The sequence below is a fragment of the Chelonia mydas genome, chromosome 12 (genome assembly GCF_015237465.2).
Source record: "Chelonia mydas isolate rCheMyd1 chromosome 12, rCheMyd1.pri.v2, whole genome shotgun sequence".
NCBI lineage: Eukaryota > Metazoa > Chordata > Testudines > Cheloniidae > Chelonia > Chelonia mydas.
In genome coordinates this window covers 6,239,554-6,300,099 of record NC_051252.2, presented here as the reverse complement: position 1 = coordinate 6,300,099, position 60,546 = coordinate 6,239,554, and the positions used below count along the sequence as shown (strand labels likewise).

General features: G+C 50.5%; 3 protein-coding genes and 2 long non-coding RNA genes across 11 annotated transcripts; 2 read left to right on the top strand and 3 right to left on the bottom strand.

Annotated features, from left to right (window-relative positions):
• Positions 1-8,333: 8,333 nt before the first annotated feature.
• Positions 8,334-27,582, top strand: LOC102932892 (testis, prostate and placenta expressed). Its single transcript, XM_007063277.3, has 8 exons — positions 8,334-8,410; positions 10,098-10,322; positions 15,621-15,682; positions 22,095-22,269; positions 23,630-23,691; positions 25,649-25,713; positions 25,803-25,835; positions 27,462-27,582. Exons 2-8 carry the CDS (start codon positions 10,100-10,102, stop codon positions 27,490-27,492), a joined length of 651 nt encoding a protein of 216 aa, XP_007063339.3. The 5' UTR covers positions 8,334-8,410; positions 10,098-10,099; the 3' UTR covers positions 27,493-27,582.
• LOC122462569 lies at positions 10,302-12,202 on the bottom strand. The gene is made up of 3 exons (XR_006285208.1): positions 12,109-12,202; positions 11,165-11,340; positions 10,302-10,441 (listed from the first exon to the last, which is right to left on the bottom strand). It is a non-coding gene; the product is annotated as an uncharacterized LOC122462569 (long non-coding RNA).
• LOC122462568 lies at positions 19,008-38,429 on the bottom strand. Its single transcript, XR_006285207.1, has 5 exons — positions 35,175-38,429; positions 33,947-34,064; positions 30,185-30,716; positions 27,397-27,628; positions 19,008-19,704 (listed from the first exon to the last, which is right to left on the bottom strand). It is a non-coding gene; the product is annotated as an uncharacterized LOC122462568 (long non-coding RNA).
• A 2,204-nt stretch (positions 38,430-40,633) lies between these two features.
• ZNF319 (zinc finger protein 319) lies at positions 40,634-50,088 on the bottom strand. 4 transcript variants are annotated; one of them, XM_037877663.2, is made up of 3 exons: positions 49,975-50,088; positions 48,279-48,371; positions 40,634-44,783 (listed from the first exon to the last, which is right to left on the bottom strand). In XM_037877663.2, exon 3 carries the CDS (start codon positions 44,483-44,485, stop codon positions 42,842-42,844), a length of 1,644 nt encoding a protein of 547 aa, XP_037733591.1. In that variant the 5' UTR covers positions 44,486-44,783; positions 48,279-48,371; positions 49,975-50,088; the 3' UTR covers positions 40,634-42,841. The 4 variants fall into 4 exon arrangements, with proteins under 4 accessions (XP_037733591.1, XP_037733590.1, XP_037733589.1 ...); XM_037877662.2 differs by lacking the exon at positions 49,975-50,088 and adding an exon at positions 48,902-49,194 and having other exon boundaries at positions 48,279-48,436; XM_037877661.2 differs by lacking the exon at positions 49,975-50,088 and adding an exon at positions 48,902-49,194.
• USB1 (U6 snRNA biogenesis phosphodiesterase 1) lies at positions 49,562-59,653 on the top strand. 4 transcript variants are annotated; one of them, XM_043526286.1, is made up of 7 exons: positions 49,562-49,794; positions 51,929-52,083; positions 54,473-54,656; positions 55,286-55,339; positions 56,202-56,307; positions 57,549-57,632; positions 57,991-59,653. In XM_043526286.1, the coding sequence occupies exons 2-7, from the start codon at positions 51,930-51,932 to the stop codon at positions 58,093-58,095; spliced, it is 687 nt and encodes a 228-aa protein (XP_043382221.1). In that variant the 5' UTR covers positions 49,562-49,794; position 51,929; the 3' UTR covers positions 58,096-59,653. The 4 variants fall into 4 exon arrangements, with proteins under 4 accessions (XP_043382221.1, XP_037733595.1, XP_037733593.1 ...); XM_037877667.1 differs by lacking the exon at positions 49,562-49,794 and adding an exon at positions 49,958-50,088; XM_037877665.2 differs by lacking the exon at positions 49,562-49,794 and adding an exon at positions 50,156-50,535.
• The last annotated feature ends 893 nt before the right edge of the window (positions 59,654-60,546 follow it).

Here is a 60,546-nt window from a genome sequence, read left to right as displayed (position 1 = left end):
GACCAAGAGATATTTCTGCTGTGAGAGCTGAATCCCAATCCTGTACCACTTTGGATAGAGGCTACAGGTTTCCTAGCTCACCAGGAGTGGAGGAGACCAATGACCTATTAACCCAGTGCCTGGAATGCTGCTAGCTGGAAAGTGCCTCAGACTGCTGACAAGATTTGGGAGTGTCTGGACAGGAACAGCGATACTGCATCTTCTCAAACTCAGAAGAACCCCAGGGGCATACACTACATATTGTGGCCACAGTATAGAGACGGAGAAGTCATCACTGAAAGATGAGAGGGGAATGTGTTCATACATGGGTGCTAAAGTACTGAAAGTAAATGGCATGTTAAAATCTGACACTGAAATATACCCGGCAGCAGAGTGGTAAGATTTCGCATAAGGCACGCCAGCAGATTTACTATCTAATAGCTTCTGTTTAAGACCTTTTCATAAGCATTCCAAATGCTCTTTGCAATATTTTTCCATGTGTTAAATGTTTGTGTACTAAGAATTGTGGGGTACTCTGTTTGAACTGGGGGCTGTAATTAACTCCCACATTCAGGGCCTTGCATACAAGAGCTCTGAGGCTTAACTCTGTTAAATGCTTTCCAAAAAGACAGAACCCTGGTCTGTGCTTCCAGAGCTGAGGTGCAGGAAAGGCAAGTGGAATAGAGTGGTATGTAATATAATCCCCAGCATGCATTGCTCCCCTCCCCCCCCCCAAAAAAAGTGATGATCCCCCCATATCATGCCACCCTTATTTCTGTGCTGCTGCTGGGGGCTGCGCTGCCTCCAGAGCTGGGCACCTGGCCATCAGTCGCTGCTCTCCAGCCGCCCAGCTCTGGCTCGGGCTGTCAGCCCCAGGCATGGCTGATAGCCAGAGCCCTGGTATGCATGGGGGCTGACAGCTTGTGACCCCCTCCATAATGACCTGGAGGTCACAGCCCCTAGTCTGAGAACCCCTGAGTGTGGCCTTCTAAATAACACAGGCCAGAGAACTTCCCCAAAATCATTCCTCTGTGATCTGGAACAATTTTTTTTTTAGAAAAACATCTCATCTTGATTTGAAACATATCAGTTATGGAGAATCCACCACAACCTTTGGGAAGCTGTCCCGATAGTTCCCTACCCCCCCTGTAAAACCATACACCTTATTTCCCATCTGAATTTGTCTAGCTTCAACTAAGCGAGTGAGCCTAAGGCCATGTCTGTACTCCAGGGACCACTGCAGCTAAGCTATGGCATCATAACTACACTGGCTTAGCCCCAGAGCGTAAGCACAGCCCACAGCGATGGGAGGGGCTTTTCCTTTGCTGTAGGAACACCACCCTCCGGAGCGGTCATAGCTAGGTTGACAGAAGCATTATTCCATTGACGCAGCTACGCCCACACCAGGGGCGAGGTCGACGTAGGTATGGCATTCAGGGTGTGGATTCTTCAGACCCCTTCCCACCGTAGTTATGTCAACCTGCATTTTAAGTGGCAACCAGGCCTAGGTCTGCACCTCTGAGAGTCAGGCCTTGACTACCCTTACAGATGTACAGCGCTGTGAGTTAAACCCGCCTTCGTACCGCTGAGTAGGGAAAGCGCTGCAGTCTGTCCACACGGCCAGCTGCCAGCGCACTGTGGTGGCCACATTGGCAGCAGCATTGGGAGCGGTGCATTGTGGGCAGCTATCCCAGCATTCAAGTGGCTGCAGCGCGCTTTTCAAATGGGGGGTGGGGTGGAGTGTGACAGGGAGCGTGGGGGGAGAGAGGTGGGTTTTGGGGGGCTGAGAGTGTGTTAGCGCGCAGTCTTGTAAATACAGACCCCCCCCCTTCCCGTCTCTCTCTCACTCAGTGAAAGCAAACGGCAGGTGTTTCTTTTTTTCCTCATAGATGAGATAAGCAGCCGCTCGCTGAAATGGACCCCAACCCTACTCCCCCCCGCGCCGCCTCTCTCTTCAAGCAAACATTAGCTGTCGGCACTCCAACGGAGCCCCCCGCCTGCCTCTCACTCATTCAAAGCCAACAGTAGCTGTGTCGTAAATATAAAGGGAAGGGTAAACACCTTTAAAATCCCTCCTGGCCAGAGGAAAAGCCCTTTCACCTGTAAAGGGTTAAGAAGCTAGGATAACCTCGCTGGCACCTGACCACAATGACCAATGAGGAGACAAGATACTTTCAAAGCTGGAGCGGGAGAGGAACAAAGGATTCTGTCTGTCTGTGTGATGCTTTTGCCTGGAACAGATCAGAAATGTAAGCCTTCCAACTCCTGTTAAGTTAGTAATTAATCTAGCTAGAAAATGCATTAGATTTTCTTTTGTTTAATGGCTGGTAAAATAAGCGGTGCAGGAGGGAATGTATATTTTTGTGTCTTTTTGTAACTTAAGGTTTTGCCGAGAGGGATTCTCTATGTTTTGAATCTGATTACCCTGTAAGGTATTTACCCTCCTGATTTTACAGAGGTGATTCTTTTACTTTTTCTTCAGTTAAAATTCTTCTTTTAAGAACCTGATGCTTTTTCATTGTTCTTAAGATCCAAGGGTTTGGGTCTGTATTCACGTATGCAAATTGGTGAGGATTTTTATCAAGCCTTCCCCAGGAACGGGGGCGTAGGGTTTGGGAGGATTTTGGGGGGAAAAACGTTTTCAAGCGGGCTCTTTCCCTGTTATATTTTTGTTAGACACTTGGTGGTGGCAGGAATAAAGTCCAAGGGCAAAAGGTAAAATAGTTTGTACCTTGGGGAAGTTTTAACCTAAGCTGGTAAAAATAAGTTTAGGGGGGTTTTCATGCAGGTCCCCACATCTGTACCCTAGAGGTCAGAGTGAGGAAGGAAACTTGACAAGCTGTGTTTGTTTTTTTGATAAGCAGCCCCCCGAAACGGAGCTTTGAAACAGCACTGCCGCATCTGGAGTTCACAACCAAACAAGAGAGGACGCTTCAGCTGAAAGGCTTATGGGGAGTTTCCGGAGGCCAATCCGTGCGTAATAACGTTACTCCCCGTTTACGCTGGAGCGTCTCCGCCAATGCACCACAGCTGTTAATCCCCTCGGGGAGGTGGAGTACCAGGAGCACTCCAGCCAGGGAGTCCAAGCGCTCTACGTGCCTTGCCAGTGTGGACGGGGAGTAAGGTAGAGCACTCTGGGAGGCTTTATTGCAGTATAACATGCAAGTGTAGCCTCAGGTCACTTTTCCTTAGGAGGCTGGACCTGCCAATGTGTCTTTGACACACCCTTCTCCAGCACCTACAAACATGTCCCACCACACTGCTGGAACCTCAAGCGCCCAACAAAGCTGCAATTACACTCCCTTCTCATCAGAGGCTGCCATGAACATAAGATTGGCTATGCTGGGTCAGAGCAATGGTCCATCCAGCCCAGCATCCTGTCTCTGACAGTGGCCAGGTGGTTCAGAGGGAATGAATAGAAGAGGGAAATTATTGAGTGGTCCAACCCCTGTTGTCAGTTCCAGCTTCTAGCAGTCAGATGTTTAGGGACACCCAGATCATGGGCTTGAATCCCTGACCATCTTGGCTAGTAGCCATTGCTGGACCCGTCCTCCATGAACGTAGCTAACTCTTTTTTGAACCCAGTTATACTTTTGGCCTTCACAACATCCCCTGGCAATGAGTTCCACAGGTTGCATTGTGTTCAGAAGTCCTTCTTTTTTGTTTGTTTGTCTGTTTTAAACCTGTTGCCTGCTAATTTCATTGCATGACCCCTGCTTCTTGTGTTATGCGAAGAGGTAAATAACACATCCCTGTTCACTGTCTCCACCCCAGTCATGATTTTATAGACCTCTGTCATCTCCCCCCTTCGTCATCTAATTTCCAGACTGCACAGTCCAAGTCTTATTAATCTCTCCTCATCTAGAAGCTGCTCCATCCCCTTAGTCATTTTGGTCGCCCTTCCCTGGACCTTTCCCAATTCTAATCTATCTTTTTTGAGACGGGGCGACCAAACTTGCACCCAGTATTCAAGGTGTGGGCGTACCATGGATTTATATAGCGGCATTACGATATTTTTTGTCTTATTATCTATCCCTTTCCTAATGGTTCCTGATTCTGTTAGTTTTTTGACTGCCGCTGCACATTGAGTCAATGTTTTCAGAAAACTATCCACGATGACTCCAAGATCTCTTTCTTGAGTGGTAACAGCTCATTTAGACCCCATCATTTTGTATGTAGAGTTGGGTTTATGTTTTGCAATGTGTGCTACTTTGCATTTATCAGCATTGAATATCATCTGCCATTTTCTTCTCTGGCACTAGGGCAGAAGGCAGCCAGGCTGACCCAGCTCTTCCCCTCTCTCTGCTCCCCTTGCCAGCTAGCAGCCGGCATGGAGTGAGAAGGAGGCACCAGAGCCGCCTCGGTGCCCACTGGCAGGGAGGGGAGAGGCTAATGGGAACAGGGTGGGCAGAGGTTGGAATGCAATGCCACAAGGGTCGGGACCATTGGGGCATTGTTCGGATGGAGGATCCTAGAGCAGAGGGGTGGCTGTAGTAGGTGAGAAAGTTGGGGGAGAGCTTCCCTATTGTATCTTGTATACAGCTGCTCCCTAGGCTCCAGGGGTGTCCCTTCCCAAAATCTGCTCCCTCCCCCAGACGCCTACAGACTCCCTGTTTATCCCTGGTTCTCCCCACACACACTCCCCTCCCACCTGCACCCACCCCTTGAGGGGATGGAGTTAGTGACCGATTCTCATCAGGGGAAATGCCTCACATGGAGCTGCACAAAGCTGATCAGCTTCGGGTGCCTGAGTTTGGATGTGAGGGGCTAACTTCAGGTTGCAGAGTTTGAAAGTGCTGGCCACGGCCTTCTGCTGCGTGGCTGGGTGCTGTTCGCACTGCGGGCCTGGCTGTTCTGAGCACAACGGACGCCCTTTAGACACCCACCTAGCTGAGCGCACAGAGGCCCCTTTCAAAATTAGCTACTCCTAAAAGTGAGCATTTACCTTCATAGAATCCTAGAATATCAGGGTTGGAAGGGATCTCAGGAGGTCATCTAGTCCCACCCCCTGCTCAAAGCAGGACCAATCCCCAACCAAATCATCCCAGCCAGGGCTTTGTCAAGCCTGACCTTAAAAACTTCTAAGGAAGGAGATTCCACCACCTCCCTAGGTAATAAATTCCAGTGTTTCACCACCCTCCTAGTGAAAAAGTTTTTCCTAATATCCAACCTAAACCTCCCCCACTGCAACTTGAGACCATTACTCCTTGTTCTGTCATCAGCTACCACTGAGAACAGTCTAGATCCATCCTCTTTGGAACCCCCTTTCAGGTAGTTGAAAGCAGCTATCAAATCCCCCCTCATTCTTCTCTTCCGCAGACTAAACAATCCCAGTTCCCTCAGCCTCTCCTCATAAGTCATGTGTTCCAGTCCCCTAATCATTTTTGTTGCCCTCCGCTGGACGCTTTCCAATTTTTCCACATCCTTCTTGTAGTGTGGGGCCCAAAACTGGACACAGTACTCCAGATGAGGCCTCACCAATGTCCAATAGAAGGGAACGATCACGTCCCTCGATCTGCTGGCAATGCCCCTTCTTATACAGCCCAAAATGCCATTGGCCTTCTTGGCAACAAGGGCACACTGTTGACTCATATCCAGCTTCTCGTCCACTGTAACCCCTAGGTCCTTTTCTGCAGAACTGCTGCCGAGCCATTCGGTCCCTAGTCTGTAGCGGTGCATGGGATTCTTCCGTCCTAAGTGCAGGACTCTGCACTTGTCCTTGTTGAACCTCATCAGATTTCTTTTGGCCCAATCCTCTAATTTGTCTAGGGCCCTCTGTATCCTATCCCTACCCTCCAGCGTATCTACCTCTCCTCCCAGTTTAGTGTCATCTGCAAACTTGCTGAGGGTGCAATCCACACCCTCCTCCAGATCATTTATGAAGATATTGAACAAAACCAGCCCGAGGACCGACCCTTGGGGCACTCTGCTTGATACCGGCTGCCAGCTAGACATGGAGCCATTGATCACTACCCGTTGAGCCCAACAATCTAGCCAACTTTCTATCCACCTTATAGTCCATTCATCCAGCCCACACTTCTTTAACTTGCTGGCAAGAATACTGTGGGAGATCATGTCAAAAGCTTTGCTAAAGTCAAGGAACAACACGTCCACTGCTTTCCCCTCATCCACAGAGCCAGTTGTCTCATCATAGAAGGTAGGGTTGTCAGATCCTTCAATTCAGTGGGGTGGCACCAACTTACATCATCTCGGGATCTGGCACATTGACGTACTTTCTAGGGTTGTCAAGCAATTAAAAAAAATAATCTCGATTAATTGTGTGATTAATCGCGTTGTTAAACAATCATGGAATACCATTTATTTAAATATTTTGGGTGTTTTCTACATTTTCAAATATATCGATTTCAATTACAACACAGAATACAAAGTGCTCACTTTATATTTATTTTTATTACAAATATTTGCACTGTAAAAAACAAAAGAAATGGTATTTTTCAATTCACCTCATACAAGTACTGTAGTGCAATCTCTTTATCATGAAAGTTGAACTTACAAATGTAGAATTATGTACAAAAAATTACTGCATTGAAAAATAAAACAATGTAAAACTTTAGAGCCTACAAGTCCACTCAGTCCTACTTTAGCCAATAGCTCAGACAACCAAATTTGGGTACAATTTACAGGAGATAATACTGCCTGCTTCTTGTTTACAATGTCATCTGAAAGTGAGAATAGGCGTTTGCATGGCACTGTTGTAGCCAACGTCGCAAGATATTACGTGCCAGATGGGCTAAAGATTCATATGTCCCTTCATGCCTCAACCACCATTGCAGAGGACGTGCATCCATGCCGATGATGGGTTCTGCTCGATAACGATCCAAAGCAGAGCAGACCAATGCATGTTCATTTTTATCATCTGAGTCAGATGCCACCAGCAGAAGGTTGATTTTCTTTCTTGGTAGTTTTGGTTCTATAGTTTCCACATCTGAGTGTTGCTCTTTTAAGACTTCTGAAAACATGTTCCATGCCTCATCCCTCTCAGATTTTGGAAGGCACTTCAGGTTCGTAAACCTTGGGTCGAGTGCTGTAGCTATTTTTAGAAATTTCAAATTGATACCTTCTTTGCGTTTTGTCAGATCTGCAGTGAAAGTGTTCTTCAAACAAATGTGTGCTGGGCCATCATCTGAGACTGCTATAACATGAAATATATGCAGAATGTGGATAAAACAGAGCAGGAGACATACAATTCTCCCCCAAGGAGTTCAGTCACAAATTTAATTAATGCATTATTTTTTAATGAGCATCATCAGCATGCAAGCATGTCCTCTGGAATGGTGGCTGAAGCATGAAGGGCATACAAATGTTTAGCATATCTGGCACATAAATACCTAGCAATGCCAGCTACAAAAGTGCCAGGCAAAGGCCTATTCTCACTTTCAGGTGACACTGTAAATAAGAAGAGGGCAGCATTATCTCTTGTAAATGTAAACAAACTTGTTTGTCTGAGCGATTGGCTGAACAAGATGTAGGACTGAGTGGACTTGTAGGCTGTAAAGTTTTACATTGTTTTGTTTTTGAGAGCAGTTATGTAACAAAAAAACCCCTGCATTTGTAAATTACATTTTCAGGATAAAGAGATAGCATACAGTACTTGTATGAGGTGAATTGAAAAATACTGATTCTTTTGTTTATTATTTTTACAGTGCAAATATTTGTAATAAAAATTGATAATATAAAGTGAGCTCTGTGCACTTTGTATTCTGTGTTGTAACAGAAATCAATATAGTTGAAAATGTAGAAAAACAGCCAAAACTATTTAACAAATTTCAATTGGTATTCGATTGTTTAACAGTGCGATTAATCACAATTAATTTTTTGGAGTGACTCGCGTGAGTTAACTGCAATTAATTGACAGCCCGAGTATTTTCCTGTCCCCGGAGTGACACATCAGGTGCGGTGTCCTCTGTCTTCTAAGGAGCATAATTTCCTTTTAGCTTCCTGCACTGAACATGGGTTATTACACCTGGCACCGCTATGGGTGGATCTGTGGTGTCCTATGGGATCTCTGTGCTTGGGGATAGCTTTGGCTGTGGGGCAATGCTCTTTCCCCCGTCAGCGCTCTCCACTAGGGATGCTTTCTAATAGGTTGCAGCTACCCAGCCCTGTGACTTTTCTCCCTCTGCAAACAAACCAGCTCTTTATCAGGAAGCTACAGCAGCTGGCTGGAGGCTTGCCGGGCTTGGAACTTTCCTTTCAGCCAGGCTGCATGGGGGTCACCGGTTACCAGGTAACTGCAGGGACACTGCTCTGGTTACTTAGCAACCCTGCCCTCATCACCTAACAACTACTTATGATATTGGCTGCCTGTTGCTATGGGGAATAAGGGATCAGTAAACAGAATGACTGGAGTCCACCTCAGGCCTGAGACAGTGCGAAGGAAGCTGAGAAAATAGGTATCCCTTCGGTTTAGGTATTTATAATTATTTACTATTTATGCTATGGCAGCACCCCAAAATGTGCTAGGCTCTGTACAGACATTTATAGTCAATCCTAAAGCCCGGGTGCTGCTTTTCCTTTGCACTGTCTTTGTCGTGTCTTTCGACCAACCCTGCTCACAAGGGAAGAATCTAAGGTGTCCAGAAAAACTTGCTCCCTGCAGATCTAAAGAGAAAGACATCAGCCCCAGGATGTGCATTTCTCCTGGGAGTCAAATGTGGCAGTGCAGGGAAAACTCACAATGAACTCCCTGCCAAGTGCTTCCTGAATGCAGCAAGATGCACATTTCAGAGCTTCGCTCCTCCAAGTTCAGAGGGGTTAGAAGCCAGGATTTGAGTTCAGCTGTTTTTGGACCTAGGGGTCCGCTGGGAGGTGGTTCAGAGGTGGATATGAACTTTCCCAAAGTTTGGGAGTGATCCAAACCAGAGTGTTGATTCCGGTGGACCTCTGTGGGTGTGGTATGTGGGTGATTGAGTCGTTTGAGAGTGAGATCAGCTTACAAGAGAGACTATGAATCCTGAACCAAAATAGTACATTTAATGGTGTCCACGTTTTTCTAGGCGATTTTCACCATTGGTTTTACTGATCTCGGAGTAAGAGGTTTTCCATTGACTTTAACCAAGTTTTTCCCCAGCTTTGCAGATGAAAACAGGCTTCCAAGCTGCCATTGTTCTCTGTCTCTTCTTCTACCCCTCCTGCTTCAGAAACTCGGGGAAGTAATCTACAGTCCCTTTTTGCCTCATTTGTAGTCACGTGCCCTCCGCAGATCTGAGCACGTTGTTATTTCTGAAGTGCTGTGAGGGCCATGGCTCTTTACAGCTGACCAGGTCAGGTGCCAAACAAGACCGAAATCTGCCCTCCAGTGTTTTTCTGATTCCACTGCCATTGCAGTGAGCATCTTACAATTGACTTCAGTGGGAATCAGATCAGGCCCTTAAAAGTCATGAGTGGATCCAGTATAGACCAATACAAACAGAACAAAGCCAGGGTGGCTCCTGGACAGTGCAGCTGGAGCTATGGAGTCACATTAGCTAGGAAGCTGATCCCAGCATCCAGGGCAGCATAAGCAGGCATGAAGTGAGGAGTGGGCATAGGGCACAGAGGACGTAGTCAGGAGGGAAGCATGGGCGCAAGGCAGGTGTTAAGGTGTCTGTGTCTGAAGATGGGCACTGAAAAAGCACCTCAAAGTAGGAGCTGCTTCTGAGAATTTGATCCTGAGTGACTAAGGCCACTGCTGTCCTGAGACTGCGTGTACACCCGGCCCTGTGCCTTCACCAGGACTGCAAAGGGGTATCTGAGCTCAGAGCGTGGAATGTTCTAACAGGCCCTGTTTAATCACCTGCCTGGTATGCCTGCAGCCCGCCCAAGACCATTTGTGTTTTGAAGGGATTTATTTAGGGGCTCATGGAACACCCAACAAACATTCATTGGGCCATCTCCATTTGATAGGTTTGTGTATTGTTCCCTTTGCTATCATACCGGCAACAAAACAGGGAAACAAACCATGCCTCACCTCTAGGGGATAAACTGGACATCCTGTACACATCACGTTATCAGGACACACAGTCTGTCGGTCAGGATAGATGTATAGCCGTTAGCAAATAAGTGCCATGATTTTGCAGGTGTCTCTTTCATTTTGCTCTCTCTTTGGCCGTTTACAGCAATGGCCCAAGTAATTGATTTGGTACCATGGCCTGAAGATGGCCATCGTGTCTACACGGCCCCAGCTGTGTTACTGCCCCTGGACCCTAGGAAAGTCATGCTGGCTGGAGTAAAGGACAGGCTTTTCCACCCAGACCTGCCAACCTTACGGCGAATGGACATGGACTCAGCAGGGAACAAACTCCCAGATGAACATTCCAGGACAATCACAGCCTGCACCAAAGGTAATGCCATCACTGGGCTTTGATATACTCTCTTGGGGAGGCAATGTGGGCCTGTGGATAGTGCACTGGATGGGGCCTCAGGAGAATGGGTTTTATTGGTAGTGCTTCAGTTGGATCATCTGTAAAATGGAGAAAATGATCCTCACCCCCTTTGTAAAGCGCTTTGAGATCCTGGGCAGAGACGCGCTATATAAGGTGCTAGGCAGCACTGGGGCCTGCGGGCAGGTAACACCACCCTTTCTCAAGCGCTGACATTATCCTATAAAACAGCAGCTTGGCTTTCAAAGGTGCTGAGCCCCTACGACTCCTAGGGAAGTTACCGTGAGCTGTGGGTGCTCCGCACGTCAGAAAGGCAGGCCGCAAGGTCTCCGTCTACCTGCAGCCACTGGTAACCCAGAGCACTCTCGTAGCCTAGGTCACATGGACACTGCAGCGAGGCACGAATGTGACTTTCTTCGGTAATGTCATGCAGTATCTGGGCACTAGGTGAGTCCGGCATAACCCAAGGGACTCAGCTAAATACACAGCCTGCCCTTGACTACTTTACTGATACTTGTATGAAGCGTGCTACTGAGGAACAGACAGACCATTCTACCAACCTGTCTTCAAATTAAGATCAGGCTGGTTTCAATAATACAGCCCTCCCATCCCAGGGTAACTTCTCACTTGTACGCATGCGCTACCAAGCATGGCATAGCCCAGGGGTTCTACTGTAATCTTTGCCCTGGCTCTATAGAAAGATGATCTGAATCTAGATAATACTTAGGCCTGCCATGAGGGCAGGGGACTGGACTAGATGACCTCTCGAGGTCCCTTCCAGTCCTACACTTCTATGGGCTCACCTGAGGTTTGCAGAGCTGGGCACACCTCGTTGTCTTTAGGCTTATCCCTGAACCCAAAGCCAGCAGCTTTTCAGTTCTTTTTGGAAGATGAGACCCCGTGCCCACGCCTCGCAGGACAGACGTGGATTTCCGTCCCACAGGAACAGCCCCCATTCACTATCTGCGGTTCAGATTAGCTACGATAAAACCAGATGTGTTTGTCTTAGAAAAATGACAGAGGGGGAATCAAAGCAAGTAAAAGTCAAGCAGAATAAGACATGACTGTCTAGACTTCATAAAGTCTACCTAGCCAGGCCAAATCCCATAGCTAGCGTCTATTGATCAGTTCCTTTCATCTCGGCAACGGCCTAGATTGCTCTTGCCGGCAGCAGACTGGGTTCAGTCCGTTCCAATGCATGTCTCCCCTTGGCTAAGGCTTGTCCCCTCTCTATTTAGAGATTCCAGCTCCTTTGTTTTAGGGTGTCAAAATCCCTGGTTGCAATGTCAAACTTCCAGCCAAGCCTCCCTGCTCAATTAGCATGGAGACATTGCTCATTAAGTTTGTGATCCCTGCTCCCCTAAACTGAGAGCAGTTCCTCCCCAGTTAGCAGCTGCAGTGTAGTTAGCATATCAAAGAGTATCACCGCCTCTTAGACAGTGCCTTTGTTTTCCTGCCTGAATGAGTGGGGTAGCATATTTCCTTTACCTTGTCTATACCCAGAAGTTGATTTGAATCAGCTGAACTGAAATCAGTTTAAAAACTGATTTAGGGCTTGTCTACATGGGGAAATTTACCAGCATAATTATACAAAGCTCTATAAAGGGGTTAAGCGAAACTGGAAAAAGACACCTTCTGGAATAAGGGTGCCGCTTCACTCAGATAATCAGCACCTGGGTTAGCCTAGTCTGGGTGCGAACAGTCACATTACAAAGCCTTACTGCGTCCTCACTGGGGCTGAACTCACCTGTGTGTGTCAAAGACTCCTCAAGGCACATCCCATGGGTCTTTGTGCTGCAGAGCACTGAACTGCTCTCAGAGTAGCAGCCGTGTTAGTCTGTATCCGCAAAAAGAAAAGGAGGACTTGTGACACCTTAGAGACTAACCAATTTATTTGAGCATAAGCTTTCGTGAGCTACAGCTCACTTCATCTGTAGCTGTAGCTCACGAAAGCTTATGCTCAAATAAATTTGAACTGCTCTGTGAGTCTTTCCCAGTGAATTTGTGGACGAACTTAGAATCATAGAATATCAGGGTTGGAAGGGACCTCAGGAGGTCATCTAGTCCAACCCCCTGCTCAAAGCAGGGCCAACCCCAACTAAATCATCCCAGCCAGACAACTTGTCTGTCTTACTGGGCACAGGAGGGGCTTGTGGGAAGGCAATGGACAATGCTCGGCACCCGAGGGGTTTAGCCTGCATCCTCGCTGCAAAGTGGGCCTTACCAGACCACGTGAAAGTGGCACCCAGGTTTTAAGGTGTAGCCCAGGCTGAGGCAGCTAGCCTGGGTGGAAAGAGGCACTAGAGTTGAGTGAGAGGGTTTTGTGTGAGAGGGGGCTCAACACCCAGTGAAGAGCCAAGTGCTGCAAAGACATCCCGAAGAGTGTCCCCACAGGGAGTGATACTCCTCTAACTATAGTGATATAATTATACTTGGGATAGTTGTACTAGTGACTTTCCCCATGTACACGAGCCCATCATTTAACAGGCGCAAACCTCTGTGTAGACACACGTATCAGGTTACAGCTAGCTCTGTTGATGTAGCGTTGTGCCTGCCAGGCCTTGTCCGCTTGAGGAAGTTGTACCAATTTACCCCCAAAAAAGACAATCCCTGCCCACAGGGCAAGCTCACCTCAGGTTTTAATTTACAGAAAACAAATTAACGCTGCATTCAAACTAGCCACCAGGGTGTTAAAGTCCATACCATGCACACTCGTCCTGCACAGAGCCCCGAGGCCAGTGTCATCAAGGTTAGGCCCTGACCATGCTCTACGGGTTAGGGCCAGGACGGAGAGCTTTCTTTCCCTGCACTGGCTTCACCCTGACGAGTGACAGACTTTTTATCTGGCCTGCTGGGTCCTGATTGGCCCACGCCTCCTGCCGGGCTGATCATGGGAGGCCACTGGAGGTCTGAACTTGTGGCTCTTCTCTGCATGGGGGGTGCCCCAAGCTGGCTGGTAGCAAACACCTGGAACACCCCGTCACACGGCCCCAATGAGATTCTCACAGATTCATAGAGTTTAGGGCCAGAAGGGACCATCTAGTCTGATCTGTAGGTCACAGGCCATTAAATCTCATCCAGTGACCCCCCCCCATGTTGAGCCCAGTGACTTGTTTTGGACTACAGCAGCTCCCAGAAAGGCGTCCTGTCTGGATTTGAAGACAGCAAGAGCTGGAGAATCCACTACTTTATGTGCAGGCCAGGCCTGACACGCCATCTGAAATGCACTGTCCTTCTTGAACAGTGGCAATATGTTTGGACCAAGAAAGGCTCATCTTGTCACAGATGACATCATCCTGGGTCACTGTCAAGTGATCCTCCCAGTCAGGGGAGGACAGTCGTAGTGCCTCCTAGTGGTTGCAGATGTGAGCCGAGAATGCGGCTAAGAAGAGGGTGCACAGTGCGATTTCAGGGGGCCAAGCCTTCCTCTCTACACCAGCCGTCTCGGGGTGCACTTCCATTTGTGGTACCAAAGGGCGGGGGCTGCCTGTGTATCCAGGGGAAGGGTGTCATGCTCTCTAATCCTGAGGCCTAGTGACACAGAGCTGAGACCTCAGGCAGCTGCCTGCGCCCCGTTGCCACAGATCCTAGTGAGCCTCCCACTTGGCCTCTCACTAGGACTGTTGTGAGGGGGATCCTTCCGTCTATGCTCTGGATCCCCTGGTGGGTTCAAGCCCCTGTAGACCAACAAAGTCGAGCCACTGCCCCAATCCAGGAGTCACTATGCACACGCTTAGGGCACAAACGTTCTATCAGGCAGCCCCCTCCGCGTGCTGGGACCTGCCGTCCACGCCCCCCAGGGAACAGCGCTGACCCTTCGGACTCCCTGTCCTTAAACACACCCCCTTCCAGAACTCCACCCCAAAGGTGCAATTCGTGAAGCTTCTGCTTACAGTCTAACTTTCTCTGGGACACGCAGTAGTTGCTAAGCAGTCAATATGCGTACACGGTCCAGTCGAACACCTTTCTGTACCAAATAAAGCACAGGAGACCATACAAAGCGATCAAACATCCTAAAGGCAGTGTGTTACTCCCTGCTTACCCTCCCTTTGGCGAATCACCCATGCTCCACAAGGCAGGGTCAGTCCTCCGCCCCCTTGCCTGCCCTGCCCCTTGCAACAGCCTCCTTCATCTTAATCTGGTACAAAATGACCCTCTCCCCCCAGTTCAGTTTTCCCCAGTGAGTCCCTTTATAGACTCCTGCTGGGGTCACCTGCCGCTCTTGTTCTGCTTTTTGGTAATTTTCCACTTCTCTCAAGCACCCCCCAGATGATGTCTACAACAAACCCATTGTCCCAAGTTGTTTTACTTCCACCAGCTTGTCCAGCGCTGCTGGTCACTCACCGGGGTCCCTGGCTTGGCAGAGACACGTCACAACTCTGCTAACTCTGGGTGGATCCACACTAGAGGCTTTCCTTGACTGTAACTTCCTGATCCAACTTCATCAGATCAGCCCCAGTTCAGAATCAGTGCCGACAGAACTTCGCCTTCATCGCGCCCATCCATGCTAACATAGCCACTCTTGTTACCACCGCTGGAGGAGCGCCCGGATGGCAGGCTTCTGAGGCAGTCTAGCGCATAGAGGCCCTGTCTGTGCTGAAGCCTCAACACAGTTCCTGCTAAGCTGGTTTTTAACACTAGTATTTATTTGTAGTATTTCAGAAGAGTCTAGAAGCCCCAGTAAACATCAGGACCCAGTTGTGCTAGGTGCTGTATAAACACATAGTGAGATAAGCTCCTTGAACCAGGGAGTGTATGTCCTAAACAAAGACAGATGCAGCATGGGAGGGGAAACGGAGGGAAGGAAAGGGGACATGACTTGCCCAAGATCACCCAGCAGGTCAATGGCCAGGCCAGGCAGGAACCAAGGTCTCCTAGCCTGGTGTCATACCCACTAGACAACACTACCCCAGCATGGTTTAATCAGCAGAGGTGGGGCCAAACTGTTTTAAAGCCATTTTCTAAAGCCCCATTCAAAGTGTTCCATTGCAGGACTCCAGGGGTCACCCTTGGGAAATAGGATCACTCCTAGTTTCCAAAATATGTTCTAAAATAGTTTGGCCTTTTGCCCTCACTGGCTGGCCAAGCTGTGTCTGGAGCCAGTTCAAATGCAGTTTTCGAACAGGCTCCAAAGCCCAGTGCTTTGTCTTGGACACACTCCTGGGCCAAACAGGTGGGCGAGGCCAAGCCTGCTCTCCACTCTTTGGAAATGACCAAGAAGGCCACAGTTCTCATTTCTCTTCCTTCTGTTTCCTGCAGAGGATTTTGCCAACGCATCCTTCACTCTGGTAGGAGTCCCCAACAAGCACCTCTCATCGCTGGTGAGTCACTTCAGCCAAATGAAGCAGCATTATGAGGGACACTTACACATCTGGTGACTTTCTGTCTAGGTCCTGGCCTTCATGTAACCCACTTGTGCCTTCCCCTCCCTATAAGCTCAATCTTGAATATCACCCAGATCCACCTTTGCTTAAGCACTGAAGGACCTTCAGACATTAGCCAGCATCAGCTGTTTGCTCGGCCCTGTGCAAACAAATAAGGAACTACAGTCCCTGTTCCAAGGCACTTACAATCCAGAACAGGTACAGACAAACCAGCTCATGTCTACACTAGGATAATGTTCTTGAATTTGGCAATCAGTTTCCACCACTGGTTCGCAGCTTGTTCCCCAACTGGGATTGAAAAGAACATGGCTGCAACTAGACAGAGGCAAATCAGTTTCAATACCAGCTACAGAAACATGCCAAACACCTCCTTCCAACCAGGGCAGAGTAACCCTTCTGGCATGGGTGTCAAACCGATTGGTCCATTTGTTTTCAGCCCTGGTTGAAGGAAGATGTGGGGAGGGGACCTATGGCTGACATCCGTTGCCCTTGCCTATACTGGACTATTCAATTCTCCCACCATTGCTACCATCAGCAGCAGGAGCCTGAGTGTAGACAGGGCACCTGCGTCCTGTGGCATCTTAATCACCATGTTGGACCAGACCTGGGCAGGGTTAGATGACCGGTAGGTAAAACATCAGCAGGGGCTCCTGAAAAAGAAAAACAGTCCAACTCTAGGAGAATGGTTCACAAAAATATGGGAGGTGGTTATGACGGGAAAAATAATGCACCAGTTACATACTGCGCTGGGGTGTGCACCTGTGGTGGGATGTCTAAACCCCTCACTGGACAGCAAAGGGTTAAAGAGCAGTTCTGGGCTTGGGAGATCCCACCCCTGTGCCCTTGCAGACCATGCGCCAATTGGAGGCAGGGCTTAAAAGGGAGCCAGCGGCCGGCTCAGCTGGGGTAGGGAGGAGTTGCTCTGAGGGTGCCGCAGGAGGATGGAGCCAGAGCGGGAGAAGGCATGGTGGTGAGCGGCGGACCGGAGCTGGGTAGGCAGCCCCTGAGATAGCTCTTATGGGGACAAACAGCAGCATGCTGTAGGAAAGGTTTCAGAGTAGCAGCCGGATTAGTCTGTATCCGCAAAAAGAACAGGAGGACTTGGGGCACCTTAGAGACTAACCAATGTATTTGAGCATAAGCTTCCATGAGCTACAGCTCACTTCATTGGATGCATTCAGTGGAAAATACAGTGGGGAGATTTATATACACAGAGAACATGAAACAATGGGTGTTACTGTACACACTCTAATGAGAGCGATCAGATAAGGTGAGCTATTACCAGCAGGAGAGAGAGAAAAACAAAACACCCCAAACCTTTTGTAGTGATAGTCAAAGTGGGCCATTTCCAGCAGTTGACAAGAACGTGTGAGGAACAGTGGGGGGGAATAAGGCTTGAATAAAGACTGGGAGTGGATGTGTCATTACACAAACATGGGGGAAATAGTTTTACTTTGTGTTATGACACATCCACTCCCAGTCTTTATTCAAGCCTTATTTCGCCCCCCCCCCCCCCCCCGCCCCACTGTTCCTCACACGTTCTTGTCAACTGCTGGAAATAGCCCATCTTGATTATCACTACATAAGGTTTGGAGTTTGTCTTTGTGTTTTGTTTATTCTCTCCTACTGGTAATAGCTCACCTTACCTGATCACTCTGGTTACAGTGGGTATGGTAACACCCATTGTTTAATGTTCTCTGTTGATATAAAATCTCCCCACTGTATTTTCCACTGCATGCATCCGATGAAGTGAGCTGTAGCTCACGAAAGCTTAAGCTCAAATAAATGTGTTAGTCTCTAAGGTGCCACAAGTACTCCTGTTCTTTTTGCTGTAGGAAAGAGGGGGATAGGAAGTGACCCAAGGAGGCTGACTTGAGGTGCCCCAGGGTGGAAGATGCTGGATGGGCCCTGAGTTGGAACCCAGTCGAGCAGGAAGGCCTGAATCATAGAATATCAGGGTTGGAAGGGACCTCAGGAGGTCAGCTAGTCCAACGCCCTGCTCAAAGCAGGACCAATCCCCAATCAAATCATCCCAGCCAGGGCTTTGTCAAGCCTGACCTTAAAAACTTCCAAGGAAGGAGATTCTACCACCTCCCTAGGTAACGCATTCCAGTGTTTCACCACCCTCCTAGTGAAAAAGTTTTTCCTAATATCCAATCTAAACCTCCCCCACTGCAACTTGAGACCATTACTCCTTGTCCTGTCCTCTTCTACCACTGAGAATAGTCTAGAACCATCCTCTCTGGAACCACCTCTCAGGTAGTTGAAAGTAGCTATCAAATCCCCCCTCATTCTTCTCTTCTGCAGACTAAAGAATCCCAGTTCCCTCAGCCTCTCCTCATAAGTCATGTGTTCCAGACCCCTAATCATTTTTGTTGCCCTTCGCTGGACTCTCTCCAATTTATCCACATCCTTCTTGTAGTGTGGGGCCCAAAACTGGACACAGTACTCCAGATGAGTCCCCTACCCCTCCTACAGCAGTCACTGGGTGGTGGACCATGGACCTGAACCTGTTCACAGCTGCCCACACTGGCCCTGAGAGAGCTGAATTAGGCCAGGTGGGTCTAATCAGCCAATTAAGCTGCAAAGGGGGGAGATTTAGGCTGTGTGGAGAGTGCTAATTAGCGGGAAGCTCACCTGTAAGGGGACAGTCAAGGCTTCTGTAAAGCCAGGAGTCTGGTAACAGTGAAGGCTGCAAAGAAGAGGCCTGAAGTCTGTCTCCCGGAGCGGGGCACACCTGAGAAAGAGGTTACCTAGCAGCCTTAAGAGAGAGGGTCTGACTAGGAAGACTTCACTGGAGAATGAAAAGCTTGGGGAAGCATAGTAGGACAAAGTCCAGGGACGAGAGCGCTATGGTAGGTGTAGCCATAGCCCTTAACTACTCACTGTAGGGCTCTGGACTGGAACTCGGAGTAGAAGGTGGGCCTGGGTTCCCCGACCTCCACTGCAGAATGGCCGTGCTTGGGGCAGTGAATAGGAAGAATGCGGGAGTGACACAGGGCAGCGGGTGTGAGGCTGCCTGATGCTGCTTGGGGAGAGACACTTTGAAAGACTCCCCTGGAAGGGGGATCACAGTGTGAGCTGGCTGGAGAGCTGAGTCACGAAGCCACATTGCAACTCTGTGAGCAAAAGAAGAGCTGCAAAGGTAGAGGAAGAGAAAGGGGGTGCTGAACCAGGTGGAGCTAATCCCCAGCATTGCCAGGAGGTGCCACCCAGCCGTGTGCCCTGTGACACATACCCAGCAAAATAAAAGATGCTCAGATATTGTTACCATTTATTCAATACTCAGCGTACACTCACTTGCCCCAAAAAACAGCACATCTGTTCAATTTTTTTTGAATAGTAACATTTGACAGACATACCTGGTCTGTTAAATGTGTGTAATCAGAGATTTCAACCAAAAAAATCACACACAAAACCCCCCCAAACAATAGATGTTCTCCACTAAGATGAACCGCTGGTGGCAGAAGTTGGAATTTTTAAGGGGAAAAAATATCTAAGCCCTAATTCTCATTTGTACTAAGGCCACTTTTAGCTCTCCAGCAGCTTAAAGGGTTTTTCTGCTTGCTTTAAAACCCTTTTACACCATCTTAGCATAAATGAGATTCAGGGCTCTAATGTAGACACATTCTTGGAAAACTGGTGGTAAATATCCCTTTGTGATAAGGATATCAGCTGCCAGGAGGGGCAGGACTCATTGCTGAAAGGCTTTGGGGAAGAACTGTGTTGATAAGGGAGAGGAGGGGGAGAAGGAACAGTGGGATTGGAAGTGGCAGGAGATGAAAAGGTGTAATAGAAATTGTAAATACACTTGTTTCTTTGATATATTTGGCCCAGATTTCTCCTGAATGTGGGGTGTGTGGATCTTGTTCTCTCTCCGGGCACTGGGGGGCAGTTTGAGCTCAGTTTTGCTCCATGGCGCTCTCTCCCAAGGCTTAGCTTTCTCAGAAGCTAGTTACCTGCAAGGAACAAACAGAGATAAAGAGGAACTTGTTTCTAAGCTCATCCTCTAAGCAGGATTTCCCTATGCCCCACTTCCCGTCAAAGTTGGATCCATCTGGCTTTTACTCCAAGCTCCGTTAAACTTCTGTTAAACTTCCGTCTTTCCTGTTTCAGAACAGGAGTGAGTAGCTTGCAATCACTTCTTATCAGCTCAAGCTCTGACTAGTTAATTCGGTTGCCTCTGTGTTTTTTGTTACCATGTGCCATAACTGTGGGGCCTGGAGATTAAGGCAGCAGGACAGTTTCTACAGGTACTGTTATCTGAGGATTTTAGAAGCCAAAGTAAGCCCAGAGAGCAGCTATTCATAAAAAACTTTAGAGAGGTAAGCAATGGTGGTTTTGCGGTAGAAGAAGGTAAGGATTCTGGATTGCACCATAAAAAGCTGTTTGCAGTGAGTGAATTCACAGAGAATGCAGGCCCTCATTTCAGATGCTCAAACCCCAGCTTAGCCCCAGAAGTGGGATCATTTTCAGGGCGGGTAATATGATGCCAGTTATTAGACCAACATACGCTTTGCAATACCCCAGCTGACAGTCGTCGGGACAAAGGGGCTTCTCTTTGCATATTTGTTGGCCTATTCAAAGGCACTATGTTTTTTGTATTTGCATTGGTTACTAAAAGTACACATTTTCCCTATATAAAGGCCATGTGTGATGGGGTGGGCCGAGCATAGGAGCCAGGAACCCCCGATGTCTAATCCTGGCTTTGACACTGTCTGGCTTTAAGCATGTCACATCACTTCACAGTTCCTCAATTGTTCCTATTTGTAAAATGGGGATAATACTTTCCCTGTATCACAGAGTTATTATGGAGATTGATGTTACTTGACAGTTCTGTAGCACTTTCTATCCCAGGCTCCCAAATTACATTGCAGGCACTGATGAGTTGATCTGCATAAACCCTACAAGGTAAGTATCTATTAGCAACTCCATATCACAGATCGTGGGACTGAAGCACACAGAGGTTAATGAGACATAGCTATAGGGAGTCAGCAGGGAGTCACTAGCAGATCTCAGAGTAGCAGCCGTGTTAGTCTGTATCCGCAAAAAGAACAGGAGTACAAGCAGATCTGCTGGCTTCCTGTACTCTCCCTTGGCCCAGACCCTCAAAGGTGTTTAGCTGCCCAACTCCCATTGAAATCCTTTAAGGGTCTAGGCCCTTAAGTGCAAGATTGTTCTTCCTCCATTAATCAGATAAGGTTGACGAGACTTTGCCAAGTCTATAGCATTCTGATTTACACATATTTGCTGCATAAAAATAAGCCAACTAGCCAAGAATCTGGAGCCAGGCCCCTGCCAGGTGGATGTGGATCAGTCTGACTGTAAAAGGATACCAGAGTGAAAAGATGGCTCTGGATTTTCTACTTGCTGGCTGCAGATTAGGGGGAAGGGGAGACTAAATCAGGGGTTTTCAAAATTAGGGGGATTAAACCAGTAAATTAGGGGGACTAAACCAGTGGTTTTCAAAAAAAAATTTCTGGCGACCCAGTTGAAGAAACTTGTTGATGCCCGTGACCCAGTGGAGCTGGGGATGAGGGGCTTGGGATGTGGGAGGCGCTCAGGGCTGAGGTAGAGGGTTGGGGTGCAGGGGTGAATGCTGCAGGGTGGGGCTGGAAATGAGGGGTTCAGGGTGTGGGAGGGGGCTCTGGGTTGGGATGTGGGAGGGGGTCAGGGCTCTGGGGTGGGGCCAGGGATGAAGGGTTTGGGGTGCAGGGGATTGGGGCGCGGGATTGGGGCTTACTTCGGGTGGCTCCTGGTCAGCGGCACAGTGGGGGTGCAGAGGCAGGCTTCCTGCCTGTCCTGGCACCACGGACTGCGCTGCGTCCCAGAAGCAGGTCTGGCTCCTAGGTGGAGGCACGCAAGCAGCTCCATGCAGTTCTCACCAGTAGGCACCCCCCACCCCGCACCCATTGGCCAGGAACCGGCCAATGGGATTTTGGAGCCAGTGCTCGGGGCACGGGCAGTGAGTGGAGCCCCAGGGCCCCCCCACCTAGGAGCCGGACCAGCTGCTGGCTGCTTCCGGGGCACAGCGCAGTGTCAGAACAGGTAGGGACTAGCCTGCCTTAGCCGGGCAGCACCGCCGCCAGGGCTTTTAACGGCCCGGTCGGTGGTGCTGACCAGAGCCGCCCCGGCCCAGTGCCTTCCATTGCGTCGTGACCCACGGTTTGAAAACCACTGGACTAAACTCATGAAATGGGAGGGCAGTCTATTGAATTGGCCTGCAGGTCAACAGCATGGGTGGGATGCAAAGGGTTCAGCTTTGCTGCTTGCCCTGCACCCCGCCCTTCCCGGCTGAGCTCCCAGCTGGGAGCCTGGCGTAACATCCCTTTTTTGCTTTGCTACTCAGGGGATGACGGAGCTGGGCCAGTCCCTCACTGCAAGGTACCGAGCAGGGAAGATGGCTCCGCTCACTCCCAGCACTAATCACGAGGAATGGCCAAGCTACACAAAGGCGATGGCTGACTGGTCGCGCTTCATCTCCTCTGCTGGAGAATTCAAGCTACCCAGCGTGAATAAGAAAGGTACAGCCAGGCACATGGGAGGGGCAAAGCCTCCCTTTGAAGGAAGGGAAAAGCCATCGTCAGTTCCTCTCTTAGATAGGCAGTTCGACGACCCTCCTGCCTGGGGAGGAGAGAGGCTCCCGTGCTGCCTACTCCTTTTGAGGTTTAATGACTGGAGGCTCTTCCAACGAGCAAGATGAAGCCAGTCCAAGACTTCACTGATAAAATGACAGCTGTGACATTGACCAACACGGCACCCCAAGAGCTCGGAGGGATTGTAGGGGCCACTGCCTTGTGGCTTGCCCAGGGGGTTGTAAGTGTGGCATTTCTACACGTACATGCTGCATCAGAGCCAGCCCATATGCACAGTAACCTGCCCTCTCTTTTTGGAATAGCCGTGCTGTCAGATCAGGCTACAGAGCCAGCCGGAGACAGATGAGCCGGATACCAAAATCCATTCACTCTCCCTGTATTTTCCAGAATGACTTGCTCATAACCAGAGCCCCGTATAGAATGTGATTATGCAGAGTTTTACTTTTAGTTGCCACATCTGTGGTATTCTAGATTCTTTCCTTTCATAGTAAAAATATTAAGTCTCTAATCCTGATGGCGGTGAAGAAAGCTTTCTGGGTGTGGAATGAACATAACCAACGCAGTGCCCGAGTTGGCTCAGAAAGGTGCAAAAGCTCCCATTTGTCTCCATGGGGTGTTAACTCAGGAACTTAGTGATGACAAGTCAACACCAGTTTGCTGATCACTTTTGCAGAATGTGCTTCTGCCAAACCGTCCCCAGGCCTTCCTACGTGCCAAAAGCCCCCGATGTACTGCAGAAATTGGCAGCAAAGTGGCCAGGGCAGAGTTGAGGGCAGTGTAAAATAAAATGAAATGAATATCTAAATATGTTAGCCAAGGGCACCCAGATGCTCTGGTGATGGGCACCACATCAGTCCCGGGCTGGCTGGGGCAGTGAAGGGGAAAGGACAGGAGGGGCTGTTGCTTTATTCTTTCATTTTACATGGACACTGGCGAGCAGGGCGAAGCAGCTCTCTTGACAGCGCAAAGACCGTCAGTGTGGACATGCTGGCCGGAGCTCCCTCCACCTTTCTCCCGCAGCGCACACAGCTGGGGAGAAGGGGGCAGAAATATTTTAGGCTCTTGCTGCCAACCTTGGAGGACAGGAGCCTAGCGTGCAGGGGGGATATTCACCGTGAGGAAGTCAGTCTTTTCGCATTCCCAGGGGTTGCCATGCGGCGTTCTCCCAGCATGCCCTGTTGCCTGGGTATTGTGTGGGGCTATCAATTCAAGCCAGAATTAAAATATTAGCGTGCGAGAGGGCTGGGGTCACTAGTGATAACGTGTGCACCGTTCTCTCTCCCCCCAGTGCTCGGGTTCAGCTGTTATGCCGTCAGGTACTTAAAGCCAGACGTCTCTCAGACATGGAGGGTAAGGAGTTCTCGGTGCCACTGAATTGCCGTGCAGCTGCCTCCTGCTGGGAGCCCTGGGGATCACACGTTGCCTGGGGAAAAGTGGAATTTACGTTTAACCTCCTCCAGACAGGCATTTTGCATCAACACATGGGATATCAGCCACGACCACCCCGTCCTTTCCGTATTGCTCACTCTGATGGAGGTCCTGGCTAGAGGGGAGGGGAATTCTAGGAGTTGCCAGAATGGAGAAATTGAGACCCACTGGGTTAGTGGAACACTGTCATGGGCAGGAGGTCAGACTAGATAATCACGCTGGTCCCTTCTGGCCTTAAAGTCAGAGTCTAATTCACTTCCAGAGCCAGTTGGCTGATGCTGGGGAAGGCTCTTACTGTAGCTTCATAAACATGGGAGGAGGAAAGGGCCTTTCCTTCATAGCCTACCAGACTCCTCAGCCCCCCACAAGGGTTCTCAGATTTCTCTTTTACCAACTACGACTCGAGTTCATATCCCACGCTGGGCTTTACCACTGCAGAGAATTCCATTTCACCATTCCCCACCCCACAGCCCTCCCCCCGGGATCCACTAATCCAGCCTGACTCTGTCCACAGGTACAGTTACACTCACGCCCCCATGTATGTGCACCGGGGGGGCTGCCTGTATACAAGTCAGGTCCCTTGGGAGATTTGGGTCCAGAGATATAAGGAAAAGCTGTCTGGCCGTTAGACTGCGGGAGGGGAGGCTAGGAAAAGGAAAGGAGCAGGCAGCTGCCAACTGGCAGGAGTATCTTTATAGTACCAACACCATCTCACCAGTAGCAGCAGCTGTCACAGCCCTGGGCTGCCTAAATCACAGGAACTGAACGGGAAGCAGCTCCAAAGTTCTACATTTCCTTCACAGTAATAACTCCCACCACTTCCAGACTGGACCTCCTCTCCTGAAAGCTTCTAGAGTGCTCTACAAGTTGTACTTCCCATTCCCTTGGCACTAAAACGCAGCCACCTCTGGGGTGGAACATGGGAACCCTTCTGCACCTGCCACAAGGTTTTTTGCTCTTGTTTCAAGAACCGGAAGCCCCATGGGCCCACCACTGACCACAAGAATTTAGGTTTTACATCTCATTTGAGCAACTGTGACCCTGGGCACCAGAGGCAGGCAGACCTTGCGGTCCCTTCTAACCCTATGATTGGCTCAGGCCTGACTGAGACAAGAGCGCCACCTGTTGAAACATGTGCACCACTACCTACAGCATCTGGATTTTCCGTGATTATGTCCAATCCAAGGTGCGACCTGTTCTAGCACTTACTAGCTTCCAGATCTCACCATGTTTTGGAAGGAGGTCTTCCCTGGTCACAGGAAAGGTTTCTAGGTACCTTTATTCTTGGGAAATACCATTTCAGTTCCTTCTCTTGAGACTAATGCAACCTGCCAATATAAATCAGGTGCGACTCGACTGAAATCAATAGAATTACACTGGGTGGGAGAGGAGAATAAGGCTCAGGTCCTAGATTCTAACATTAGGCACGCAGCAAGTCACCCAGGGGGGCTGCTACGGAAACCAATGGGAAACTTGACTTCTACACGTAGTGGTCAGGAGAGGCTGGACTCTCATGCAGTGGTCCCCAAACTTTTCCCTCTTGCACCCCCCTACCCCACCCCTTACCAGTAATGGAGCATGTCCACGACACCCCGGGCCGGGAGTGGAGTCACAGCCGAGGGCCGAGCTAGGGCCAGGGCCAGAATAGAGCTTGGGGCAGAGTGGGGCTCCCTCCCCACCCGCCCGTGGGGGCTGGCCTGGGCCCTGCCATGCTCCTCAGATGTTCCTCTGTGCCCCCTAAGGGGGCACACCCCACAGTTTGGGGACCACTGCTCTAGCGGCTGGCCAGGTGGCAGCAAAAGGGTGCAGCTGGAGGGGGAGGGGGGTGCTACTTGGTTACAGTGACCATCTCTGACCACTCTCTGCACTGTCCTTCCAGTACTGCCTCAATCAGAACCCCAGCCTGGACAGATATGGACAGAAGCCCCTCCCTTACAACAGCACGTAAGTAGCCCCAGGTTCCCTGACCCAGGCTGCCGTTGTAACCCCTTTGTGCCTTTCCGTGCCTTACACAGTCTTCTGTTCCTTTGCAGCAATACTTTCAGGAGCTTTGGGTCAGCCTACAGGTAAACAGCAGAGATGCTTCTGAATTCAGCAAATGGGCCAAGCCGAGGGGGCGAGATCTGGGGGGACAAGTGAGGGAGGCAGGGTCGGGGGAGATGGGGTGAGGCTGAGCGCTGAGGGGAGGGAGTGCATGGAGGGAGGTAATGTGCTCTCTCACCCTCAGGAAGTTGGCTGGGGGGAAGGAGGAGAATAATTTGCATACAGCTCCTTGTCATCCTCCCTCTGCCAGATATTCCCTGAGGGCCAGACAGTAAACTCTATACGCTCCCTTGGGGACTATGCAGGTGAATAACTGCTCACCAATGGAAGGAAGGGGTTCACAGTCAGGATAATAAGCACACCAGCACCGGCCCCATGCTTACAGCTGGGGAGGAGACAAATGCCACACACACCCCAGTTTTGATTTGCAAGTGCTAATTGGATTCTGCATGCGCACACATGGTCAAGGGACTAGCTGTCCTACTTTGGCTTGCTGCTGGCTGGGATAGTCCTAACCCATCTGCCTTTAGCCTACATTTGGACAACACAATGCTACTATGCAACTCCGCCATCACACTGGGCTGCTGGCAAAAAACTCTCCCCATCATGGGCCTGTGCAGAAAGCTAGTATAGGCAGGGAAAGCAGTTAGTGAATCATTCAGCCCCCGACTCCTTGCCGTTTAACATCTTTGAGCCTGTAAGAAGCACGCGAGCATACCAGGGCTGTACAGACTTTACAAACAGTATCGTCTACTGCAGCAGAGTGTACGAATGCCACACTGTCGAGAAGTTTACAGCACAACACTCAGACTTTAGACGCTGTGGTCCTTACACCAAGTGCAATTTCTCCTCGTCAGTCACTAGTATTCTGCTTTAACACCCAGGATTGCTGTAACTAAACCAGCATGGGGGCATATGGAAGTGTAGCTTGTTGTGGCCACTGTCACAAGTTATGTTTTTTTCATTTGCAGAGAGTCTTGCATTTCACTTCTCCACCTCAGCATGCTCTTCACATAGCATGGGCTTTCCTGAGGGATTTTTTTAAATTGAAATAAATCCATTTCAGGTTACATGCTATGTAAGAAATCCAGATGCCAATTCCAGATAACTCCAGTTAGGTGTATGTGCTCAAACATTGATCCCATGCCAAAATGAATTACTCTGCACATGTATACATGAGCATCTACCAGTGTGTGCATGCAAGCCATTTGAATCAACACACTGGTTTGTGCAAACTCCTGCTAGGTGTGTGAGAGAGAGAGAGAGAGAGAGAGAGCCTAGTACCCTAGGACAAGACAAGTTAGTTCCAAATATTAGAGGCAGGGGCATGTTTACTCTGCACTTTAGAGGAAGCGAATAGGGATGCAGCTTAGGGCACTGCTAAGAAGAATAGGGAGGAGAGCGGAGGTAGAAGGGACAGAGAAGGGGAGGGTCCCTGGAGTGGATAGAGAATAGGTGGGACTCTGGGAAGGAAAGAGAGGGAGAAGAGGTTTCTCTTAGGAACAGACAAGGGGAAAGGAAGTGCTCCATGCGGGGAAGATGGGCCAAGGCCCAGTACAAGTGCTTAGATGGAAGGGGGATCACCTAGTGAAGGCATTTGAAGCCATTTGTTGTGCTTCATCAAATGCTGTGTCTGTTTTCCTTCCCAGCCGCTCTCACTACCTCCAGCCTTGGCGCTAGATGGCAGGAAACAGGAAAGGGTGTGGAGCCAGAGGTGAATCTACTTGGCCTCCGACAGTCAGGTCCAACAGCCAAAGCGCACAGGATCCAAGGGCGGCCGTGGGGAAGGGCAGGAGATACACATTGGTTCCACTTCCTAGCAAATAAAAACCACTCTTAAAATGTCTAAATATAACGAAGAGAGGATGAGGGAGGGACTTCCCGGAGGTTTTCAGACCTTTCTCTCCCCGACCCTGCCATTCAGCCTGAGCTGTGAGGAAACCACGAATGGAAAGTTGGTGAGAGCTGGAAAAGAAAGATGTTTGCTGGACATTTTCAGAGATGCACCAGTCAATTATATGCAGAAGCACCAAAAGGCCCCAGTCAAAGATGAAGGCACCACTGCGCTAGGTGCTGTACATATATCAGAGATACAGGCTCTTCTCCTTCCCTGCCACGCACATGTAGCTCAAACAGAGAATGCTGGACACCGAGGCAACCCTTGTGTCCTGTCTATTGGAGATGTCAATAGTGTCCCGGTTCTCTCCCCTCACCTCCCCATCCATCTAAACCTGCTAGCATTTACTTCCTGTCATTCACTGGGATAAGGCTCATCTCTCCCCCACCCAGCCCCAACCTCCAGAGCACTCTGTGCCTCCCAGGGCCAGGGCCCTCCCCCTCCCAGAGAGCCATTTCCATACCATGGCGCAGAACTTCCCAGCCCAGCTCTCTGTGCCTACTGGATAGCGTCATGCCTAGCAGCATTCTGCACGGTCTGGCAAAGCAGATTTAGGAATAGTTGGAAGGTGCCTTTAAAATTGCCACAGGCCTATGCTGGCCCACTGGAGCTCTTTAAACTTGGGTGAGTCAGCCCCTCTGTGCCTCAGTTCCCCGCCTGTGAAATGGGGATGGATATTTGCACTGCCCTGCCTCTCAGGACTGTCGTGAGGATAAATACCTGAATTGTGCAGGGCTCAGATGCTACAGTGATAGGGTACGTGTCTTGCTCCCAGTTAGACAGACAAGCTGGGCGTAACAAAGCAAGTTACTGGAGAGCATGAAGAAGCAGCACTGGAATCGGGCCCTGCTGAGCAGACAGTCTTCGGACAGATGCCAAGGCCAGAAATGCATGGCCCTGTTAGGAGCTGGCGAGGAAAGGGCCATTGCATTAAGTTTTACACTGACCCCTTGCTTAAGAGACATTCCCGGGCTATAATGCTACCCGGAGATGGGTGCTAAGGGAAGGCATGGAGCTGCATTATGCCAGCAAGAAATAGCCACAGTATGTTTGATGCTTAACCATGGGGCAAAAATAGATCCCTCCAACACCAAAGTGTCTAATTTCTGTGGCTAACGCATTCTGGCACCTCCGCTTCGGTTGAAATTGTAACAAAGGGCAGCTGCCGCCGTCCAGCGACCAAGGGCATCAGCAGCGACTGGATGAAGGAACTTCAGCGCCAAAAGCACAAGCCCCTACCCCCCCCCCCCCCCGGAGCGACTTGGAACGAAGCTGCAGCTGTTTGAGTGGCTAGTGCAAGACATACTAACTAAGCCAGCCCATTTCAGAATCACCTCTTGGTAGAAGGTGCCGAAATGGAAAGAATTCAGAAGGCTTTGAGTCAAAGACTAACATCTTATCCTGGAGTTTGGCTTGGAGAAGCGTGGATGCAGACACAGGGAGGTAATGCCAGGGGTATATTAATTCTTAAAAACCTACACCAGAAAAAACCTGTATTAAAAAGGTGGACAAGCACCCACACACCAAATGGCTCAGTAAGAAAGGCCAATAGTGGCCGATGGGAGCCCAGTGCTAGGCAATGTCCCATAGTCCCGGGAACTAGACCTTCATCTCTATGAAAGGGCTTTAGATTGAATTTGGTTGATTCCTTCTGGGGCAGTATTCGTGGCACGACCGTTGATTAAAACCGGGCCACGCAGCTCACTGGGCATTGCTGCCGTCCTGAAACCCTGTGCACAGTCCAACGGAGTGGAGCACTGCCTGGGAATCTACAGACCAGGCTTCTTATCCCAGCTCTGCCACTGACCTGCTCAAGTCACTTCACCTCTCCCTGCTTCTGCTTCCCCTCCCTCCGTCTTGTCCATTACACTGAAAACTCTTCAGGACAGGGAGCGTTTCATACCCTGCATTCACAGCACCTAGCCGCACTCTCAGTGGGAACCTTGAGGGTCCTGTAATAACGGGTGTATGAAATAACGTGAAGAACCTACAGCCAAGGACAGGCATGGGGAAAAGATCACGAAAGAAACCACAACAGCAAGACGCTGGAGTAGCTTTTAATAGGGTAATTGTACTAGAGCGATGCAGTCCTAACCCAGCAACCGCGGCCACTCCGCTCCACACAGGGCATACCGCAGCAACATTGCTCGGTCACAAGACAGGTAACAGGGTTGGGGCAAGTTGGTGCCTGCGATGTAGTTCTATTCTGGGCCGTTCACATTCTGCCTCACCCTCTCAAACACAAGGACAAGTGTCAAAATCCTACCTGAAAGCTACGAATGCTTTTTCGGGACAACGAAAAAGCCATTCAGTGTACGTTAAGCCTGTGCAATTATTGGTTTTGAGGAAGGATGAAAGGAATCTGTAAAATGAAGCTTATCCCTTCTCTGCTTCAGTATATTTCAGGTGGAAAACACATCACACGTCTATACAGAGCACAGTTCTGTCACCCGTGTGCGGAGCAGTAGGATTTACCTGCAGGAGGTAGGGGCGTCTCAGCGAGAGACCGGATGGCAGACTCAGGCCCAGAAGAGAGCAGGCAGACACCCCAGCTGTCTAGTTGCTTGGAAGATCTCATAGTACTTTCTTGTTCATTGATGAGACCCAAGAGTAGCAGGGAGGCTTCTGTTACCTGCCATTGAACAAGGCATTGCCAAGGGCATTTAACAAAATGGAAAAGTGGAGTTAAGAGACTAATACTTATTTCTGTGTGGCAGGCCCCTCCAAGCAGGGTTAGAAGGAGCTTTTGGTACAGAAATCAGTGTTCACCAATTCTATTGTGCAGTTAAAACCTACCTCAGAACTTTGTGTTGCTCAGTCCACTCACGCTGCTGTAAAGGCCATGTTCATCGCCTGCAAGGAGCCTTACCCCGACTCTACATCCCCGAGAGCTTTATAGGGGCACCAATATAATGGCTGCCACAGCTCTGGTTCCAAAGGAAGTTTCAGCTCATGCTGCCCATGCCTCAGTGTGTTTTGACGAGCACAGCGGTCTTGTGCCTAGGGTCTGTTTAGAGCGGACAGGCTAAGTTACTAGAGAGCAGGGCTTTACAGCCATGAGGAAGATACAGTGCTCTTCCCGGTCTATCCAGGGAAGGTGGATGATCAAAAGGCAACTTACAAATAACAGGACATATCTGTTTCTAAGACAATTAGGAGGTCGAATCAAATACAGTATTTCACTTTCCAGCGAGCTAGGAGTAACAGCACAGAACATTACCAGCTCCTGTCAGTAAACAGTGACCCCAGTCCCTGAAACGGAGAGAAGCCTCCATGATCTTTGACACAGGCCCAATTAAAGGGATTGCACAGAAAGGTGGAAACGAAAGATACAAGCCGAGAAAGAAAAGCCCTTCAGTACTTTCAAAGCAGTATGAAGCCTTTCAGTGGAGTGGATTCCAACCACTTCCCCACTGGTACTTAGCTGATTGCTTCCATTGGAGCCCTGCATCACAGTAGGATGGGAATAATGCCTATAAATATAATAGCCTCTGATGCTACTCACATTCCCACCTGTGTGGCACGCTGGTTTAAAGTTAGACCGAGAATGACAACAGAAGAGGTTTTCAAGGCCAACAGAGCCAGTGAAAAGATTAGGAGTGCTTACCTTACAGAGGAGACGACACGGAGCAAACATGTTAACGATACACAAAACATCGAGTGGTCTCGACAAGGAGGATTGACTGGACACTGCTACCCACCCTCTCAAACATTTTAGATGTGGAAAGTGAGGCCGCGAGGGGACGTGCCCATGGTCACTCAGCTAATCAGTGTCAGAACCAGGAACAGAACTCTGGTCTCCTGATTTGTGGAATGGGAAAAGCAGTAGCCCTGAAGCAGCACTAAACAATGCAAATACCATCACAGACAACACAAGCTGGTAGGAGAATTCCAGAGCAGCACCACCGAGTTACTCAAGGTGGTGGTGGGGGGGGGGGAGACACAGAAGAGGTTTTTCCAATCACAGAACAGCCTTTTTCAAAAAAAAAAAAAAAAAAAACTAAGTGTGATGAGAAATGGTCGCCATTGTGGATATTCTTTCTAAACACCTTTCCATGACATCATTCATTTCTCAAAGACGTTTTCTAAATTACTGAAACTCCTCGTTGACCAAACCCCAGTTTTCAGTAACAAAACAGTGTTTTTGGTAAACGACAAATGTCTATCGCAGTTTCAAAAGCTATTGCAAAATAAAAGAGGGGGACCCCACCAACTTTGAACCCTGTGAAACAGGAACCACTTCAACATTTTGAGCAGAGTCGTGTTCCCACCGTTTGGCCAGCTCTACTTATTACTCGTTAGAATTTAGCCAGCTCTTAACCCTTTGATTTATGCCGATTTCTTGGTTTTATCGTTATTTAGTGAATTCCAAATCAAAAGACACTTACTCTGCAAAGCTGCCAGCGTTTGGGGGGTGAACCTGCCCCAATGACGTACAATATTATCTGATGCTCTAGAACAAAGTTCAAACAGTTCCATATTTTAAAACTCTAAAACACAATTTAACTCCCCCCGCCCCATGTCTGGCTTGGAAATAACCTTACAAAGAATAAGGAAGCCAGGCAGTGGTGAGGGGGGAACCCCCCCCACCCCCCACTTACATCAATAATTAGACACAAGGCTTGAAAAACATGCCACAGACGTTTTAATGCATGTGGTCAGAACCATGCTTCTCTCCCCTCCAAAAAGCCAGGAACCCCAGCAGCACAGAGCCACTCACTCAATACTGACCCAGAAGGGAAGGCAGCCACCTAGCTGAATTGCCAGCACCACCTTCCTGAAGGATCTAGGCCAGGGGTTCTCACAACAAATTTTTTGCTGGCCTCAAAGTGCGGCCACCAACTCTTGCTGGTGGCCGCTCTGCAATTTTTTCCTAAAATACTTAATTAACTTTAGGAAAAACAAATAAATATGCACATATCCATGTCCAAATCATCGTAATTTATTTATGTAGGGGTTTGGGTTTTTTGCAGACTCAATAATAAAAATAATGTACAGTTGTCCCTATTCTTTACTGGACTTAAAGAGAATAGAAACACAAAAGGTGCTTTAGAGACTAACCAGTTTATTTGAGCATGAGCTTTCGTGAGCTACAGCTCACTTCATCGGATGAAGTGAGCTGTAGCTCACGAAAGCTCATGCTCAAATAAACTGGTTAGTCTCTAAGGTGCCACAAGTACTCCTTTTCTTTTTACGAATACAGACTAACACGGCTGTTACTCTGAAAAAGGTGCTTTGCGTGTTTTGCTTCTTTGGGTGATTTTTTTTTTTAAAAAAGACTTGCTAGCTAGTAAGTCTGCTATTGTGAAAAGTGATGTTTGTATTTTTGTAAATATCACTTTTCACAGCAGACTTACTCAGCCCCGGAACAAATTAAACCCTGGATGGGGAGGTGGGTAAGGAGGCTGGAGGGCTGGGGCGATGGAGGACTCGATGGGGAGGTGGAAGCGAAGGTCAGGGCGATGGGGGTGAGTTTGGGGTTGGAGCCTGGAATCCTGCTGCACAGGTGAGGGCTGGAGGAGGCAGCAGGATCCAGGGGTGATGTGGGGGCGTGGGGGGATGGGGTTGAGCCCAGGGCCAGAGCCTGAAGCCCTGCGACTGGGGGACAGAGCCTGTTGCTGCCGCATGGCCAGAGCCTGCCGCCCACCACCCCAGGGCGGAAGCCCGAAGCCCAAAGCCCAAGCCCCACTGCCCCCAGGAAGGTGGAGAACTCACACTGGTTGCCTGCTCCTAGTGTTAGTGGCTCCAGAAGGGGGCAGGGACCAACCCCTGCTGGCAACCCTGGGGGAGGGGCCTCTGGTTTGTTCTCCCCCGTCCCAGAATCTCCATCCAGGAGGCTGTGGCTGCAAGAAAAGCCCACGGTGGCCACATTTGAGAAACGCTAATCTAGGCCTTAATTAAAAGATTTCCCAGCCATATGATGCTGCCCTGCCCAGGTTAGGGGGTCAAAGTCTCAGGCAAGTCTCCCTTCACAATAAAGGATCTAAGCACGCAATAGATCCAACTTCTAGGATACAGAACTGGAACATTTCCCCTCCCCCTCAAAACCAGGAAAACGTAACATGCTCTCCACCTAGTGCAGTGACATTATGGGCTGTTTCTAGGAAGCCAAGAATTTCATTCACTGATGCAAGTGCTACTTAACACAGACCTGGGTTCTGTTCCCAGCTTTGCCACGAAGTCACTTTCCCTCTGCGCACCTCCTTCCCCAACCTGTAAAATGCAGTGACTACTTACCCTTCTTTTGTCATAGTGCTTGGAGATCTAGGGCTGTATATTTATAAGCAGGACCATTTAGAAGGGAGAAATGTTTTGAAGGTGCGACTGCTACAGGATAGGATCCCGAGGGAGACACCTAAAAATGAGGAGGAAAACCGGCTACGTTTGTTGCAGCGTGAGTTTTGATGTCAAGAGATCCCCCGTTCCTGATCCGGGTCTCTCGTGTTCAGAGTTACACAGCTCTGCCATCTCAACCCCCCTGACATTAATCGTGTGCTGCTGGATTGTATGTTCTCTCCCAGGTTTAGATCTCAAGGGGGGTAGGGAGGAAGCGGGGCCACAAACAGTCAAAACTCTTTTCCTCTTTGCATCTCCATTATCTGGCCAAAATAACAAAACCCGCATGACGGAGTGGGTGGAGGGGAGAATAACTTCGTGCGTTTGAGAATTTCTGTGCCTGGTTTCTGCCCAATTCACCGCCAAACCACAGAGTCATTACAATGCGATGACTAGATGAGCCTTGAGGGAGAAGCAGAGCTCCTTTCGACGCTGTGGGAGCCTTCCCTGGAATCAGAATCCTTGGAGCAGGAATCGATCCATTTCACCAATTAAACCGTTACTAACTGTACTGGAGCCACAGAGCGCCTAGAGCCATCGCTGCTAAGCTGGCGGCAGTGGAAGCCTTTGGCCATAACCTTCCATCCAGGGAAAGCCAGCAGGTGAGACAAAGGAAAACAAAGCACTCATTTCTAGCAGGAGTGGAGCACAGCAGAACTTTTTCCTCTTTTGTTTTAGTTTTAGCAGCCTGAATCCTGAACGTTTGCCCATTTCGTGACCTTCGGTATCAGCAGCACACGCTCTTGTTTTTCCCTCCACAGATGCTCAAAAACAGGAGGAGCCCCAGGAGTAGATTTACAAAAGAAGGGTAAACGCCATGGGAAAGAGGGGTCATGCGTGATGTCCCCCTCTAGAAACCTTACACACCCACAAGAAGGTATAAATAACTATAAATTTATTAGTAAAGCAAAACCATTTGACAATCACACAGGAGAGCTGGACGTGTTAATACAATATATATACACACACACACGTATGGGATACAGTCTTAACACATGGAGAGCAGTGTTAAAGGCACTGCAAGCCACACCAAAGCCTCATCGCTCACGAGTACAATCTCACACAGCCCTGCCAATTCACAGGCACGGAGTCACAACCATAGGTTATGCGGATCCACCTATAACCTCACCCCATCAGAGACTGTGGGTGGGCCAACAAGCCCTCTGCTACTGACCCGGCTCCACTGCACCGAAGAACTGCCCCTGAAAAGAAATCAGATCCATGGATCATATAAAACTTTAGAGACAAGCACCTGGAGTTAGGGGTTAGAAATCCACCTTGGGGTTCTGGCAAACGGATTCGCTCTCAGAGGTCTAGGGATGTTGGGAAGCTCAGTTCCTGGATGTCTGTAATGTGCTTTAAGATGGCCAGCAGGGAACGTGCCATAGAGGAACGAAGTGGATCCCAAATCACAAGAGACGCTCAAGTTGCCAGAACCCAAGACGGAGTGGTAGCCCAAAATTCATACTTGCCTGTCCTTATTGCATCTCTATGGGATGTCTGCATATACAGGAACAGAAATCTTCCTGCGAGTTAACTCAGCGTGTCACAGCTTGATCAAGAATAGTTAACATTCAAGGTTAAGGTTTTTGCATCATTAGTTAACACCCAGTTACCAGCTGCAGTCCTGGGTTGACTGCAATGCCCGAAGGAAATAAAAAAGTGCTCTTCTCCTCCCCAAAAACATCTCGCAGGCAAGTTATTCCAGCGGAGAGCCAGGAGACTGTGCCAACCCATTGTCACACGCCGCTTTTGTCCTCATCCATCCTCCAGTTTTTCCCTTTATTGTTCACTTTCATCAGCACCAACTCCTCCAGAAGCCACATGGCAACCCAACGCTGAGCACACACATTAGCACCCAGCTCTAAGGGGGACACTCTCGCTCCGCATCATGCCCCTACGCAATCACTGAATATGGGACCAAGATCAGACAACTGTACCCAGGGCACAGGTACAAGTAGATTGTACCCATCACGGTGAAGCCAGGATATCCTTCCACCTTGAGAGCTACAGCGTGACAGCCCCACCGGCAGTAGTAGGAACAACCATTTAAGGAGAGATTGAAGTTTTTTAAATTCCATCTTCACAGTGTCAGTGTGCATCACGATACACCACTACCCGACCATTTCTACCCCATGAACCCTTTAGGGCCCTGCACTAAGTTACTACCAAGATTTGCCTTGACAGCGTCAATGGACATAATTTATTGGAGAAACTGCAACTCCTCAGGCTATGTCTACACGACCGCGGTAAATTGATCTAAGTTGCCCAACTCCAGCTATGTGAATAATGTAGCTGGTGTCGACGTAGCTTAGGTTGACTTACCGCCCTGGGTCAATGGGAGACACTCTCCCGTTGAGTTACCTTACTCCTCTCGTTCCTGGTGGAGTACCGGGATCGATCGGAGACCGCTCTGCCGTCGATTTAGTGGGACTTCGCTAAACCCGTTAAATCAACCCCGGTGCATCCATCGCCGGAGCATTGAGCCCGCCGTAGTGTAGACATAGCCTCAGGCTGGCACCTGTTTTACAGCTGTGCTGACCAGTCTCCTCTTAGCTCCACAACCTCAGTTTCCTACACAGGAGCACTGGGACACACTTTCCCCATACTTTGTTGCCAACACCCCCGCATGCAAGGCTGAATTGACAGGCCCAGGATGGAACTGACCCTAAAAGAGAATGAGGAACAGGGCTGCGTAAATCCTTTCCTAGCTTTGGCTGTGCCACTCAAGGCAATGGCTCTGTAGACCGCAATTGAGTTAGTTGCTCAAATCCCACTGGAATTCAATGGAACTGGGCACCTTCTCCATCAGGTTCCTTTAAAATCCCCACCATTAGAGGTCTTCAAGTAAATGAGAACTACCACTGGTCTCCGAAAGGTATTTATTTTAAAGAAATCCATAGTAGAAAAATAATCAAAATGGCAAAAGGGAAAAAGGTACCATCCTTTACAAAGAGCAAAGCCAACATACGAGGTGCAAAGCAACCCCGAGGTGGTTATAAAAGGATAATCCCCAAAGACGGCTGAACAGCTCACAAGAGACATGGGGAGGGAGAAAACAAAGATGTCAAGGCCTCCTGTGGCTATGCTGAAAGAAGGGAAACAGGAAAAGGGCAAAGGACAGAAAGAGACGGGTAAGAAGGAATCTCTCCTTCCTGGAGGCAAATACACAGCTATGAAGAACTGAACATGTTGTCTGCAAGCCAGTCGCCCGGCTGCAGAGGTACAATGTAGGCACCCCCCCCCCCGCCACCCCCACCATCCCACCTTTCTATGAGTTTCCAAAAGTTCCGTCTTTTCATTCCTATTCTTCTGATCTTCTAGAGAAACAGCCACACGCAAGACATACCCCCATCTAGCCAATAACATCTGACAGCTATTGAGCTATTGCGCCTGGCTTCCCGCGCTCAGGGAAGCTAAACTCGTCGGTGAACAATATTTTATCAAGGCTGAGTTACAGCTGGCCGGGACTGCTAGGTACCATGAGCAGACGCAGGCGTATGTTTTGAAGCCAGGGTGTGGGGCTACGGATACCCCAGCCGTGTCTCTCTATAAACGTCAGAACGGAAGAGAAAGGAAGTGCAACACAGATACAGAGTTTAACACGTTTTACCCCATAGAGGCTTTGGCCACATTTGCTCTTTGGTTTGAAAGTAAAATGTCAACTGAAAACAGTCAATAGCGGATGAGCCCTTCTGCCCTGTAGGATGGTGTCATCATAACCCACTTTGGAAAGCCAGCCATTGTATCGGCTTCCTGAGCCCCCCAGAAGCAGAACCAGGGGGGTTCTCTTGCAAGATTACGTTCCACTATTTCTACCACTTACTCCAGTTTAAAAAAACAAACAAACAAAAAACCTGACTCTGAAAGGCACAGCAATGTAAACCAACCCTCTTCTCCCCAACCTAAACATCTTTAAGGGAACAGCTTGTAGTTAAACAATTTTCTTTACCTAATAAAAATCCAGGGCTATAGCATCAGTTCTACCACGTCACTTGTCCCCACCCTGCCCTCGTCCCAGGAGATCAAAGGTATGGCCACATACACCTGACTAGTAATCTGCTCCTGCACCAGATGCTCTCATCAGCTGTTAGGACAACCAGCTTTAAGTGGAACTGGTCTGCACTGTTACCAAACAGAACACGCCAACTGTAGTCCTGAAGCCACACATAGAATCACAGAAGTGTAGGGCTGGAAGGGACCTCAAGAGGTCATCTTATCCAGCCCCCTGGGCAGAGGCAGGAGCAAGTAAACCTAGGCCATACCGGAGAGGTATTTGTCCAACCTGTTCTTAAAAACTCCTACAACCTCCCTTGGAAGCCTATTCCTGAGCTTAATTTCCCTTATAGTTAGGAAGTTTTTCCTAATAGCTAACCTAAATCTCCCTTGCTGCAGATCAAGCCCATTACTTCTTGTCCTACCTGCAGCGGACACAGAGAACAACTGGTCACCATCCTCTTTACAGCGGCCCTTAACATATCTGAAGACTCAAATCCCTCCTCAGTCCTTCAAGACTAAACATGCCCAGTTTGTTTAACCTTTCTTCATATGTCAGGTTTTCTGAACAGTTTATCATTTTTGTTGCTCTCCCCTGGACTCTTTCCAATTTGTCCACGTCTTTCCTAAAGTGTGGTGCCCAGACCTGGACAGAGTGCTCCAGCTGGGGCCTAACCATTGCCGAGTAGAACGGGGACAGTTACCTCCTTGTCTTACACATGAGACTCCTGTTAGCGTACCCCAGAATGAAATCAGCCTTTTTTGCAGCTGCATCACACTGTTGACTCATTCGATGCATGATGTGCTATAACCCCCAGATCCTTTCCTACAGTACTGTCACCTCTCCCATTTACCAACTATTAGGGCTCCTGGGATGCATCTGCCCTACCTCGGAGAGCTGGGTAACAGCCCTGGGTGTGACTGGACCTGAGAAATGCATGCCTCTAGCTTGCAGGGTTGCAGCTACGAACTGCATTTCCACAGACAGACTGGACATAGATTCAAGAGATCTTGGGCCTGGTTCTGTTACACTAAGACCCTTTTATGGTGCTCTGGCTTAAAATGGGTGGAAATGAGTAGCCCCCTTGCAAAGGGCCTCCCCAGCCACTACTGAACAAGTCTAACATTCCTGTAACACTGGCATCAGGGGCAGGCCTCTGATGCGTATTACCAGCTATTTACTTCACAAACGAAGAGTCTCTGGCAACTACAGTCATACATCAGCATCCTCCATCCCTTAAATGTGTAAATAAGCATTCCCTTCTCAGAAAAGGGCCAGATCTCTCAACTACGCAATACAAGCCATCCTCTCCATCCCCTTCCAGTTCACCACCAATCATCCCTGCTTTGGGGACTAGCTTAGAAATAACTCACACAGCAGGAAAGACAGAACTGCTGTCTTCTGCCACTGCTGAGTTCAGCTGCCCACTCCAGCACTGAGCAGCCAGGGTACCAGCTACACGCTGGGCTGCCTAGCTCCCTGCTCCCGCCCTCAACAGTTCAGCAGCTCATAGATTTCCTGGCTGGAGCAGACAGCTAACACGGCATGAGAGAGCACCAGAGCCAGCGGGGAATGCAACGAGGGTTCACATACTTCTAAACTGGCTACAAAAACCAGGGAGAGGTACTGAGCTGAGAACAGATCCTTCGCATCCAGAGCTAGCTGGTGCTCTGAAGCGGATGGGACAGAGACCAGAGTGGGCGGAGAGGAAGAGGGGAAACTCTCTCATTAATAAAAGTAGGACTGCCGAGATGCAACAGGAGTGGAGCCTTTATATCGGAAAATAATTTATCTCCCTACTTGAAAGGGGTTAGGAGACTGTAGATGCCACACTGCTGCCACCTATACATTCATATCCGCCTCTACAGCACCCCTCGTATCTCTTGTGGAGGGTGTGGTATTTGCCACCCATAATAAATCTATTGTTTGCTGTTTAACTACAGTAGAACCTCATTCATCCACTTTTTGGTCTCTCCATAGCCAAGTTTAATACAGTAGCTGGCAGAGCACTAAGAATCATAGAATCTCAGGGTTGGAAGGGCCCTCAGGAGGTCATCTAGTCCCACCCCCTGCTCAAAGCAGGGCCAATCCCCAATTTTTGCCCCAGATCCCTAAATGGCCCCCTCAAGGACTGAACTCACAACCCTGGGTTTAGCAGGCCAATGCTCAAACCCCTGAGCTCTCCCTCCCCATAAGAGCAAGGTCTGCTCCCCTATCTCGGTGGTGCAGTTTACTGCAGAACATTTACCTGTAGGTTCTGAACTATCAATGCTTCTGGCTGTCAAAACAAAACGAGGGAGGACACTGGGAGCCATTCTTGATTTTTAATTTTAAGTGGGTTTATCATCTTATGAGCCAATCCACCAGCGTTGGTGGTTCCCAATGGATGTCCCAAAAGCATTAGTGCAAAACGCTCTGCAGCGGGAACAAAAATAGTCTCTATAGCCAAGTGTATTGCATGTCGAACAATTTGGTTCTTTAGTTCTCCCCCCACATCCTGAATTTCAATTTCCATTAGCAATGTCCCCTCCAATGCCACCTTTCCCTGACTCCCCCAATCTGACCCACTTATAAAGACAACCTGAACAAGATTAGCTTTTCTTGTTTGTGTTTCAGTTTTACTCCTGTAGTTAAGGATACACTGAACTCTATATATTAACATCAAAAACCAGCTACCTAGAACTGAATCTCTCTTTTTAAAGATCCAAAATGACATCAAATTAAACTATACAGGATTTCTTTTAATGAATATTAACAAACTGCTTTAAAAAAAAAAAAGCAAAATGGAAAATAAACGCAGACAGAAAACTTGGTAGAAGTCGGTTCTACATCTCTGAGGCAGCGTGAAATACGAAGAGCACTGACTGAGTCACTCCTCCTGAGGTGCCAGAGGTTCATTTAAACGCCTTAAAGCTGCTCGTGAGGAAAACTCGGCCCTGCTGGGACCTGTTCCTTCAACTGTTCCAGCCCCCTGTGGAAATAAGCTCTGGTCCTCTTTACGGTGCTGGAAGTGGACACGGAGTGGGGGATCCTTTGAGAGAAAACAGGTATGACTTAACCTTTTACAGGGTTAATGTGGGTTTCTGTCACCCACAATGGAACTGCTTTTGTGGCCCTATCCATTTGGGCAGCATGCAGGTAGTCTGACCACCATTGCTCTCACTAGTTACAACCAGTGTGCCCCGAATTCAAACACTAGCCAGCCAAGCTGGTGGCAAGGAAAGGATTTTGGGTAATGCAGCAGGCACTCCTCTGGCCTAGGAAGTGCCAAACTTTAGTTGAAGAACCCTTGGTCGTGAGAAGCCAACAACATTCTGTAAATGACAGCTTTTGGGGCTGGATCAGCCCTGTCAATGGGAAAACAGAGGATGGTGACTTTTTTTTTTAAAATGGTTCCTGGCTGCAATATAAAGATGCAATTCCCATGAAGGATACAGGTGGGATAAGGGGCCAACAAGAGGGGCCCACAGGCACTCCCAGAAAGAAAAACGTTCATCCCTGACCCTCTGCTAACCTGCCCTTCCCAAGAAGCCAATTACACAGGAGAGAATGAATTCTCCCCTACTCACTGTCTGATCGGAATAAAAAGGTCATGCCCCAAAAGATCACAATTTAATGCCACAGAATTTGGGAGGTTCAATTACAATCCCAAATCCTCAAACTCATTTCTAGACAAACTTCTCTTTTGCTGATTTTTTTTCAAGTTGTATTTTAAGAGTAGTGTTTTCCCTATCCCGTAGTGTTTTACTGCTGATCCCACTCAGAGACCTCTCGCTTTCAGGACAGAGCCCCCTGAGGCTGGGATCGTATGCCCCTCCAAGTGCGTCATTGAGTAGCACTATGAGAGAAGGGCTTGCTTTGGCAGCAGTTTTAAGTCTTAATAGCAGAGCTATGCCTCAAGACAGCTGAACTCTTAGGAAATTCAGAGACTCTCCCCAGGTGAGCAGCTTGCAAACTTAAGGTTCTCAGCCAATTATAGAACCAGGAGTACTGGAGATCTAGAGGATTGACCTAGCCAACTTCTCCAAATACCGTCCAGCACTCATGTAACCCTTAGACTGCATCAGAGTTACTGGGGGTCAGGTGAGAGGGAAAGGATCCTTTGCAGACTTCTACAGCCAGCAAAGACTGGAAAAGCAGCAATGGACTTAGTACATTTGGAGCACAGCAGTCCTGATGCTGTTCCCTCCTGCTCACTCTAGCGAGAGGAATGTCTGGGGAGCTCCAAGGGCCATTTGGTCAACCAGTGCTACCGGCTCAAAACTGCCTTTAAGCAACTCAACTGTATTTGGACTAACAAGCAGGAAGGCTCCCAAAATGGAAGCCTGCTGTTTCACTGCCTGGGGGAGAAAGTCGTGCCTGGGTCTGGCTTGTTCCTGAGCCTCTGTGAAGGCCAGGGACAGTCAGCCGGCTCTCTCAGGGAAACTCGTTACTAGGTGGTGTGTGTAAAGGGCTACAGTCCCCGGGGGCGGCTGAGCAGAGACCTGCAAACTCACGTCCCTTTGAACTGCCGGTGCAGTGTGAACTACAATCCAGAAAAGGACAAGCAGGTACGGGATTTGCTTCCACTATTTCCTCCCCTTCTCCTCCACTCCTCTGGATTCTTCACATACTGTCCAGCAGATCAGTAAGACACTAATACAGGTGGAATAGAACAAAGAGGCCAGAGCACTGTCAGCCAGGCCAGCAGCCCATCTCCCACTGCCCCACCTGGGTACGGGTATCGATCCTGTATGCTCAGGGAAGGGACGCGGGCGGGCGAGGAGGTTGGCATGCACCCCGGAGCCTGCCGAGGAGGCTCAGGGCAAGCAGGCCGCCACCTGGTACGCCCCCTCCGCGGTGTGCTGGACGCTGTGCTCCTGCAGCAAGCCCAAGTCCAGGAACCGCTCCCCGCACCACATGCACTTGTACTGCTGCTCCCGGGCGTGCACGCCGTGGTGCTTGTTGAGGTGCTCGCGCTGCTTGAAGGCCTTCTCGCACGACGGGCACTTGTACGGCTTCTCGCCCGTGTGCACGCGCCGGTGCCGCTGCAGGTCCGAGGCGTACTTGAACCGCTTCTCGCAGTCGGGGCACTTGAGGGGCTTCTCGCGCACCGGGTCGCAGCGGTGCTGCACGAACTCCGAGGAGGAGAAGAAGCGTCTCTCGCACAGCGTGCACTTGAGCGGCTTCTCGGCGCAGTGCGACAGCTGGTGCTTCTGGAGGGCAGAGGCCCTCTTGTAGGACTTGTTGCACACGGTGCACTTGAAAGGCCGCTCGGCGTTCTGCACGCACTTGTGCCGCAGCAGCTCCGAGGACTGGTTGAAGCCCTTCTGGCACACGTTGCACTTGAACAGGTTCTCTATGCCGTGCACGTGCTGGTGATAGACCAGGTGCGAGGGCTGCACGAAGCCCTTCTCGCACAGGTTGCACTTGAAGGGCTCCTCCGCCTTGTGGGTGCGGCGGTGGCGCATGAGCGCGTACTGCTGCTTGAAGCTCATCTGGCAGAGGTCGCACTTGAAGGGGCGCTCCTCGCTGTGCGTGCGCTCGTGCTGCCGCAGGTCGGAGGGGCGCTTGAAGGACTTGTGGCACTCGCCGCAGCGGAAGGGGCGCTCCCCGCTGGGCGTGCACGGGTGGTGCAACAGCTCCGAGGACTCCTTGAAGTGCAGCTCGCAGACGCTGCACTTGAAGAGGTGCTCGCCCGAGTGCGCGTACATGTGGCGCACCAGGTGCGAGCGGTGCTTGAAGGTCTTCTCGCACACCGTGCACTTGTACGGCCGCTCCGAGCTGTGGGTCCGCTTGTGGTGCACCAGGTGCGACGACTGACTGAAGCTCTTGTCGCACAGGGTGCATTTGTAAGGCTTCTCTCCGGTGTGGATGCGCTCGTGCCGCGAGAGCTCGGACAGGTGCTTGAAGGTCTTCTGGCAAATGGAGCAGCTGTACGGCTTCTCCAGCGAGTCGAGGGCCTGGGAGGGCTCCGCCTCGGGCGGCTTGTAGGTCTTCTCACAGATGGAGCACTTCACGGCGCTGCCGTTGTGGACGTTGTGGTGCTGCGCGAGGGAGGTCAGCAGGGAGAAGCCCATCTTGCAGACCCCACACACGAAGGGCTTCTGCTCCACCTGGATGCACTGGTGCTCAAGCAGATCAGTAGCCTGGTGGAAGATCTTCAGACACTGAGTGCACTGGAAGGAGCGGTCGTGCCCTGGCAGGCACTGGTGCTCATGGGGGTTGGACAGGTGAGTAAGGTCGTGGCCGCACACACCGCATTTGTGGGATGGCTCCCCAGCCTGGATCGGAGGGTGCTGGTGATGCTGCGGATTGGGGTCTGGTTGGAGCAGGATGCCGTAGACCGCGCAGCCCAGAGGGTTCTCAGCAGTGCTCGAAGGGATCGAGTGCTCTGGGAGTGCTGCTGTCCCGGCGTGATGTTGTTGCTGCTGTGGTTGCTGCTGCTGCCAGCTTTCTGACATGCTTGGGAAAAAAAAATGGGGTTTTAGCAGACACAGCTTCAGCTTTTCGGTCGAGGGGAGCAATTGAGAAGATACTGATTCCCAGCAGCTGGTCCTCAACTGGGGGTGGGGAATCCAGCCCACGCTCTAGATCTCAGGATCAAATGAAAAGCACTCCCTTTCGCAAGTTTTTTGGGTAAACTAAATGGAAACCAGAAGCAAAAAAAAAAGCGTCTTGAAGACAACAGGAGGCCCTTGTCCGTGTTGACCCAATGCACTCACGTTGGCAAAGGTGAGGAACACACTCCAAGGAACAATTCTGCAAGGAAAGAAGACAGCTCACATCAGTTCCCACAGGTAAGCAAGACAACTGTGTGTTCAACCCTTTAACCCACGGCTCAGACTAAAAATAATCTATTATACCTATTCTATCCAAGCCACACTTACGCAGAAAAGGGGGAAAACTAACTGAACCAGGAGGAACACATACAGTCTAGGCCAAGTTTACCTAGGACCAGAAGGGACCAAGTCCTGCCCTGACAGCCACACTCCCATTAGACAGACTTTGTCCTAAGGACTAGCAGCCTTGTTTTTTAGCTCCCTGCATTTTCAATCAAGTGTGGTGGCCCAGAAAGGGAGGCATGTATACATGTGGCTGTTTCAGTTTACAGAGAGTCTGGGGATTCTTTTGTCCCCATTTGGGGCTCAGATTGAGACTATCTAATGACCTGTCACCACCTCTTTCCTAAATTCTCAGCAGAGAAAACTATGTAGTCAACTGGATTTAATCAACATTTCAATTTCAAATCCCCATGCATTCACTTGTTATGAAACCATTGGCTAGAGATAGCAAAAGTGGATTGCTCGCCAAAAGACAAGCCCGACCTTTCTAATTATTTCATGTAAACCTCACTCAAGAAGACATACAGACCCTACTCCGACTAAAAATACTGTCCTCCACAAACCCATATGAAAAAATAACTGCACAGGAGCGTGACAGGATCTGCTGGGGTTCAACACACCTACTAAAACCAAAATGTTGTCTCACTGTTGTGCAGTCCAAGGGGGTAGATACACACTGCTGTATGCTAAGAGCCAATCAAGTTTTACACTGAAATATAACATCACAAGCAGAGTCCACTCTGATCCAGTTAGGACTGGTTGAGTAGCAAAGGCTCACTGGGGGAAACAGTCTCTGATATTTCAGGATTTACTTCCAATCCCCAACTTTGTTAGTGTACCTGACACCACAGCTGTAGAAATGAAACAGCCTCTCTAAAGAGGGGATTGAAGTGAATAAGATTTCTTCTTATTTTGAGACTAGGAAGAACAAGAAGGCTCCAGGGGAACAACTACTCTGCTTATGATGGGCCACACGACATTAACCCGTGAGACTAGAGCAAAGGCCTACTTACAGACAGATCACAGTACCCAAAAAAGTGTTTGTAGCCATATAGGTCTTTTAGCGAACGTGGCCAGAGTACATAATGTGATTGGTTGGTTACAGAGACTGCCAAACCGCTGAAGGGAGGATCACTGGAGCCTACAAACTTGTGCATAATTTACTCATTGCCCCCAATGAAAGGTATCACATTTTCTGCCTCACAAAGACGACTCAACCAGAATTGTAACCCTTCCCGACGCATAACATGGGACTAAGAAAATTTACCTGCTAGTAAGAAGACAATCTATTACAGATACAAGAGAAAGATAGTGAGGTAACAGCGAGGCCCAGGAGCAGGCCAATCCCCTGGCAAGAATTCCAACACCACCTCTTGGGAAGAAGGAGGGTACCGATATTCCTACTGGACCTCTATCCCAGGCCCTGCTCAAAAGCTCCATCTTTCATATTAGTTTCCCATTAACAGGCGACTTTGGATTCAGCAGAAACTGATGGCTTAGTCTCCCACTCATTGCTGCAACTGTCTCAAACATCAGTGGCAAGTGGCAAAAAAACAATCCAAAACTTCAGCTAGCCCACCATGGCATTCAGCTCAGATTGAGCTGCACTATTTTGGTACTCAATAGGATGCTGCACTAACCAATTTGCCTTTACAACATTATATTTAATGGTGCACTATTCAGAGAAGCCACCAAACTCCTCAGGGCTGGCAGCTTCACTGGGATCTCCCGTTCCAATCCTGCACATTCCACCCTATCCCCAGCTTTAATTTAGAACTATTTGTACTAAAAGAATATCTGCAGTTACACTAGCTGGAATAAGACTTTAAGAATAGATAATCTCATGTTTCAGGGCATAAGCCAACCACTAACTGCCCAGGAAGAAGAAGAAAAACTTCCCCTGTGGGCAGGTTTAATCTATAGTTAGTTGTTATGCAGTCTGATAGATAAGCAGAGACCGCACTCTGAACTATGGCCTGATGCAGTATGGAAACGGCTAGGTAACACCCAAACAAACAAAGCCGTTAGGAATACCAACCTGGGTATATTGATATAAACAAACAAGTTAATGCAGATGTTCAGTCTGGCTCATCCCTTGGTGGGACACAGAAAATGACGACACTTTAATACAGGGGTGGCCAACCTGCGGCTCCGGAGCCAGATGCGGCTCTTCAGAAGTTAATATGCGGCTCCTTGTATAGGCACTGACTCCGGGGCTGGAGCTACAGGCGCCAACTTCCCAATGCGCCGGGGCGTGCTCACTGCTCAACCCCTGGCTCTGCCCCCAATCCACCCCTTCCTGCCCCCTCCCCTGAGCTTGCCATGCCCTTGCTCTCCCACACCCCCCCCCCCCCGAGCCTCCTGCATGCCATGAAACCATTGATCAGCGGGGAAGGCGCTGAAAGCGGGGGTGGGGGGTGGGGGGCGACTGATATGGGGGTTGCTGACATATTACTGTGGCTCTTTGGCAATGTCCATTGGTAAATTCTGGCTCCCTCTCAGGCTCAGGTTGGCCACCCCTGCTTAAATAAGAGTGTCAGAATGAAAGAGGTACTCTCAAGCTGCAGAAGAGGCCTGCAATGTAGCCATCTCAAACATAATCTGGCCCTTCTGCACAATAATCTGCACCTTCTGAGCATCATTTCTCTTGCCTTTTTGTTATGAACCTATTTGTGTTCTGATCCCCACCTCTCCATTTCAGGCCCAGCTTCACTTCCCGATCAGCCTCCAGGTCACAATCACAGCACCAAGTCCAACTAACTAACACATCACAAAGAGAAGAGTAACTCCAGAGTGCAGGCCAGCAGTGGAGGCTACATGCAAGAGAGTAGGGCTCAGAATCCAACCCACATAGATTCACAGCAGCAAGGGGCATAGAGGAAATCACAGCACAGGCCTGTGCGTTAATTAAATGGTCTGTTCCCGCAGGTTTACTCCAGCACAAGTGTTCCTCTGAGTTTCCTGGCGTTTGTCATCTGCAGCCTACCCTTAATGTTAATATGCTTATTAAATATATTTAACAATTCCCAGGAGAAGATACAGCTAGATCTTCAGACGAAACCAAGCACCCTCAGCTGCTACTTGTTTCTCAAAGACATCTTTACCTTTTTACCCTACAATCTAGTAAGCTACCCCACACTCAGCCCTCTATTCAGCTTTCACCCTGGTGGGATCAAGGGAAACCCAGTGCTGACTAGAACAAACTACACCGTTATGTTATGGAGAACTCACAAGATAGTTAAAATATGTAAAGAGAAGCAGGAAATGCTACAAATACCCCACTGAAAGTCCTCTTTGTAATGAGCGTAGAGACATGACAGGAAATAAAGCCTCCCCCTCCATGCCATTCATATTACACCCCCGTCCAACCAGACCTTAAGGTGAGACATCCAAACCACGAAGTTTAACTTACAGATCAAAAAAAGAACGTGTTTCCTTTACTTGGAAGTAAAAACCCTCCTCTTTCCAGACCGTGTCCTACGTGTGAAGCTGGGGACATTTCCAGCTGAGAGGAACAAAAAATGCAGGGGAAGGGGAAGGGAGAGACATGAGACAAATCTGGGAGTAGAGCTGGGGAGGAGGGAGGAAATAAACAAAAACAGACCTAATTAAATAACTGGACTGTCTCAAGGAGGAACCGCTCCCGGGGTGGGAGGAGGAGGAGGAGCGGTAGGGCGCCCCCGGGGACAGGCTGGCCCCGAAGAAGCGGGTCGCGGAACCCCACAGCCCCCAGCGCTGGCTGGGGTCGGGAGGGCCGGGGACACCCCCAGGATTTGGGACACGGCCCCCTGGAGAGGGGAGCGGCGGGGATCCCCCAGCGACAGCGGAGGGAGCGGGGCAGGGGAAGCCCCGCCGGGGAAGAGGGGAACACGGGCTACGGGCAGCCCCACCGTGCCGGGGACCCTCCAGCACTCGGGGCGCGGAAGCCCCAGGTCCGGGGGGGAAGCCCCCGGCAGTGGGGGCGGGGAGGCCCCAGGTCCGGCGGGGGGGGTGGGGGACGCCGCCCGGCCCCGGCGCTCCCGGCTCCCCGCTCACCTGCAGGCCGGGCCCGGCGGGGGTGGGGCGGCCTGTGTCAGCCCGGCTCCGTCCCGGGGGCCGCGGCCTGCGGGCTCCTCCCGATCCCCGAGCTGGCGTAGCGGCCGCGGCCGGCGGCGCAACCCGGAGAACGGGGGCCGAGGCGGGGCCGCGGCGGAGGAGGCGGAGGCCAGGCGGGCAGCCGGCGGCTCGGCGCTGGGGGGGTCCCGCTGCCGGGTGGGGCCCGCTCGACTCTGGGCGGCGGCTGCGAGCCCCGGGATGGAGGGAGTCGGAGGAGGCGGGGCCGAGGGAGGGACCGGGGGGGGCGTGGGGGGGGGGTGCGCCCTGCCGGACCGCGGGGGGAACCGCGCGCCCACACTGCCCCCTGCCGGGCCGCGACGGGAACTTCTGGGGGCCGCTTACCCCGGGCACCGAGGGGCGGGGAGAGGGGGGGCTGATGCCCCCGGGCAGGCTGGGGGTGGGGGGGCTGGGGCAGTGCTGCCCCGCATGGACGGGGCAGGGGACATTCTGGGGAGGGCTTGGCCGCGACAAAGACACCCGGATTGCAGGGGTCCAGAGGGGGGGTGCAGCGATCCGAGCCCCAGGTCATCGGCCTGAGACGGCCCCTCCCCGCACCCCCTGTAAACGGGGCGCCGGAGGCTGGCCCCTGCTGTCCCGTAAAGCTCGCAGGTCACTCATGAGCCTCCCCACTCCGGTGCCCACTCGCGGCTGCACGCGTCCGGCTGCGGGGTCGGCCTGGATTCCTCGCTCCACGCAGGAGTGCGGGGCTCCCGGGGGGCGGGGGGGGTGCCACTGGCGAGCTGCCCTCGGGGTGCCCGGGAAAGAGCCTCCATCCCGGGAGCTGCTCGTGCGCAGCACCCCGCCCCAGGCGCAGCAGGCAGCAGCAGCCCGGGGTGAGCGGGCGGATGAGACCAGGGCGGGGGGGATGGAAGTTAATTCCTTCGCTCGCTGAAGAAGCCGGCAGAGAGGACCCGGTTCCTGCTCCCAGCCCCGTGACTGCTTCCGCGCCCAGGCCCAAGCCTCTTGCCCCCCGCATGCTCCGCTGGGGCAGGGGAAAGCCCGGGTCCACCCACCGGGGATCCGGAGTCCTGCTCTACACGCTCCGGCATAGGAGCCGCCCCTAGGAAGCGCAGCCCCGGTCCTCCAGCCACCCCGCCGGCTCCCTGGCGCCTCCAGCCTCCCGCCAGGTCGGGCCCCCCCCCCGCTGGCTTCTCGCCCCCTCTGTGGACTCGCTCCGGCTTCCTGCTCCCCCCCCCGCTCCACGCGAGAGCCTCCCCCGGCGGCCGGGCGCCCCCCCTGCGGCGTCCCTCCGGCCCCGGGAGGGGTTCGCTCGCCCCAGCCAGGCGGGGCCGCGGGAACGGCGCGGCCGGGGCCCCGAGCGCCGGGGGACGCGACACGCTGCCGCACGGAGGCGCCGCGGCGGGGAGGGAGGGAGGCGGCGGCGATCCGGCCCCGGCCCCGGCCCCGGCCCCGGCCCCCATGAGCGGGGCGGCGCTGGTGGGCTACAGCAGCAGCAGCGGCTCGGAGGATGAGTCCGGCGGCTCCCCGCCAGCTGCGGCGGGGCGAGAGGAGGGGGCGGGGGGCGGCTCGGCGCGGGGGGCGGCGACCCACGGAGCCGGCCCCGCCCAGACCAGGTGGGTTTGGGGCCGGGGGGCGGCCTGGCGGAGGGGGGCCCCGGGGCGTGCGGGCCGCAGCTGCTCGCGTCCCCCCCGCTGGGCCTGTTGCTTCGCACGGAAGTTTCGAAGTGGGAGGAAAAGAGGGATCGGGTGGGGCTCGCCCCAGGCCTGACCCGCTGCGTCCTCTGGGCCCGACACAGCTCTGCCCGTGGCCCTCAGCCCAGACCTCCTGGTGTTACTCCTGGAGCCCCCGCTCAGGCTTGTCTACACGGGGTCATAGCCCGAAAGAGCTGATGCTTAATAGCCCAGTCCAGGCCCCCTGAAATCAGGAAGTGCTGCAGGTCTGGACAGAGCACTGGCAGATCTAGGGGCTTGTCTACATGGGGAACTATCGTGAAATAAACTAGAGTTTGAATTTTAAAGTGCAATAGCTGTTATCTCCCCCTGCGGACACAATTATTCTGCACTAAGAGCACCTTTGGCCCATTTAGTTTAACCCACTTTGGAAGATCTGCTCGCTCCCCTCAGTCCTGGCCTGCCGTACCTCCTAATCGAGGCCTGGACTCCCCCTTAACGCAAACACACCCTCACCCAGACCTGTAATGAATGCCCTTTGCTATTTTATTGCTGGATCTCTGCTCGGTGGCCTGCTCTGGTTGTGCTGAATTGTGTAGTGGCTTTTCACTGTCGGTGAGTCGGTTTGACAGGTCGACGTTCAGGGCAGCAGAGTGTTCGGGGACTGTAAGATGTAGGCCTGATGGCAGGGCCGGGTGTTGTCACTTTCCAGTTTGTCAGTGGCAGCCAAAGCTTGGTCGCTGGTGCGTGGCGTTGCATTTGGTAACTGAAGTGTTCTCCTGAATTTAAGTGTTTGAAATACAGCATCATGAAAGTGTCTTCGGGAAAAGCGTGAGTGCAAAGCCTGTTTGGGGAGGAAATAAGAATTGATTGGGGGGTATATTGCCTCTTCCCTTCTCTTTTCCAGGCCTGCAACTGGGCTGTCTGGGATTATCTGTCCTCTGCAAAACCACAAATAATATTAGCAATGGGTAGAGGAGGAGGTGACCTACTGGGCTTCTGAATGCAGTTGGGGCTTTAGGTTTCATAAGGGGAGGATGGGAAGAGGGTTAAAACTGGTAGCACTGATTGCACAGGACCGGGCCAGCCACAGGAACCTAGGGCTAACAGATGGAGGCCCTTGCGTTGAGAGGGGGAACCCTCCCTGGCTCCAGAACTGTATAGAAGCTCTCCTTGCTGGCTGACTTTGGAGGAGTCTAGAACACGTCTGTGCAAATGAGGAAGGATAAGCCGTTGTCCATGGCGCACCTAGCCGAGGACACTTGCCTCTCTCTGGGAGTGGGCCATGCATGGTAATTTCCTCTTCTCCTCTCTCCTCCCCCCAACTCTCCTGCAGCATGCCGACTCCTCGCCTCCCTCTGCCGGACAGTGTCTTAAACATGTTCAAAGACCAGGAAGAGGAGGTCACGGATGACAGCTCCAAGCATGGCGGACGAGTGCGCAACTTCCCCCATGAGCGGGGCAACTGGGCGACTTATGTCTACCTGCCCTGTAGGTAACTTCAGCCCTGTCCCCTCTGTTTCCCGGTATGGGGACAGTGAATGCTGGAGCAGGGGAAGAAGTGGGAGTGCTGGGGAGAGGAGCGCTCTGTTCCAGTATGGGGCTGGTGTTGGCAGGAACAGATGAGGGACAGAGACCCCTGGGAGCATAGGCGCCGACTTCATGGGTGCTCCAGGGCTGGAGCACTTACTGGGAAAAATTAGTGGGTGCTCTGCACACACCGGCAGCCAAGCTCCACGCCCCACCCTGCCCCACCTCACCTCACCTCCGCTTCCTCCCCTGAGCACGCCACGTCACCGCTCCTCTGCCTACCTCCTAGCGCTTGCCGCCACCAAACAGCTGTAGCAAGCTCCGGGAGGGAGGGGGGAGGAGCGGGAACGTGGCGCGCTCGGAGAGGAGGTGGGGCCAGGGCGGGCATTTGGGGAAGGAGTCAGAATAGAGGCAGGGAGGGGGCGGAGTTGGGGCAGGGACTTTGGAGAAGGGGTTGGAATGGGGGTGGGAGGGGGCGGGGCAAAGGTGGGGTCGGGGTGGGGGCAGAGGGGGGGTCAAGCACGCACCGATGGCAGTAAAAGTCGGCACCTATGCCTGGCAGTGGAGTCCTCCATGTGGAATAAGCAGGAAGAACTCGAAATGCTAGGAAATAAACACAACTATGGCCTAGTTGGCATCACAGAGACTTGGTGGGATAATACGCATGACTGGAATATTGGTATAGAAGGATACAGCTTGCTCAGGAAGGACAGGCAGGGAAAAAAGGGAGGAGGTGTTGCCTTATGTATTAAAAATGTACACACTTGGACTGAGGTTGAGATAGAAATAAGACACAGACTTGTTGAAAGTCTCTGGGTAAGGATAAAAGGGGTAAAAAACAAGGGTGATGTCATGGTAGGGGTCTACTACAGACCACCTAACCAGGAAGAAGAGATGAGTGAGGCTTTTTTTAAACAACTAACAAAATCATCCAAATCACAGGACGTGGTGGTGATGGGGGACTTCAACTACTCAGACATCTGTTAGGAAAATAACCCAGCAGGGCACAGATTATCCAACAAGTTCTTGGAACGTATTGGAGACAATTTTTTATTTCAGAAGGTGGAGACAGCTACTGGGGGGAGGCTGGATTTGATTTTGACAAATAGGGAGGAACTGGTTGAGAATTTGAAAGTGGAAGGCAGCTTGGGTGAAAGTGATCATGAAATGGTAGAGTTCCTGATTCTAAGGAATGGTAGGAGGGAAAACAACACAATAAAGACAATGGATTTCAAGAAGGCAGACTTTAGCAAACTCAGGGAATTGGTAGGTAAGATCCTCTGGGAAGCAAGTCTAAGGAGAAAAACAATTGAAGACACTTGGCAGTTTTTCAAAGAGACATTATTAAGGGCAGAAGAGCAAACTATCCCACTACATAGGAAAGACGGGAAGTCTGGCCAGAGACCTCCCTGGCTTAACCAGGAGATCGTCAATGATCTAAAACTCAAAAAAGAGCCCTACAAAAAGTGGAAACTCAGTCAAATTACAAAGGATGAATATAAACAAATAACACAAGTATGTAGGGACAAAATTAGAAAATCCAAGGCACAAAACGAGATCAAACTAGGTAGGGACATAAAAAGAAACAAGAAAACATTCTGCAAATACATTAGAAGCAAGAGGAAGACCAAGGACAGAGTAGGGCCGTTACTCAATGAGGGGGGAAAGACAATAATAGAAAATGTTGAAATGGCAGAGGTGGTTACTGACTTCTTTGTTTCGGTTTTCACCAAGAAGGTTGGTGGCGATTGGATGTCTAACATAGTGAATGCCAGTGAAAATGAGGTAGGATCAGAGTCTAAAATAAGGAAAGAACAAGTCAAAAATTACTTAGACAAGCTAGATGTCTTCAAATCACCAGGCCCTGATGAAATGCATCCTAGAGTACCCAAGGAGCTGACTGAGGAGATATCTGAACCATTAGCAATTATCTTTGCAAAGTCATGGAAGACAGAAGACATTCCAGAAGACTGGAAAAGGGCAAATATAGTGCCCACCTATAAAAAAGGAAATAAGGACAACCCGGGGAATTACAGACCAGTCAGCTTAACTTCTGTACCTGGAAAGATAATGGAGCAAACAATTAATTAAGCAATCAATTTGAAAACACCTAGAAGATAATAAGGTGATAAATAACAGTCAGCATGGATTTGTCAAGAACAAATCATGTCAATTCACCCTGATAGCTTTCTTTGATGGGGGGAAGCAATAGATGTGTTATATCTTGACTTTAGTAAGGCTTCTGATACTGTCTCCCATGACCTTCTCATAAACAAACTAGGGAAATACAACCTAGATGGAGCTATGGGGGAGGGTCAGGCTCTAATCCCGCTACTCTTTTCCCTGGCAGGTGAAATCCAGGAGGAATTGCTGGAGCTGCGGGAGCTCCTCGTTTCCCACGCCCGCAGGTACACGGTGTCGCTCACTGCCATGGAGGACTTCCACGTCAGCCTCTCCCAGAGCGTGGTGCTGCGCTACCATTGGATAAACCCCTTAGTCCAGTCCCTCAAGGAACACGTAGCCTCCTTCTACAGGTAGGAGCAGCAGAACCCTGGAGGCGCACTCCCCGCGCGGCCCTCTCTCCTCGGGTCACTCCAGCCATTCCTAACCTCTCAGCCTGCTCTGACTCTGGGACTCCTCGCGATTCCCCCTGACGGGCTGTGGATCCCGGTTAATCCAGTGTCTGCTCTCGAGACCCCTATGCAGGGGGCTAGATCCTGCCCCATTGAAATCAACGGGAGTTTTTGCTTGGACTTGAATGGGTGCAGAATCTGGCACCAGATTAGTCTGGCGAGCAGGCCAAGGGGCTCTGGGGTGAGGAGCAGTGACAGTGTTGTATTGTCTTGTAAATTTCTTACCAAAGGTCTCTCCTGAGTTCAGTGCTAACAGCTGGCTTGGAGACCCCCTGGACACAGCCTCATGCTGTTTTAATGGCTAGGCTTGAGAAGTGCACAGCAAGAGTGGAACCTAAGGGGGGGTAATGCCTGATCCAACCCCCAGGGAGCTTCAGTTTGGATGGATTCACCCTTGCTAGAAACAGGCCTTTGCCCATGCGCTTGGCCAGCAAGAGGGAAGCCCGGCTGCAGCAGCTTAATGGCGGGGCACTTTGCATCTCCTCCTTTGTTTCTTTCCCTAGTTGAATTGCTGCTTTCCCCTATTTCAGGTTCTTCTGTACGGCCAGCCAGGTTAAGGTGTATACCAACCAGCGCAAAACCAGGTGAGTGAGTAGCACAGCACCCTGCCCTTTTCGAGAGCACTGGGGAGTAGGGGAAAGCTGGCACTAGGAGGGGTGGATGGGGCGTGGTTCATGCTGTGTGCAGACCCCTTGATCAGCGCTAAGCAGCTTGGTAGCTGTGTGGGATCATATCCATTTGTCCCAAAAACCTGCTGCTGTCGGTTTTCATAGCCGTCCTCCCAGTTCCCCCCATCACTTCCAGACTGGTAGCCCAAAATATATTGATAAATCCAGTTATCTGACTGGGTCGGTTCATGGCAGCTCATTGAGCTGGTACCTTTGCCTGGTGGTTTCACCCTGCACAGCAGAACCGCAGCTCTCATTCAAAAAAATAATGCAAGTCTCTAGCCCTTTTAGCTGCAAAGGTGACTTCAGTGCAGCCCGTCCAGTGACATCTGCCTGAGTCTGCAGACAGCCTGAAACAATAGCCCTGACAGAAGAAAGAGCTGTCCCAGTCATCTCAGTTGTGTGTTAACTCTGAAGCCTAACGACAGTGATTTAAAATGTTGAGATTGTTAACTGTTTCATTGCTGAACAAAGCACATGAAAAAGGAGGACCATCAAACTAGGAAAATTTGCTGACTCCACTGTGAGTGCTGGCTTGTGTTGGTGTCATGAACGGGTGGAACTTGGATAGCCGGTGGAGTTTAGGAGAGCTCCACTACTTTCTTCCCCTCAGTCTGACATATGACCCCGGGAAAGGATGGGGACTTGGTTGCCCTTAGAAACCTGCCCAAATTCATAGGGGACTCCAAGGTAGGGTAGTAACACGGCTCTTCCAGTGCGACAAAAGTTTGCTCGGAGGATCTTCCTGCACTCCATCTTTCTCCTTGTCGGTGCGCAGGACCTTTGTGGGCATGGAGGTCTCGTGTGGGCATTCTCAGTTGCTGGAGCTGGTCTCGGAGGTGGATAAAGTTATGGAGGAGTTTGATCTCCCAACGTTCTACAAGGTAATGGTTTGGCTCTTGTCTTCTCCCTCTTCTCTGCCTGTCCAAAACTTCAAAGGGAGGCCAGAGCTCTTAGCTGCCTCCCTGGCTTTAATATAGAGGCGGTGGGAACAAGTTCATAAGGGGCTTGAACTTCAGATGCAGCAAATAAAAGGGAGTGGGAAAACATATCACAACGTGAACTCGCCTCCTGCTTCTGTCCTCTCTCCACTTCTGCCCCTTCCAAGGGGGATCCTGGTTTGTCTGCTCCCATGTCGCTCATTTATCCTGTTTTCCCACTGGTGGCCATGCTGGTCATTAATTACTGCCTGCAATAGCACCAAGCGCTCAAGGCCCTGTGCAGGGCATTTCCTGGCAGTCAGAGGCTGACTGGATCAAGGGCCTGAGGTCACTCACTGTCAGTAATGCCTGGAGGTCGGTATTGCCAAATGAGAATGGGGCTAGCACAAGCCTGTCACTTCACGGTCCCATCCCACCCGGGACTGTAGTGATTTTTATTCATTACCGTCCAATGGCCCTTCTGTGAAATGCGTTTCCCGAGTCTGAGCCCCATTCCCAGGGGACAGGGGGACATGTCACAGAAACCACCACCAAAACTGGCACCTTGTTGGCAGGAGAATGGCCTAGGGTTGTATGGGCCATGGAGGGTCCTGCCTCGGTCATCTTTGAGCCGCATTGGCAGGTCACTATGCAGGAAGCTAGCGCTGATGCTGCCCGTTCTGTGAACAGTCGCCTGAGCTGCCAATCCAGCATCTTTCACTGAGCCTAAATTCACTTACAGGGTTTGGGGGTTTTATTAAATAAACTCTGATCTCTGAGTCTATGGACTGAATTGTGTGCTTGCTTCTGGCTCAGAAGTATCAAACAACTTCTCAGATCTGTATCTGTGTAGGAGGTGTTTTTCCACACGTTATGAATACATCTTGCAAAGCTGAGAGACGCTAGGCAGGGAAAGCCAGTCTTTGCTATTGATACCAGAGGTAGGCGGACTGGGAGCCAGGATTCATGGTATCTAATCTCCTCCCTGATACTGACTCGCCTTGGGTCCCTATCTGTAAAGTAGAGATGATGATGCTTACCTATTTCACAGTGGATTGTGGGGCTTCACACACGTAAAGCGCTCTGAGATCCTGGGTGGTGGGACCTTGCAGGGCTGAGTTACACCAGCTCTCTGACTTTGCAGCCACCTTGCACTGAGCTGCTGTTCCATCGCTCTGTCTGAGCTTCTGTATCTCTCTGTACAGAACCCATCGTTCCATATCAGCCTGGCCTGGTGTGCCGGGGACCTGACTGACAAGCTGGAAGGGCAGTGCCTCAAGGAGCTTCAGGTAACTCCCCATGCAGCTGTCTACTGGGATTGGGGAGGGGGGAACAAGTAACACACCAGCCAGGTGTCTCCGGAGATGAGGAGGGATTCAGGTAACTTCCCAGCCTTCAGGTGACTGAATTGTAAACCGTAGAGAGATGAGGGAAGAGAACTTTTTAGGTGGGAGTTTGAGTTTAATTCCGCTTCTCTAAGGTGGTTTCCTTATGAGCTGCCTGGGAAGCCTGAAGACCTCCAGCTGCTACCTCTTCATAAGGAGAGCCATGGTCTGTGTGCTGTGAGTGACTGACTTGATGTGCGGGCAGCCCCCTGAGCTCACACACAGTGACGCTTCCCTTATGGGCCCTGGGTATGTTTTCCAGGAGATTGTGGATGGGTTTGAGGACTCCACGTTCCTGCTGCGATTCCAGTGGGATCAGATCCGCTGCAGATCTGGGAACAAGTTCTTCTCCTTCCCTTTGAGGTAGGAGACGGAAAGCCACGCACTCCAGCGGCTCCAACGCCTCTGCTAACTGTTGGACGGTTTGGAGTTTCACATGCATGCCGAGTTGCTCTTCTCAGCTCATCAGCCTAGGGAGGTTTGTAGCCTCAAGCCAGGCTGCTTTTGTTTGAAGCCGCTGGCCCTAGATGTGTGTATATGTGAGGCTGTTAGGTTATTGTGCTGTGTAGACTGCCATCAACATAGGCAGTTCTAGGCTACCTGTGGTTGCCAGATGTACTGACGTTTTAAGCTGTAGTCGCCTTCTAGTGCAGAGGCGAGGGAGGTTGCTAAGGGGGGGAGTGTTACACAGCTGGAAATTGCACTGCATTGCTAAGGGGATCTAGAGCATAGTTACTGTCCTGAGCTCTGAGTCCTTAGCTATTAACTGCAAGATCCAGGGGTGCAGAGTTAGGTCCTTCTCTCTGCCTACAGCTGCCTGGGGACCAGTCCCCTTATGAAGCTCCTCCTCCCCGATGCCTTTATTGCCACACTGGAGAAATTGAGCATCAAATCCTCAGTCCTTGCAAGTCCAGGTGGGATTAAATCTGGCAAAGCGGAGGAAGGCCCTTGACTTTCAGGGCTAAGCAGCCTAACTCCAGTTTGGGACTAGTGGAACGTGTTCAGTTTAAACGGATCCACAGAGAGACTTTGTGGAAGAGAAGAGCAGCAGGGCCCCAATTTTTAAGAGAATTTTAAAAGGCACAGGGCAGGATTTTATCTTAAATAGGAGGCTTGTCATACTGCCACAGGCCCAAAAGAGGGCAGTGTTGGTTTTCCCAAGTGAACTGGCTAGCAATAAGGGTATTTGGCAGCCCTCTGATCATACCCAAGTTCAGAATTACCTGCTGTTGTTTAGCTTAATTTGGGCAAGCCAAGAACATCGGTCTCCAGGGCGGGGCGCACCTTGCACCAGAACTAACTCCACTTTCAAATGAATCAAGCCAACTGGGTCCTGTAATGACAGCCCTGGACTGTGAACTGAACTTCAGCTCCTGAAGAGATCCTGTGCAGACTTACTTTCCTGCCCTTGACAGGTGCTTTAGCCTCTCAGGCATTCTGGAGAGGGCAGGCAAGTGCTGCCCGGTATCCATCATTCCATAGTTGTCTGCCAGAAGAACCTGAGGCTTTTGTTTCATTTCAAACCCTGGATTCTAGTTGCCATAAAGTTGTTTTCCTGGTATATTCTGGACCTGTAGGGCGTGATTCTCAGAAGTGCTCCCCTTGACTTCAAAGGAAATTGTGGGTATTGAGTGCTTCTGAGAATCAGCCCCTCCGTGGCCCTTCCCTCCAGTGAGATAGCAGGGGGGTGGTGTCACTGGCCAACGTGGCTTCGAGAGAGACCAATGTCACAGGGGTTTCATTGCCATTTAAAATCGTGTTAAGAAGTCCTTTATGTTTATCAGCTTCTTATCTGCAATATTTGCTTTAAAACATTCTTAATGGATTCCCTGGATGGGTTTGTAGGGGCCAGGAGATGAAATTCGCTGTTTTAAAATTTTGTATTAAATATATATATAAATAAAACCTTCTATTTCTGCCTCTGGTCCCTGTGTCTGTGTTTTCATACAGACTGAAATCTAACTGTTCTAGCATGTATTCATTTTCTTCGCAGCCGGTAATCTGACTGTCTTGAGAGCTCAGTTCTGTCAAAGGTTACTTCAGTCTATGCAGCCTTGCACTGAGTTAATTCTGTATGGTCCATGGAGTTTAAGGGTAAGATCTTGAGATCAATGGAAATTTTGATTCTAGTGGGGCCAGGATTTCACCCCAAGTGCGCAGTTATACCAGCAGCCTTTAGCAGGAAACACTTCAACTCTCTTTCCTCCCTGAAAAATAATCCAGGTATCAGGATCTACCAGCTGTTCCCAAACAGCGATGTCTTGAGAAATCACGCTCTGTCACTATTCGTCATTATTAGGAACACTGCCCCACCACTCCCCCCCTGTACACAATGTAGTAATAATTTTTAAAAGCCTTGGTGAAATGAGGTCTTTATTCCACCCTTGTGATGGTGTGTTTGTGTGGCCATGCTGGATGGGATGTGGTGGCATCGACCCATGCTCACAGTGTGGCTTTCTGCCCATGTGAATGTGGCTTGCCCAGGGATGCACAACTTCACTGCTGGTGCTGCATGATTGCTGTTGTTAACAGGTTCCCCTGAGGAGGGCAGCACCCAACCGTTGTGGGGGAGATACTTTGTACATCTCTGTGGCCTGCCGTTGGAGGATCTCAATGTGCTTTACAAACAACAATAATATAAAACACACCCCCCTCTCCACTCTCGTGGATGAGTATCCTTAGCCACAATCCTACACATGGGAACTGAGGCTGGATGAAGTCACTTGCCCAATGTCTCCCAGTGAGTCAGTTGGAGAGCTGGGAATTCTGTCCAAATCATGTCCCCCTCTCCTGAGTTTTAACTTCATGGCCTTTTTCC

Coding starts and splice junctions, on each gene's coding strand:
- ZNF319 (XM_037877663.2), bottom strand. CDS start 44,485: ATGTCAGAAAGCTGGCAGCAGCAGCAACCACAGCAGCAACAACATCAC.
- LOC102932892 (XM_007063277.3), top strand. CDS start 10,100: ATGGCCCAAGTAATTGATTTGGTACCATGGCCTGAAGATGGCCATCGT. Junction 23,692..25,648: donor ACGTCTCTCAGACATGGAGG/GTAAGGAGTTCT, acceptor CTGTCCTTCCAG/TACTGCCTCAATCAGAACCC. Junction 25,714..25,802: donor CCCCTCCCTTACAACAGCAC/GTAAGTAGCCCC, acceptor GTTCCTTTGCAG/CAATACTTTCAGGAGCTTTG.
- USB1 (XM_037877665.2), top strand. CDS start 50,381: ATGAGCGGGGCGGCGCTGGTGGGCTACAGCAGCAGCAGCGGCTCGGAG. Junction 50,536..51,928: donor GCCGGCCCCGCCCAGACCAG/GTGGGTTTGGGG, acceptor ACTCTCCTGCAG/CATGCCGACTCCTCGCCTCC. Junction 54,657..55,285: donor CACGTAGCCTCCTTCTACAG/GTAGGAGCAGCA, acceptor CCCCTATTTCAG/GTTCTTCTGTACGGCCAGCC.